This window comes from Mastigoproctus giganteus, chromosome 5, assembly GCF_048544385.1.
Source record: "Mastigoproctus giganteus isolate SK-2022 chromosome 5, ASM4854438v1, whole genome shotgun sequence".
Lineage (NCBI taxonomy): Eukaryota > Metazoa > Arthropoda > Arachnida > Uropygi > Thelyphonidae > Mastigoproctus > Mastigoproctus giganteus.
Window position 1 is genome coordinate 32,368,624 of NC_143579.1, and position 72,089 is coordinate 32,440,712.

Consider the following 72,089-nt stretch of genomic DNA (forward strand, 5'->3'; position numbering starts at 1 on the left):
ATCAGGCTGACTGGACTGCCTTCCAACATCAGGCAAATTTTGAACTCAGTACGGTCAGTCAGGAGCCGATCAATGATGCAGTAACGTACATCACAGAAATTATCGTCCAAGCAGCTGCGAATACTGTTCCAAAAACATCTACCCGGTTTCCACCATTTCCCAAACCTTGGTGGAATTCCCAATGCACAGCAGCAAAAAAGGCTCAAAACAAAGCGTGGGGGATATTCCGCCGATATCCTACCACAAACAACCTTATAGCGTTTAAACGTGCACGAGCCAAAGCACGCTACATCCGCCGTCAGAGTCAAAGGGAATCGTGGATCCGTTTTACATCATCTATTACCCAGTCTACCAACTCTAAGGTAGTCTGGGATAAAATCCGGAAAATGAAGGGAAAACATACATCCCACCCTACTTCAATCCTAGATTATAATGGATGCGCTATTGCAGATCCAACTGCAATAGCCAACTCTCTTGGGGAAACATTCTCTAAAATCTGTGCAACATCTTATTCCCCAGAGTTCCTGGTCCTGAAACAAAAAATAGAAAAACAGGCACTTAATTTTAAGTGTAAGAGCGACTGTCCCTACAACAGGGAATTCACTATACATGAACTGAAAAGAGCCCTCACTCTTTCCAAAGCAAGTGCTGTTGGACCAGATGGCATCCATTATGATATGATTAAACATCTTTCACCAAAATCTATGGATTATCTGCTCTTTCTGTATAACAGAATCTTTACCGAAGGGCAGTTTCCGGATTCCTGGCGCAAGGCAACCGTTCTTGCCTTCGCTAAGCCAGGAAAGGATCCAAAAGTTACCACCAATTATCGTCCCATTGCTCTGACTAGCTGTTTGTGCAAAATCCTGGAGAGAATGGTGAATTCTCGTTTAATCTGGTATTTAGAAACCAATGACCTTCTCTCCAACATCCAGTGCGGCTTCCGAAGGAACCGGTCCACTTTGGACCATCTTATTAGACTGGAAACATCCATCCGGGATGCTTTCCTAAAACGTGAACACTTGGTGTCGGTGTTCTTTGACATGGAGAAAGCGTATGACACAACTTGGAGATTTGGCATTTTAAAAGATCTGCACAGCCTAGGCCTTAGAGGGCATCTCCCCGTGTTTATTCAAAACTTTTTAGCCAATCGATCTTTCCAAGTTCGTGTGGGATCCTCACTCTCTCGCTCCTTTAGCCAAGAGGAAGGAGTACCACAAGGATCAGTATTAAGTGTCACGCTTTTCGCCATCAAAATAAATTCCATCACAGAACAACTTCCTCCAACTGTAAACAGTGCCCTCTATGTTGATGACTTTAGCATTTTTTGCCAGTCGTGCAACATGAGGGTTATTGAAAGACAACTGCAGAAAGCCATTGACCGCCTCAACTCCTGGGCACTTGCAAATGGCTTCAGGTTCTCGCCGGAGAAGACCGTTTGCGTACATTTTTGTCGTAAGCGTAATCTTCATCCTGAACCTGAATTAATGCTCGGACAAAATGCTATTCCAGTAGCAGCGGACACAAAATTCTTGGGACTCGTATTTGATAAAAAGTTGACCTTTCTGCACCACATCCGTCAACTTCGCACAAAGTGCACACGCGGGCTTAATATTCTCCGCTCGCTCTCCTCTACATCTTGGGGAGCGGACCGATGCACGCTTCTTCGGCTTTACCGTGCACTTGTGCGATCCAAACATGATTATGGGTCCCAGGTATATTCTTCAGCCAGAGACAGTGCCCTTCGATGGCTGGATCCTGTCCATCACCAGGCTCTTCGCATCGCTACTGGAGCATATAGAACATCTCCTGTCCAGAGTTTATACGTCGAAGCAAACGAACCACCGTTATCGCTTCGACGTAAGCAGTTGTGTCTAAACTACGCTTTTAAACTGAAATCCCTGCCAGACCATCCTACGTGGCTATCCGTTTTTGAGCCACGATGGGAAAATTTGTACAATACCCGTAAGACTGCTAATCGTCCTTTTGGTATTCGTCTCCAAGAGCTACTCATAGAACTTGATATCAAGGTAGACAACGTTGCCCAAACACCGAAGCAACCCCTTCCACCCTGGCATGCTCGTATTCCAATATGTGACTTGTCCCTTAAAAATTGGGGAAAGTCGGACACTCCATCATCGGTCTACCTGCAGCTTTATTCAGCACACCGAGCTGAATATTCTGACTTCGCGCCAGTTTACACAGACGGTTCGAAGTCAGAATCATATGTGGGATCTGCTGCTGTCTTTAGGGACACCACTACATCGGAGCAGATTCCCTCTGAATGCAGTATATTTACTGCAGAGCTGCACGCTATTGAGTTAGCTTTGGATCACATCAGTAAATGCCAAAACCAACGGTTCATTTTATATTCTGATTCTCTTAGTGTGTTACAGGCTTTAATAACCGTGAGATTTAATTCTCATCCAGTTCTGTCTAGCATTCAGCAGAAGATTCACTTCCTCCGTGAACGTGAATATGATATCCGCTTTTGCTGGATTCCTAGCCACATTGGGATTAAGGGAAATGATTTGGCTGATACCGCAGCCAAATCAGCAATTCCCAGAAATAATCGCTGCCTGTCAGTCCCCTATACAGACTACAGGCAAAGAATACTCGAGAAAATACACTCCCAATGGCAGGACTCGTGGAATAGACAGACTGGAAATAAACTATATCGTATAAAGCCTGTAATTGAACCGTGGCAGTCTAGTCTGCGCAGGAATCGTAAGGAGGAAGTTGTTCTTGCCCGGACCCGCATAGGACACAGTCATTTAACTCATTCATTTTTGCTGAGGGCTGATGACCCTCCTATGTGTGAGTCTTGTGGCACAGTTTTATCAATTAGACACATTTTAATCGAATGTCCAGTTTTTAGCAGTATCCGTCTTACCGCTTTTAATGATCTGACTGAGCCATATACACTCAGTCAGATTTTATCCCACAATGACAATGTGTCTGCTATTTTTAGATTTTTAAAGTCAATAAATATTTTTACTCGTTTATAAAATTTACATTTTTCTTATACTTCTTGACATAGTGACCTAACCAATTAGGTCACTGAAAGTTTAAATTATTTTATAAATGACATGGTCTTGGCGCATTATAGCCTTAGTAGCTAATGCGCCAATAAAACCAAAACAAACCAAACCAAGCCGTTGGACCAGATGGCATCCATTATGAAATGATTAGACATCTTTCACCAAAATCTATGGATTGTCTGCTCCTTCTGTATAACAGAATCTTTACTGAAGGGCAGTTTCCGGACTCCTGGCGAAAGGCAATCATTCTTGCCTTTCCCAAGCCAGGAAAGGATCCAAAAGTCACCACCAACTATCGTCCTATTGCTCTGACTAGCTGTCTGTGCAAAATCCTGGAGAGAATGGTCAATTCTCGTTTAATATGGTATTTAGAATCAAATGACCTTCTCTCCAGCATCCAGTGCGGCTTCCGAAGGAACCGGTCCACTTTGGACCATCTTATTAGATTGGAAGCATCCATCCGGGATGCTTTCCTAAAACGGGAACACTTGGTGTCGGTGTTCTTTGACATGGAAAAAGCGTATGACACAACTTGGAGATTTGGCATTTTAAAAGACTTACATGGCCTAGGCCTTAGAGGGCATCTCCCTTTGTTTATTAAAAACTTTTTAGCCAATCGATCGTTCCAAGTTCGTGTGGGATCCTCACTCTCTCGCTCCTTTAGCCAAGAGGAGGGAGTACCACAAGGATCAGTATTAAGTGTCACGCTTTTTGCCATCAAAATAAATTCCATCACAGAACAACTTCCTCCAACTGTAAACAGTGCCCTCTATGTTGATGACTTTAGCATTTTTTGCCAGTCGTGCAACATGAGGGTTATTGAAAGACAACTGCAGAAATCCATTGATAGTCTGAATTCCTGGGCACTTGCTAATGGCTTCAGGTTCTCGCCGGAGAAGACCGTTTGCGTACACTTTTGTCGCAAGCGTAATCTTCATCCTGAACCTGAATTAAGGCTCGGACAAAATGCCATTCCAGTAGCAGCGAACATAAAATTCTTGGGACTCATATTCGATAAGAAATTGAACTTTTTGGATCATATCCGTCAACTCCGCACAAAGTGCACGCGTGGGCTTAATATTCTCCGCTCGCTCTCCTCTACATCTTGGGGAGCAGACAGATGCACCCTACTACGGCTGTATCGTGCACTTGTGCGATCCAAACTAGATTATGGGTCCCAAGTCTATACTTCAGCCAGAGACAGTGCCCTTCGATGGCTGGACCCTGTCCATCATCAGGCTCTACGTATCGCTACTGGAGCATTTCGAACATCTCCTGTCCAGAGCTTATACGTCGAAGCAAACGAACCACCGTTATCGCTTCGTCGTAGGCAGTTGTCTCTAAAGTACGCCTTAAAACTGAAATCCCTGCCAGACCATCCTACGTGGCCATTCGTTTTTGAGCCACGATGGGAAAATTTGTACAACACCCGTAAGACTGCCAATCGTCCTTTTGGTATTCGTCTCCAAGAGCTACTCAAAGAACTTAATATGAAGGTAGACAAGGTTGCCCAAACACCAAAGCAACCCTTTCCACCCTGGCATGCTCGTGTCCCGGCATGTGATTTGTCCCTTAGAAATTGGGGAAAGTCGGGCACTCCATCTTCGGTCTACCTGCAGCTTTATTCAGCACACCGAGCTGCATATCCCGACTTCGCGCCAGTCTACACAGACGGTTCGAAGTCGGAATTATATGTGGGATCTGCTGCTGTCTTTACAGACAGCACTACATCGGAGCAGATTCCCTCTGAATGCAGCATATTTACTGCAGAGCTGCATGCAATTGAGTTAGCCTTGGATCACATTAGTAAATGCCAATACCAACGGTTCATTTTATATTCTGATTCTCTCAGCGTGTTACAGGCTTTAATATCCTTGAGATATAATCCTCATCCAGTTCTGTCTAGCATTCAGCAGAAGATTCACGTCCTCCACGAACGCGAATATGACATCCGCTTCTGCTGGATTCCGAGCCACATTGGGATTAGGGGAAATGATTTGGCTGACGCCGCAGCCAAATCAGCAATTCCCAATAATAACCGCTGCCTGTTAGTCCCCTATACAGACTACAGGCAAATAGTACATCAAAAGTTACATTCCCAATGGCAGGATTCATGGAATAGACAGACTGCGAATAAATTACATCACATAAAGCCTGTAATTGAACCGTGGCAGTCTAGTCTACGCAGGAATCGTAAGGAGGAAGTTGTTCTTGCCCGGACCCGCATAGGACATAGTCATTTGACTCATTCATTTTTGCTGAGGGCTGATGACCCTCCTATGTGTGAGTCCTGTGGCACAATTTTAACAATTAGACACATTTTAGTTGAATGTCCAGATTTTAGCAATATCCGTTTTACCGCTTTTATTCATCTGACTGAGCCGTATACACTCAGTCAGATTTTATCTGACAATGACAATGTGTCTGCTGTTTTTTGCTTTTTAAAAACAATAAATATTTTTACTCTTATATAAAATTTTTACTTTGTGCTTTTATATATTTGTTATACCTTTTTGACATAGTGACCTAACTAATTAGGTCACTGAAAATTTAAAAAAAAAAAAAAATTTTTTATAAATGACCTGGTCTTGGCGCATTATAGCCTTAGTCGCTAATGCGCCAATAAAACCCAAACCCAAACCCAAGCCTCCAAGAGACATATTTCAAACCTCAAGACACACCAAAACTGTCTTATTACAATATCTTTAGAAAAGATAGAACTGATCAAAATACTGCACATGGTGGAGTAGCTGTTATAACAAACCCATTTGTTCCTGTCAAACAGGTCTTACTAAACTCTCCTCTCGAGGCAATAGCGGTCCGTGTAGCTGCTGACATCCATATTACAATCTGCTCCTTATATATTCCACCAAGCTATCCCATCCAACAAAATGATCTAAACAACCTCATAGCTCAACTCCCCACACCTTTCCTCATTCTGGGAGACTTAAATGGTCATCACACACTATGGGGTAACAACAATATTGACCAAAGAGGAAAACTAATTGAAAAATATTTAGATGATAACAACCTTCTCCTTCTAAATGACGGCTCACCTACTTACGTTCACCTTCCTTCTGGAACAAATACTGCAATAGACCTGTCTATCTGTTCTGCAACTTTGTATCCTACTCTAAAGTGGACGGCAAACAATGATCCACTGCATAGTGATCACTTTCCCATTACAATTGAATTAGTAAATAAACCCTCTTATCAACTTACTAGAATTCCTCGGTGGCTAATTGATAAAGCAGACTGGGTGATATATAAAAAATTAGCTAAAGTGGACCCTGAAATTATACAAAAATCCCCAACCAAGGAAGCGGTTGAGTATGTCACAAAAACTATACTACACGCAGCAGGACAAGCTATACCAAAATCCTCCTCAAAATTACCTGTACACCCAAAAATATGGTGGAATGACGAATGCCGTGCAGCAAAAAGAGATCAAAATAAAGCTTGGAATACTTTTAGGCGCTATCCAACCACAGCTAATCTCATTCAGTTTAAACGCGTTAGAGCAAGAGCCAGGTATGTTAGACGCAGTAATAAAAAGGCCGCTTGGATTCGCTTCACTTCAACCATCAATCAAGCAACTCCCACACACAAAATTTGGAAAACAATCAGGAAAATGAGTGGTAAATATCAAACGACACCTCAGCCTATCATGGAATGGAGAGGGCAGAACATTTCTGACCCCGCCCAAATTGCCAATATACTAGGAGAAACTTTTGCCAAAACATCAGCAACAGAAAGTTACATACCAGCCTTCAGAAGATTCAAAGCAAATTCAGAAAAACAAAAGTTAAACTTTTCTTCAAAAGCAGAAGAACAATATAATTTACCATTCACTATCCACGAACTACATAGAGCCTTGTCAACATCTAGGCGTAGCGCTGTAGGACCAGATAATATCCATTATTCAATGATACAGGAACTAAGTGCTGAATCACTGCAGTCACTTCTTGATCTGTTCAATAGGCTCTACCGGGAAGACACATTCCCTGAGCAATGGCACCACGCTACAGTCCTTGCATTCCTTAAACCTGGAAAAGACCCGACAAACCCTACTAGCTATAGACCCATTGCTTTGACCAGTTGCCTTTGCAAAATTCTGGAAAAGATGGTGAACCGTCGACTGATATGGTACCTGGAAAATTTCAATCTCTTAAATTCTGCACAATTCGGCATTCGACAGAACAGATCAACACTAGATATACTAGTAAAACTAGAGAATTCCATTCGGAATGCATTCCTTAGATCGGAACACCATGTAATGGTTTGCTTTGACATCAGCAAGGCCTATGATTCCACGTGGAAGTATGGAATACTCCGTGAGCTACATCGCCATGGACTTCGGGGCCATCTCCCGATTTTCATACGCAACTTCCTAGACAAGAGAACTTTCCAGGTTCGATTTAAAACTTCGCTGTCCAAACTATTTTTTCAGGAAGAAGGAGTTCCCCAGGGCTCTGTACTCAGCGCTACACTCTTTATAATTGTGATAAACACCATTGCTGAACAACTTCCGAACACTATTGATAAGGCACTGTTCGTAGATGACCTTAGTATTTCTTGCCATGCGAAAAACATGAATACGATCGAGAGACAATTACAAGGGGCAATAAATAAGATCAGTACATGGGCACAAACCAATGGTTTTCAGCTTTGTTCTCAAAAAACGTTGTGTATCCATTTTTGCCGACAACGTAAATTGCACCTACACCCGGAACTACAACTGATCGGAAAACCAATAGCAGTTCAACCCAGCATACGATTCTTAGGAATCACCTTAGATCATAAACTTACCTTCCTGGAACATATTAAAAGACTAAGAACATCCTGCCAACAAAAATTAAATATCATCCGGGTTCTCTCAGCAACAAAGTGGGGAGCTGATCGCCTTACCTTATTACGGCTATACAGATCTTTAATAAGATCAAAACTTGATTACGGGGCCCCAGTATATAGCTCAGCAAGGCCTAGTGTCCTTCGCTGGCTTGATCCTCTCCATCATAGTGCAATACGCATTGCTCTAGGAGCATATCGTACGTCACCAACACATAGTCTATATGCCGAAGCTCACGAACCCCCTCTCTCTATCAGAAGGCAACAACTTATATTACGCTATGCATATAAAATTAGATCTATGCCCGAACACCCAAATTGGGAATTACTTTTCACTCCCCAACACAGCAGGTTATACCATAACCGCCTTACTGCTAACAGACCGTTAGGTATAAGAATAAGACATCTTCTAGAAGAACTTAATCTGAGTTTTGATAATATCACAAGTACCCCTCCACTACTCCTTCCACCGTGGAGAATTACTCCACCTTTATGTGATAAATACCTTCATAAATGGGATAAATCTGCACTAAATAAAGAAAATTTTTTGCAATTGTACCATGCAGTGGTGGAGCAGTTTCCAAACTTCATTGTAGTTCATACAGATGGGTCAAAGAATGACACCCACGTTGGAATCGCCGCAGTTTTCCCGAACATAACATTAGCCTACAAACTGCCACATGAGTTCAGTATCTTTTCTGCTGAACTAATGGCAATTCAGGTTGCACTGAAGCATATCGAGTCCTCCAATATTGAAAGCAGCATAATATTCTCTGATTCTCTAAGTGCACTTCAAGCCCTGGAAAACACCATGAACATCACCCACCCTGTCGTTAAAGAAATAACAAACTCTTTATATACCTTATCTGAACTTGGAAAAACCATACACTTCTGTTGGGTCCCAGGACATATGGGAATTCCAGAAAATGAATTAGCGGACAGTGCCGCAAAAACGGCCGACTTACCACCTGATGTACAGTGGAGAGTTCCACATCACGATTATAGACAAATAATACAGGAAAAATGCATGTACCAGTGGCAATCAACATGGCAAAATCAACTTGAAAATAAGCTTCGAAGTATCAAGCCAAAACTTGAGCAATGGCCTTCAAGCCTCAGTGCAATTCGACAACAGGAGGTAATACTAGCTCGTCTCCGAATAGGTCACACTAATATTACTCATGGTTATCTTTTAAGAGGGGAGAATCACCCCCAGTGTGATCACTGTAAAACAGTACTTTCAGTGAAACATATCCTTGTGGAATGCGCAAAATTTGCAATAGAACGCCAGAATATCTTCACTCCAGCCACAACTGAAGACCCACTAACACTTGTTTCACTTTTGGGCAATAAAACAAATGTCTCAAAGATTTTTACTTTTCTCAAAGCGATCAATGTATACCACCTCCTTTAGCTAGTCAAAAATCAGTCTCCTGACCCTCGATCTATAACGAAATAGCAGAAATACTAACCTATGTATGGCGCACTATGGCCATAGATGCCCATGCGCCAAAAAAATCCCCAACCAAACAAACAAACAAACAATCAAATAAAGCCTGTATTACAAACTTGGCAGTCTGGTCTGCGCAGGAATCGGAGTGAGGAAGTTGTTCTTGCTCGACTCCGCATAGGTCACAGTCATCTGACACATTCTTTTCTGCTGAGGGCGGATGACCCTCCTATGTGCGAGTCTTGCGACACCGTTTTAACTGTACAGCATATTTTAATAGATTGCGTTCTTTTTACCCATGTTCGCAATATACATTTTACCGCTTTTACTCATCCGACTGAGCCTTATACACTCAGTCGGATTTTATCAGACAACGACCACGTGTCGGCAGTTTTTAAATTTTTAAAAGCGATTAATATATACCCACATATATAAATAACAATTTGACGAGGTAACCTTTTTAAAGGTTACCAGAATTTATCTTTAATGTTATTTTAATCGTTTCTTGGCGCAGTATAACCTTAGTTGTTTTTGCGCCAATAAACTCAAAATCAAATTCAAATTCAAATTCAACTTTGTCCGGAAAAAACATTTTGCATCCATTTTTGCCGCCAACGAAAACTCCATCCCAATCCAGAGCTAGAACAGAATCGCCAACCAATAGCAGTTCAACCGAGCATACGGTTCTTAGGAATCACTTTAGACCAGAAACTCACCTTTGTTGAGCATATCAAAAGACTAAGAAACTCATGTCAACAAAAACTAAATATCATCCGGGTTCTCTCTGCAACTAATTGGGGAGCTGATCGCCTTACTTTATTACGGCTATATAGAGCATTAATAAGATCAAAACTTGACTACGGGGCACAAGTCTATAGTTCAGCAAGACCTAGTGCCCTTCGCTGGCTTGACCCTATCCATCATAGTGGCATACGGATTGCATTAGGAGCATATCGCACGTCTCCAATACATAGCTTATATGCTGAAGCACACGAACCTCCTCTTTCGATCAGGCGACAACAACTGATACTACGTTACGCCTATAAAATTAGATCTATGCCAGAACACCCAAATTGGCAGATACTTTTTTCATCACAGCACACCAGGTTATACCAAAACCGCCCTAATGTTAATCGTCCTTTGGGCATGAGAATAAAACACCTCTTAGAAGAACTAAATCTAACCTTAGACAATGTAGCGCATAGCCTCCCATCCTCTCTTGCTCCTTGGAATATCATTCCGCCCTCATGTGACTTACATCTACATGAATGGAATAAATCTACATTGCATAGAGAAAACTTCTTGCAGCTATACCATGCAGTAAGTGAACCAGTTTCCTAGCTTTTCCATAGTACATACTGATGGATCAAAGAATGATGTCCACGTTGGAATCGCCGCAGTTTTCCCAAACATCACATTAGCTTATCAGTTATCACGTGAGTTCAGTATATTTTCCGCAGAACTAATAGCAATTCAGGTTGCACTGAATCATATCGAGTCTTCCGATATTAACAACAGCATTATTTTCACAGATTCCTTAAGTGCCCTTCAAGCACTAAAAAACACAATGAACATGACCCACCCAGTCGTGGAAAGAATAGTCAACTCTCTGCATACCTTATCAGTACTTGGGAAAAACATACACTTCTGCTGGGTCCCAGGACATATGGCAATTCCTGGAAATGAACTAGCGGACAATGCTGCCAAATTAGCTCACCTTTCATCTGAGAACAAGTGGAAAGTGCCTCATCAAGACTATCGACCAATAATCCATGAAAAATGCACGCGCCAATGGCAGTTATTATGGGAAAATCAGCCAAACAATAAACTTCGAAGTATCAAGCCAAACCTTGAGCGATGGCCTTCCAGCCTCAGTTCAATCCGACACCAGGAGGTAATATTGGCTCGTCTGCGAATAGGACATACAAATGTAACTCATGGTTATCTTTTAAGAGGAGAGATACCCCCTCAATGTCATCACTGTAATACAATGCTCACAGTGAAACACATTCTGGTCGAATGCACAAAATATACAAGAGAACGCCAGATGCTTTGCACTTCAGCCACAACAAAAGATCCTACACTTACCTCAATTTTAAACAATGAAACAAATGTCTCAAGCATTTATAATTTTCTCAAGATAATTAAAGTATATCACCTCCTTTAGTTAGAAAAACTTTTTGGTCCCTTCTTTCCATTTTCTCTATTTGAAAAGAAATTACATGCATAGTTACCATATGCATGGCGCACTATGGCCATAGTTGCCGATGCGCCCAATAAATTCCGAAACAAACAAACAAACAAACAAGAGGTATAGTCACTTGTGCTTCTTGTGGTTCAAAAGAACACACACATACGGACTGTAATAATGAAACCCAAAACTGTCCTAACTGCCAGGGAAATCATTCTGCCTTCTCTAAGGACTGTATCCAATGGAAAAGAGAGAAGAACATTCAGAGATATAAAATAGAGAACAAAGTGTCATATCAAGAGGCAAAGAAACACTTTGCAATTCCTACTAAATCATCTACATACGCCTCAGTTACTCAACAGCTACGCACAATATCAACTCAGACTGACTGCTCCGTCCCTCCAAATATCTCTATATCTGGTTGGGCGAAATCAATACTTACTTCATTAAAAGAACAATCTCCATCCAAATATGCAACCCAAGAAGTAAATACTCCGGTAACAATACCTCCAGATAAGAATCCTAATCAGCAACCGAAAGTACAAACTAAGAGCTCTGAAAGAACTGATACGCACACATTCAGATCTGATACCATGGACACTGATGAAAAAGCGGATGAAGATGACACATTTCTTGAAATTCATCCAGAAGGTGACATTGACACAAGCAGACCAGTCTTCTCAAAGAAGGATAAAGGAAAAATTGACAGGCGTAAGCAAACTACCTCACGGAAGTTAGCAGACACTAGCTAAAACCAAACAATGGATACAATTATTCAATGGAATTGTCGTGGGCTCCGTGCTAATTTTGACGATTTTTACGATCTCCTATCTGAATACAAGCCTGTTGCCGTATGCATTCAAGAAACAAATCTCACAAATGCAATATCTATGAAAATTAAGAATTACAATATGTATAGAAAAGATAGAAACTCATCTAATTTAGCTCATGGAGGAGTAGCACTCATAGTGAACTCTTCGGTGCCCTCTAGACCTATCCCCCTGCAAACATCTTTAGAGGCTATTGCTGTCCGTGTCACTTTCGGAATCACAATAACATTAGTTTCATTGTATCTATCACCAAATCATACATGCACCTTTGCTGATTTAGATAATTTAGTAATGCAAATACCTGCCCCCTTTTGTATTATGGGTGACTGGAATGGCCATCACCCGCGATGGGGTTCTCAACATCTTGACTCCAGAGGACAGATAATTGAAAAAATTTTAGACAAACATAACCTGACAATTTTAAACACTGGTGCTCACACATATGTGCATTTACCATCTGGCTCAACCTCCGCTATTGATCTTTCTATATGCTCTCCAGTGATATTTCCTCTCATAGACTGGACCGTTACTAATAACCCTCGCGGTAGCGATCACTTTCCTATCATCTGTACTTTCTGTATAAGTTCTACTCCTCAGAGTAACATTAGGACAACCTGGAAATTTGCTAAGGCGAACTGGATTAAATACCAAGAAATAGCTCACTTAGATGCTATCTTCATAGCAACCCACACAATTGACTCTGCAGTAAGCTACATTACAGATACAATAATGAAAGCATCCGAGACTGCTCTACCAAAATCATCATCCAAAATCCGGCTTCATCCAAAAATGTGGTGGAACGAAGCATGCAACAGCGCTAAAAAAAGAAAGGAACAAATATTGGAATATTTTTCGAAAACATCCAACCACAGCTAACCTCCTACAGTTTAAGAGAGTCAGAGCTCGTCATATAAGACGGGAGAGTAAAAAAGAAGCATGGGCGCATTATGCCTCCACCATAAACAGATCCACGGATACTTCCACAATATGGAAAAAAAAAAATCAAAAGAATTAATGGTAAATACTCGCAGACAACTTCTCCTATTCTATAGGACACACCCATCTGACTCACCTCCATCTACTAATGGGCGATGATCCTCCTCAGTGTCCACACTGCTTAGAACATCTAACAGTCAAACACATTCTGATTGACTGTCCGCAGTATCAACAACATCGAGATGCAATACTTCAAAATATGGATAATCATTCAGAAACATTGACATTACATCATATCATTGGAGAGGATGCAAATGTTAACAAACGTTTCTGCTTTTTAAAACAAATCGGAGTGTATCATCTTTTATAAATAGGCTACAGAACTGAAACTAATTTAAACTGGATTATTTTTTAATATTCCTAAGAACAGGCGCACTATAGCCATAGCAGCTAATGCGCCAATAAACACCCATACCACACACACACACACACTTCTCCTATTCTACTTGTAAAAGGGAAAGAAATCTCTGAACCTACAGAAATTGCCAATGCCTTAGGTACTACGTTTGAAACGCTTTCAGCTGTTGCCACATATGAACCTGCATTTCAATCGCTAAAATCCCAGACAGAAAAATACAAACTAAATTTTAATACTGCCATCCTTCATTCTTATAATCTGCCTCTGACCATGAATGAATTGCGTAATGCACTTGCACGAGTGAAAAACAGTGCTCCAGGTCCCGACGGAATTTATTACACCATGATCTGTCATCTAAGTGAGGAATCATTAACTGTACTCTTACAACTGTATAACAGAATTTTCTTAGAGGAGTATTATCCTGCTAGCTGGTGCCATTCTTATGTACTAGCTTTCCCGAAACCGGGAAAAGACCACACAGATCCCAAAAATTACCGTCCTATCTCTCTAACCAGTTGTCTGGGAAAAACATTGGAAAAAATAATTAACGCCAGACTGACATGGTTATTAGAGACTCAAAACATTTTAAGCCCAAGTCAGTATGGTTTCCGGAGAAAAGGATGTACGCTTGATCTCATTATCAAGGCCGAAACAAATATCCGGAATGCATTCTTGAGAAATGAACACCTAGTTATGGTATGTGTTGACATCGAAAAGGCCTTCGATACAACTTGGCGATATGGGATTCTTCAGGACTTGCATAAATTTGGACTTCGGGGTCATCTCCCAAAATTTATTAAGAACTTTCTAGGCAATAGATCCTTTCAAGTCCGTTTCCACTCTTCATTATCTCGAGCATATGTACAAGAAGAGGGAGTTCCCCAAGGATCAGTGTTGAGCACCACACTCTTTGCAATTAGGATTGATTCTATTACCAAGTGCATACCTAACACAGTTGACGCATACTTGTACGCTGACGATCTTGCCATGTCATGTCATTCTCAAAATATGAGACTTATTGAAAGACAACTACAAAGCACCATTAACAAAATAGTCTCTTGGGCCAAAAATAATGGATATCGGCTTTCTAAACCAAAAACGACTGCTGTACACTTCTGTCACAAACGTTCTTTACATCCGGATCCAGACCTTCCCCCTCAACGTGGGCACCTGTACGTGGTGAGGGGACCTCCCAGTGATGCTGCTGGTTTTCCAGATTAGCATCACTGGGATCCAACGCCCATACCTTGGTTCCAGGGTTACAACATTGGAAGGCCCCGGGTGCCAAGCGAATTCGAGGTCAAGCGTTCAAAGTGCGAATATATAGCGATCTTTCCAAGTGATAAAAGTTTATATTAAGTTATATCGTTTTTTACTGGAAGTTCATTTATAATTCAGTTCTATACTTGAAAAATCACAAGTAAGAACAAGGAAGGAAACTCACCTTTCTTTTTAATTACATATATTTACTCTATTTTACTAACCAACTAACTTATCTAACCGCTTGGCCTCCTTGCGGCACTGCTCCTGCCTCCCCGTGGCGGGGCCGGAAACTTGGGAGGGAAAGTCAACCTCCCAGGGCAAAAAGGAGCCTAACATGGACTACGACAATTACCCAGAGCTTGAGCAGCCTAGGCGCTCATCCAGTACCATCAACAATACTGATCATGAAATTTCTCACGATGTAACAAAGTCTAAACGACTGCGTACAGACACAGACCAACAGGAATGCCCATCATTCCTTATCTTACATAGTCTGTCGGACAAATCTATGAGCACTCTCTCACCATTTCTTATACAAAAATATTTGGAAAATGTGGCGGGCTCTCCCAAAATGGTGAGAAGACTAAGATCTGGAGACCTCTTGGTAGAAACAGTGAGTCGTGCACATTCTGAGAGACTGTTGAAACTAACAGTATTTGGCGGGCTACCCATTCAAGTTACCCCTCATGCAACACTAAATACTTCCAAGGGAGTAATTGCTGAGTGGGATCTGATAAATGTAACAGAAGATGAACTGGCCCAAGAACTCAAACATCAGAAAGTAATACAAGCCAAGCGCATCATGATCAGGAAAGATGGAGAACTTGTTCCCACCCGCAACATCATCCTGACATTCGGAACACCTATCTTGCCATCCAGTGTCAAAGCCGGCTATCTCAACTGCCGAGTACGACCCTTTATCCCGAATCCTATAAGATGCTACAAGTGTCAAAAATTTGGTCACGCACAAATGGCTTGTCGAGGAGATCCAGCCTGCCCAAACTGTGGGTCGAAAGAACATTCGCACACAGACTGTGACGCCAAAACACCGCACTGTCTGAATTGCAAAGGCGTGCATCCAGCCTACTCCAAGTCATGCGATCTATGGAAAACTGAAAAAAAAATCCAAAAGTACAGGGTAGAACGAAAAGTCACATACCAAGAGGCAAGAAAGCAAATTATGCTTAACGCACCTAAGAACACCTATGCAGCAGCAATGCAAAAACACCAAACAACAGCAACACAAACTGAAGTATCAGTTCCCCCAACAATGTCGATTGCAGATTGGGCCCGATCTATACTGTCACCATCAATGAAACAGACTCCAAAAGAGCAAAAGGTAGTAGATAGAGCCAACAACACCCCTGTCACAGTCCCACCAGCAACTCCACATAGACCACCAGATATTTCAAAGTCAAAAACCGACTCAGTTACAAATAGGAAGACAAACAATATCACTTCAGAAAATATGGACACTGATAACAATACTGACCCAAATGAACCTATCCTAGATCTTCATGCAGAAGATGTCTTGGATACCGGACGCCCAACCTTTCCAAGAAAAGAGAAAATGAAACTCGATCGCCACAAACAGCCTGGAAATAAAAAAGACTCAGAATCTTCCTCAAGTAACAAAACCAAATAATGCACCAAATCATACAGTGGAACTGTAGAGGAATTCGCAGTAACATTGATGATATCCACGAGTTAATTGATCGTTATCATCCCGTAGGCATCTGCCTACAGGAGACAAATTTAACACGTCATGTGTCACTCTCAGTTAAAAATTATGCACTCTTTAGAAAAGACAGAACTGCTACAAATAATGCTCACGGAGGGGTAGCCATACTCATAGACTCCAGAGTACCTTGCAGATTAATTCCTTTACAAACCACCTCCATCTACTCACAGGCGATGATCCTCCTCTTTGTTCACAGTGCTCTGAGCATCTAACAGTCAAACATATTTTGATTGACTGTCCACATTTTCAACAACATCGAACTTCAATATTTCAATCTCTGGCTAATTTCCGTGAACGAATAACATTAAATGATATCATTGGTGAAAATGCCAATATTAATGAACTTTTCTGTTATTTAAAACAAATAGGAATGTATAAGCGACTGTGATCAGTTTCTGGAATGAAATGAGATTGAACCGTCTTCACATTAATTATTTATTTTATCTTTTCAACATACCTATGAATAGGCGCAATATAGCCACAGCAGCTTGTGCGCCTTTAAACACCCATACCACACATACCCTGGCCCCGAGTGCCAAGCGATATTAGTGACCACAGCGCCTTTCCAGAGTGATTATCTAGTACGCTTAATTGTAAATACGTTTCTCCTGAGTTTCGAAAGTCCGATAACTCCTGAAGATTATAATTAAATAGATATATTCAAATACTATAACCTAGAAAGGAAAGCCACCTTTCTTTAATCCCTCTTTTTATTTTTAGTTATTACTAACCCTTTTCTTCGCTTGGGTCACTAGGCGGCACCGCTCTTGCCTCCACGTGGCGGGGCTGGTAACCTGGGAGAAAAAGACAATCTCCCGGGGCCAAAAAGAGCATACCATGAGTAAATCAAACTCAGACTTATCTGGGCTGCCAGACGCAACCCAGATATCAAAAAAGAAAGACAGTTCCACAGCAGGAACGGCAAAGCGCCAAAAAACTGAGCCAGAGACATATCCAATTCCAACCTATCTAATCATCCATTCAACTGGTGAGAATGCAGTTGGCAAACTCTCTCCCTTTAGAATTCAAAAGGAATTGGAAAGTAAAGCAGGATCTCCGAAATCCGTAAAAAGACTCAGATCAGGAGATATTCTCATTGAGACATCTAATACCAAACATTCTGAGCGACTTCTGAAAACAAATTACTTTGCAGGTCTCCCAGTAACTGTAACACCCCACAGATCACTAAACACCTCTAAAGGAGTGATCTCAAACTGGGACTTACTAGATGTAACTGAAGAAGAAATGCTAGAAGAACTGAAAGAACAAGGAGTTATTCATGTCAAGAGAATCTCCACGAGAAAAGATGGTAATCTGATCCCTACCCGCAATCTGATCTTGACCTTTAACACACCGAATCGTCCATCATCCATTAAGGCAGGATATCTGGTATGTAATGTGAGACCATACGTCCCAAACCCGCTACGGTGTTTCCGATGCCAGAAGTATGGACATTCCCAAACAGCTTGCCGGGGAACCCCTACTTGCGCAAAGTGTGGTTCAATCGAACACGATTGCGAAAACTGTAATGCTCCTCAATCAGTATGTCCAAATTGCAAAAAGGATCATCCCGCTTATGCCAGAATATGCGAGCGCTGGAAAAGTGAGAAACTTATCCAAAAATATAAAACTGAGCATAATGTTTCTTACCAAGAAGCAAAAAGAATCATCTCACCACCAATTCATTCAGACAGACCTACGTATGCCCAAGCCACCAAAAAATTCCAATCAACCGGATCGCAAACTGAAATAACAGTATCTCCAAAGCAGTCTTTCTCAAATTACGTAAAATCTTTGTACAGTGCAACTCAAACCCAAGCAGTCAATACACCAATTACCATACCACAAGAAAACATACACACTCCGGACGAAGGATTTAAAGAAAAACATATCCTAACTTCTAGTCACCAACAACAAATGGACACTAAAGAAAAATCAGCAGATGACCCTGTTCTTCAAATCTTTGTTGAAGAAGATATGGACACCGAAAGGCCTTCCTTCCCAAAAAAAGATAAAAACAAAAGTGAAAAACAGAAAACATCAACAACCCGAAAACGCTCAGAAAGTCTAATAAGAGATAAACAATGAACAGAATAATACAATGGAACTGTCGTGGATTCCGCGCCAATATCGATGACCTATACGATCTTTCCTGTAAATACTCACCAATATGTATCTGCCTTCAAGAAACTTATTTAAAACCCCAAAATACACCAAAACTGTCTCATTATAACATTATTAGAAAAGACAGAACCAATCAGAATATCGCACATGGTGGCGTAGCTATTTTAACAAACCCACATATTCCTAACAAACAGGTCTCACTGAACACTCCCCTCGAGGCAATAGCAGTCCGTATAGCTGCTGACATCCATATGACAATCTGCTCCTTATACATTCCACCAAGCTATACCTTCCAGCAAAATGATCTCAACAATCTTATAGCTCAACTCCCAACACCTTTCCTCATTCTGGGAGACTTAAATGGTCATCACACTCTTTGGGGTAACAACAGCATCGACCAAAGAGGAAAACTAATTGAACAGTGTCTTGACAATAACAACCTCCTTCTTCTAAATGACGGTTCACCTACATACGTTCACCTTCCTTCAGGAACAAGCACTGCAATAGATTTGTCTATCTGTTCTGCAACCTTATATCCTATTCTAAAGTGGACGGTAAACAACGATCCGCTACATAGCGATCATTTCCCCATAATAATTGAATTACTTAATAAGCCCCCTCATCATCCTATTAAAATTCCGCACTGGCTTACTGATAAAGCAGATTGGCAGTCCTATAAAAAATTAACCAAGCTTGATCCCGAAATAATCCAAAATTCCACAACTGACGAAGCAGTTGGCTATGTCACCAAAATGATATTACATGCAGCAGAACAAACCGTACCGAAATAATCATCAAAATTACCGATTCATCCAAAAACCTGGCCCCTCAACGTGGGCACCTGTACGTGGTGAGGGGACCTCCCAGTGATGCTGCTGGTTTACCAGATTAGCATCACTGGGATCCAACGCCCATACCTTGGTTCCAGGGTTACACCATTGGAATCCGGCGTGTGCAGCCGTGCGCCGCGACCCGTGGAAGCGGAAAGGGGGATCCTGGTGGTTGAGGGGCCCAGCCTTAATACACCACTTTGGCCCCTGCTTCGACGAGACGGGTGGTCCCGGACCGGCTCGACTGGGATCAATCGGCGGGTGGTATTATACTGCTAGGGTCAACTGCGTTCCAATAAGTCTCCCTCCCTATGGTCCTGGGACGGGATAAAGACTTATTGGTAACGTGGGTATGGTGTTCTAAGCGAACTCGGCGTCCCACTCGTGTACGCAGTACGTGCTAGTTCACGAGTGGGCGCCCCCTCGTAGGGCTCCGTGGTGGGTGAGGTACTTAGGCATCAGACATTTTCTTTTTACTCCTATGAGTAATTTAAATCCCAATTCTTCTGGGGCCCCAACAAGGCCCCTACCTAATCGAGATCATGACGCAGATAACACCTCTGCAAAAAGAGCCAGAACTGAGGAAACACCACCACCATCAGTGACACCGCTTTTCCTCATTCTCCATTCAACCGGAGAGCAGTCCATTGGAAAGATGTCACCCTTCTTCATCCAGAAAGGATTAGAAGGGTTGGCAGGTTCACCAAAATCTGTAAAAAGACTGCGTTCTGGCGACCTTTTGGTCGAAGCTTCTACCACCAAGCAAGCGGAAAAAATCATAAAGGCTACATCCATAGGGGGAATACCTATCATCGTAACCCCTCACAAAACTCTAAATTCTTCACGTGGCGTCATATCAGAGTGGGACCTTCTTCATGTTTCTGAAGAAGAGATCTGCTCTGAATTAAAAGACCAAGGAGTGACAGCTGTCAAAAGAATATCGATGAGAAAGGATGGGAATCTCGTCCCTACCCGAGTTCTCATCCTAACGTTTAATACCCCACGGCCTCCAAGTTCCATAAAGGCAGGCTATCTAAACTGCCCAGTGAGGATTTATATCCCAAACCCACTGCGGTGCTTTAGATGCCAAAAATACGGCCACTCACAAACATCTTGTCGTGGTAATCCTGCCTGTGCTCGATGTGGTGTTAAAGACCACGAGAGCAAGGAATGCTCAGCTCCAAAACCTATCTGTGTCAATTGCCAAGAAGAGCATCCCGCCTACTCTAGAGCATGTCAGCGGTGGAAGGATGAAAAAGAGATCCAAAAGTTAAAAACAGAGCTGAATATCTCCTACCCAGAGGCCAGAAAACGTATCCAACCAGTAAATAGCGGGAAACCTTCATACGCCCAGAAGGTTTCTGCTAAGTGCACTATCGGGACACAAACTGAGATGACTATACCACCAAAAGAGTCATTCACCCCGATTGCACGCTATTTATTGAGTTCTCAAAAGCCCACCAAAAAAACACAGTCAGTAGCCACTCCTATATCCGTACCTCCTAGCGCTCCACCACTACCAAAACCAAGTGGTAAAGAGCCTGCAGTAACAACAGAAACAATGGATGTAGAGAACAAGGAGGTACAGGATGAATCTGTCTTGGAACTCTTTGCGGAGGAAGAAATGGACACGGGACAGCGTCCATTCTTCCCCAAAAAAGATAAATCCAAGACTGACAAAAGTAAGCCCACAGCACCTCGGAAGCCGCCTGATGGACCCACCAAGCCAAAGTAATGGCTAAATTCCTACAATGGAATTGTCGTGGATTCCGGCGAAATACTGATGACATCAAGGCCCTCCTGCAAAAGCACGAGCCAGTTTGCTTTTGCTTGCAGGAGACTTATCTAAAGGCAAATGATGATCCCACCCTGCATAACATCACAATCTTTCGTAAGGATAGAATTGCGGATGGTCCTGCTCATGGAGGAGTGGCTATCCTTGTGGGTAATCAGACCCCAGTTCAGCCCTTGCTAATTACAACCAGCATTGAGGCTGTTGCAATTCGCCTGACAGTGGGATTTTTATTAACTGTGTGCTCTATTTATTTGCCACCTGGGACTGACATCTCCCAGGAAGACCTTGATGATCTTGTATCGCAGTTGCCTCCCCCTTTCTTACTTCTTGGAGATTTTAATGGACATAACACCCTGTGGGGTAGTGCTAACATCAACGGAAGGGGACGAGTCATAGAGCGTATGCTCAATGACAATGACCTTTCCCTTCTAAATACTGGAACAAACACCTTCTTCCATATGCCTACCCGTACGTTTTCTGCCATTGATCTCTCTATCTGCTCCCCTTCTCTACTCGCTTCACTCACTTGGGAAGTGGAGGAGAATCCATACGGAAGTGATCACTTCCCTGTGATAACCTTGTTACACAGTGGGAGACCGTGTCTTCCTTTTAGGTTACCACGGTGGAAGTTTGATCAGGCTGACTGGAATGGCCCCGGGTGCCAAGCGATTGTGACTGAGCGATTTATCTGTGCCTTATAGTGCGATTTCCAAAAAGTGATATATAGTTCTTTTACGTTCCTCTCGTTAAGTAATCTATTTACTTTATAACTGCTCTTGCTACAAAAGTACCTGTACAGAGCAAGAAAGACAAGCCACCTTTCTTTTTTCATAGTCTTATTACTAACCCCCTACTACTACTCGCTTGGTCACACCAGGCACTGCTCCTGCCTCCCCGTGGCGGGGCCGGAAACCTTGGCAGAAAAGCTCATCTGCCAGGGGCAAAAAGGAGCAAAGATGGAGCAAAATGACTATCCATCTTTAGAGCCGACAAGCTCTCGGCCACATACTGAAATTGATTATGACATCTCACATCCCAAGAGGTTGAAAACAAATTCAACAAGCAAAGAGTTTCCTTCCTTTTTAATTTTACATTCACTTTCGGAACAACCTCTCAGCAAATTATCTCCTTTCCTCATCCAGAAACACCTGGAGAGTATTGCAGGATCTCCGAAGACTGTGAGAAGGCTGCAATCTGGAGACCTTCTTGTAGAAACAACAAAAAATAGACATTCAGAGAAACTCTTACAACTCTCAAATTTTGCTGGGATACCAATTAAAGTAACCCCACATGCTACCTTAAATACATCCAAAGGTGTGATTTCTAGTTGGGATTTGTTGAACGTGACAGAGGATGAATTAACTCAAGAACTTCAGGATCAAAATGTTATTGCCTCAAGAAGAATCATGACTAAAAAAGACAATAACCTTATGCCTACCAGGAATATCATTCTTACATTTAATTCCCCAAACCTACCATCAACAGTAAAAGCTGGCTATCTACTTTGCCGTGTTCGCCCGTATATACCCAATCCCTTGAGATGCTACAAGTGCCAAAAGTATGGTCACTCTCAGACAACATGTAGAGGAAACCCAGTTTGTCCAAACTGTGGATCTTCCGATCATACTCAGTCTGAATGTTTGGCGACAGAAAAGACATGTCCCAACTGTAAAGGTAACCATCCTGCATATTCTAGAACTTGTGAGAGATGGAAAACTGAGAAACAAATTGTTAAATATAAGGTTGAGAACAAGGTAAGCTTTCAAGAAGCAAGGAAAATAATTGCTCCTACCATGCCCAAACGTACCTATGCAAATGTTGCACAAAAACAACAAACAGTATCCACCCAAACTGAAGTTACCGTCCCCTCAAACATATCAATCTCTGACTGGGCTCGAGCTGTCCTCTCTCAGCAACAGTCCAGTAACCCCAAGCATTCAGACCAGGCAAGTAACACTCCTCTTACAATACCAGCAAAATCTCCTACTCTACCGGAAGATCCAATATTAGAAATTCATGCCGAAGAAGAAGAAGAAGAAATGGACACTGGTCGGCCAGTTTTCCTAAAAAAAGATAAACAAAAATTGGAACGTCATAAACCAATCACCTTCAAAAAGCAGTCAGATTCATCTCAAACAATTAAACACAAATAATGGCCATCATTGTACAATGGAATTGTAGAGGTTTTCGTTACAACGCAGATGATATCCATAATCTAATTAACCAGTATTCTCCAGTTGCTCTCTGTCTCCAAGAAACTTACTTAACCTCGCAAATTTCTCCATCGATAAAGAACTACTGCCTTTATCGAAGAGATCGCAATACAGCAAATACTGCCCACGGTGGTGTAGCAATCCTGATAAATTCAAAGATCCCAACAAAGCATATCCCACTTCGAACTGAAATAGAAGCTGTTGCAGTTCGTATAACTCTCCATATTGCAATAACACTAGTCTCAATCTATTTACAGCCAAACCATACTTATTCTTTAAAAGAACTTGAAGACCTCCTCATACAGATACCTCCACCTGTCTGTATATTAGGGGACTTTAATGGGCACAACCCCCTATGGGGTGCTTCTAAATTGGATACACGTGGTCGACTCATTGAAAGACTTTTAGATGCACTAAACCTCACCATACTGAATACTGGCGCGCACACTCACATTCAGCTCCCAACTGGAAATACTTCAGCAATAGACCTTTCCATTTGTTCTCCAGTACTGGTCCCGACCATAGAGTGGTATGTTATAAACGACCCTATGGGCAGTGATCACTTCCCAATCGTATGCAAGGTATTGATAGCACAGACTCCTTTAACTAAACCCTGCAGGAAATGGAAATTTACAAGAGCAAACTGGGCAAAATTTCAGTCCTCAATCTCTTTCGATGAGAAAAAAATCCGTTTCCATCATATTGATGATGTGACAGACTACATCACGGCGCATCTCTTAAATGTGGCTAAAGATACAATACCATTATCAAACCCACCGGGTCGAAAGCACTATAATTATTGGTGGAATGAGGAATGCACCAAAGCAAAAAAAGCAAAAAATAAAGCGTGGAATTTGTTTCGGCGTTATCCAATCACAGCCAATCTGATAAATTTTAAGAAAGCAAGGGCAAAAGCACGTTTCATACAGAGGCAAGCCAAAAAAGAATCCTGGGCTCGTTTTGCGTCAACAATTAACAGAAATACTGACAGCAAATTAATCTGGAAAAAAATTAGACAGCTTTCTGGCAAGTTTCCAACCATACCCTCTCCAGTCCTCTCATGGAATGGGCGAGATCTAACTAGTCCCTCGGATATAGCTAACGCTTTGGGCAATACTTTTGCTGAGATCTCGGCAACATCAGCTTATACTACATCTTTCCAACGAATTAAAAACAGTCGAGAACGGTATTCTATTAACTTCCAAACTGCCCTCATTCTGCCATATAACAAACCTCTACAATATCCTGAATTATTGGATGCCATTAAAACAGCTCGTAATGGTGCCGCCGGACCAGATGGGATCTATTATATCATGCTGCAACATCTTGATGACAAAGCTTTGCGCCTCCTCCTGGTCTTTTACAACCGTATTTTTTTAGAAAAAACTTATCCAGCTTCTTGGCACCACTCTATTGTTTTGGCGTTCCTGAAGCCTGGAAAAGATCCAACCAATCCCCATAACTACAGACCTATATCTCTGTCAAGCTGCCTCAGCAAAATCCTTGAAAAAATTGTCCACAATAGACTCGTCTGGATCATAGAGTCACAACATCTCATGAGCAATAGTCAGCATGGCTTTCGACAAAACAGATCATGCTTAGATCTCATGATCAAGGCTGAATTTGCCATTCGCAATGCGTTCGTTAAACACGAGCATCTGGTTATGGTTACTATAGATATACAGAAAGCCTTTGACACCACCTGGCGACATGGCATACTTAGTGATCTTTATTCTCTCGGTCTACGCGGAAACCTTCCCATATTTGTACAGAACTTCCTATACACTAGATCGTTTCAAGTAAAATACCAAAATGAGCTCTCTACAACTTTCATTCAGGAAGAAGGTGTTCCTCAGGGATCTGTGCTGAGTGCCACTCTTTTTGCTCTCAGAATAGATTCCATCACTAAACAGCTTCCAAACACAGTTGAGTCATATCTTTATGCTGATGACCTCTCCATTTCCTGCCATTCCCAAAGCATGAGATCAATTGAAAGGCAGCTTCAGATATCACTGAATAAAATACAACAATGGGCCAACCTAAACGGCTATCGACTCTCACAACAGAAAACAGTCGCCATCCATTTTTGTCGACAACGCAAACTCCATCTGGATCCTGAACTCCAAATTTCCAACTTCTCCATCCCAGTCAATAGTAACATCAGATTTCTAGGATTAATCCTTGACAACAAATTAAATTTCTTAGACCATATTAAAAATGTACGTACTTCCTGTTTAAAAAAGTTAAATATACTCAGAACTTTATCCGCCCTAACATGGGGTGCAGATCGCACCTCCTTACTTCGGCTATACAGGGCATTAATCCGATCCCGTCTTGATTATGGTGCTCCTGTCTATGATTCTGCCAGAGCAAGTGTTTTGCGCTGGCTTGATCCAGTTCAGCACAGCGCCTTGAGGACTGCACTTGGGGCTTTCAGAACATCACCAGCACATAGCCTCTACATTGACGCTCATGAGCCCCCGTTAACACTACGTAGGAAAACACTGCTACTGAAGTATGCTGTCAAAATACAAAGCTGTGCCTCGCATCCAATTCAGTCATATTTATTTAATCCACCACTAGAAAACCTCTACAGAAGTAAGCCTAGTATAGTAAAACCAGCTGGTCTTCGCCTTCTTGAACTGATGCAAGATTGGAAAGTTCCCATTCATTCTGTACATGAAGTAGTAACATGCACTCAACCACCATGGACTCCTACTCCTCTACCCACCTGTGACACTTACCTTTGCCAATGGGGAAAAAATGTTCTTCAAGCATCAAATGTGAAACAACTTCATGCAATTCACACTCACAAATATTTTGACTTTTCTCCAATTTATACAGATGGCTCTAAATCTAACTCAAATGTTGGAGCAGCAGCAGTGTTCCTAAATACCACTATTTCAGCAGCCCTTCCACCTGAATTCAGTATATTCTCAGCAGAATTATATGCAATTAAACTAGCCTTAGAAAACCTCTGTTCTGACTGCTCACTAAAATTTGTTATTTACACTGATTCCCTCAGCTCAATTATGGCATTATCTAACTGCACAGATAAAGTTCACCCTCTTCTAAATGAAATTAGAAGATTATTACTGCAGATTGAAGAGCGCCACCAAATGATCACCTTCTGCTGGATTCCATCCCATTCTGGAATTTCTGGTAATGAACTGGCCGATAAAGCGGCAAAAAATCCATCTACCTTAGATTTAACCACTATCCCTGTTCCAGCATCAGACTACCCACAAATCATTCGTGACGCATGCCTAACAGAATGGACAGCACTCTGGCACTCTCAAACACATAACAAACTTTTTCAATTTAAACAGGATCCTAGAATTTGGCGTTCCAGTGTCCGTTCATCAAGACGAGAAGAGGTACTCCTTTCAAGATCAAGAATAGGCCATACACATTTGACTCACCTTCATTTACTCACAGGAGATGATCCACCACAGTGTCCACATTGTTTTCTAAATCTGACTGTGAAACACATTCTCATCGAATGCCCACACTATAATCAAGACAGAAATACAACCCTGCTATCTTTGGTTAACCTTCGCAAACCAATAACTCTAGAGAATGTCATTGGTGACAATGCAAATATCCCTGAATTTTTTAACTTTCTGAAGAAAATTGGAGTTTATAGTCATTTCTGATTTTTGCCTCTTCTGACATAAGAAGAAATTCTTATATATTATTACAATAAAGGAATAGGCGCATTATAGCCAAAGCTGCTTATGCGCCAGAAAACCCCCACAACAACAACAGCTGACTGGAATGCCTTCCAACATCAGGCAAATTTTGACCTCAGTACAGTCAGTCAGGAGCCTATCAATGACGCAGTAACGTACATCACAGAAATCATTGTCCAAGCAGCTGCGAATGCTGTTCCAAAAACATCTGCCCGGTTTCCACCATTTCCCAAACCTTGGTGGAATTCCCAATGCACAGCAGCAAAAAAGGCTCAAAACAAAGCGTGGGGGATATTCCGCCGATATCCTACCACTGTTAATCTAATAGCCTTCAAGCGTGCACGAGCCAAAGCACGCTACATTCGCCGTCAGAGTCAAAAGGAATCATGGATCCGTTTTACATCATCTATTAACCAGGCTACCAATTCTAAGGTAGTCTGGGATAAAATCCGGAAAATGAAGGGAAAATATACATCCCACCCTTCTTCAATCCTAGATTATAATGGATGCGCTATTGCAGATCCAACTGCAATAGCCAATGCTCTTGGGGAAACATTCTCTAACATCTCCGCAACATCTTCGTATTCCCCAGAGTTCCTGGTCCTGAAATATAAACTAGAAAAACAGGCACTTAATTTTAAGACCAAGGGCCTCTATCCTTACAACGGGGCATTCACTATAGAGGAACTGAAAAGAGCCCTCACTCTTTCCAAAGCAAGTGCTGTTGGACCAGATGGCATCCATTATGAAATGATTAAACACCTTTCACCAAAATCTATGGATTGTCTGCTCCTTCTGTATAACAGAATCTTTACTGAGGGGCAGTTTCCGGACTCCTGGCGAAAGGCAATCGTCCTTGCCTTCCCTAAGCCAGGAAAGGATCCAAAAGTCACCACCAACTATCGTCCTATTGCTCTGACTAGCTGTCTGTGCAAAATCCTGGAGAGAATGGTTAATTCTCGCTTAACATGGTATCTCGAGTCAAATGACCTTCTCTCCAACATCCAGTGCGGCTTCCGAAGGAACCGGTCCACTTTGGACCATCTTATTAGAATGGAAGCATCCATCCGGGATGCTTTCCTAAAACGGGAACACTTGGTGTCGGTGTTCTTTGACATGGAGAAAGCGTATGACACAACTTGGAGATTTGGCATTTTGAAAGACTTACATAGCTTAGGCCTAAGAGGGCATCTGCCCTTTTTTATTCAAAACTTTTTAGCCAATCGATCGTTCCAAGTTCGTGTGGGATCCTCACTCTCTCGCTCCTTCAGCCAAGAGGAGGGAGTACCACAAGGATCAGTATTAAGTGTCACGCTTTTTGCCATCAAAGTGAATTCAATCACAGAACAACTTCCTCCAACTGTAAACTGTGCCCTCTATGTTGATGACTTTAGCATATTTTGTCAGTCATGCAACATGAGGGTTATTGAAAGACAACTGCAGAAAGCTATTGATCGCCTCAACTCCTGGGCTCTTGCTAATGGCTTCAGGTTCTCGCCGGAGAAGACCGTTTGCGTACACTTTTGTCGTAAGCGTAATCTTCATCCTGAACCTGAATTAAAGCTCGGACAACATGTAATTCCAATAGCAGCGGACACAAAATTCTTGGGACTCGTATTCGATAAAAAGCTGACCTTTCTGGATCACATCCGTCAACTCCGCACAAAGTGCACAAGAGGGCTAAATATTCTGCGCTCTCTTTCCTCAACATCTTGGGGTGCGGATCGATGCACCCTACTACGCATCTATCGTGCACTTGTACGATCCAGACTGGATTACGGGTCCCTGGTATACAATTCGGCCAGAGACAGTGTACTTCGTTGGCTCGATCCTGTCCATCATCTGGCTCTCCGTACCGCTATTGGAGCATATCGCACATCTCCTGTCCAGAGCTTATACGTCGAAGCAAACGAACCGCCATTATTGCTTCGACGTAAGCAGTTGTCTCTAAACTACGCTCTAAAACTGAAATCCCTGCCAGACCACCCTACGTGGCTAACCGTTTTTGAGCCACGATGGGAAAATTTGTACAACACCCGTAAGACTGCCAATCGTCCTTTTGGTATTCGTGTCCAAGAGCTACTCAAAGAATTTAATATAAAGGTAGACAGGGTTGCCCAAACACCAAAGCAACCCCTTCCACCCTGGCATGCTCATGTCCCGGCATGTGACTTGTCCCTTAGAAATTGGGGAAAGTCGGACACTCCATCGTCTGTCTACCTGCAGCTTTTTTCAGCACACCGAGCTGAACATTCTGACTTCGCGCCAGTCTACACAGACGGCTCGAAGGCGGAATCATATGTGGGATCTGCTGCTGTCTTTAGAGACAGCACTACATCGGAGCAGATTCCCTCTGAATGCAGCATATTTACTGCAGAGCTGCACGCTATAAAGTTAGCCTTGGATCACATTAGTGAATGCCAATACCATCGGTTCATTTTATATTCCGACTCTCTCAGTGCGTTACAGGCTTTAATATCTGTGAGATATAATGATCATCCAGTTCTGTCTAGCATTCAGCAGAAGATTCGCGTTCTCCATGAACGTGAATATGATATCCGCTTCTGCTGGATTCCCAGCCACATTGGGATTAGGGGAAATGATTTGGCTGACACCGCAGCCAAATCAGCAATCCCTAATAATAATCGCTGCCTGTCAGTCCCCTATACAGACTACAGGAAAACTATACAGCAGAAGATACACTCCCAATGGCAGGATTTGTGGAATAGACAGACTGGGAATAAACTGTATCGTATAAAGCCTGTAATTGAACCGTGGCAGTCTAGTCTGCGCAGGAATCGTAAGGAGGAAGTTGTTCTTGCCCGGACCAGCATAGGACATAGTCATTTGACACATTCGTTTTTGCTGAGGGCTGATGACCCTCCTATGTGTGTGTCCTGTGGCACAATCTTAACAATCAGACACGTTTTAGTTGACTGTACCAGTTTTAGAAATGCTCGTTTTACCGCTTTTAACCATCTGACTGAGCCGTATACACTCAGTCAGATTTTATCCGACAATGACCATGTGTCTGCTATTTATAATTTCCTAAAATCAGTAAACCTTTTTAATCATATTTAAAAATCTTATTATTTTAAGATTTTCCATTGTTACTTATTTACTGATATTTGTCTGTTACAGTTTATACTTGTTTTTATAACCTGACGTAGTGACCTAATTCAGTAGGTCACTGAAACTTTTTTACCTTTTATGACAAGGTTTTGGCGCATTATAGCCATAGTTGCTGATGCGCCAATAAAACTCAACCAACCAACCAACCAACCATCCAAAAACCTGGTGGAGCGATGAATGCCTTGTGGCTAAAAAAATGCAAAGTAAAGCTTGGAATTCTTTTCGCCGGAGTCCAACTACAACCAATCTCATTCAATATAAGCGTGCTAGAGCAAGAGCGAGATATGTTAGACGCTGCAATAAAAAGGCTGCTTGGATCCGCTTCACTTCGACTATTAATCAAGCAATGCCTACACATAAAATTTGGAAAGCAATCAGAAAAATGAGTGGCAAATATAAACCGATACCCCTACCCATCATGGAATGGAGAGGGCGGAATGTAAATGATCCTGCTGGAATTGCCAATATACTAGGTGAAACCTTTGCAAAAACATCAGCAATAGAAAGTTATACACCGACCTTCAGAAGATTAAAAACAAGTTTAGAAAAACATAAGTTAAACTTCTCTTCAAAAGGAGATGAACAATATAATTTACCTTTTACCATTCACGAATTACATAGAGCTTTGTCAACATCTAGACGCAGTGCTGTAGGACCAGATAACATTCACTATTCCATGATTCAGGAACTAAGTACCGAATCATTACAGTTACTTCTTCATCTATTCAACAGACTCTTCCTGGAAGATAAATTTCCTAATCAATGGCATCACGCTACGGTCCTTGCCTTCCCTAAACCAGGTAAAGACCCTACAAATCCCACTCATTATAGACCAATCGCCTTGACCAGTTGCATTTGCAAAATTCTCGAAAAGATGGTGAACCATCGACTGATCTGGTACTTTGAAAATCTCAATCTGCTACATTCTGCACAATACGGTGTCCGACAAAACAGATCTACACTAGATATACTAGTCAGACTAGAGAATTCCATCCGTAATGCATTCCTCAGATCGGAACACCATGTGTTAGTCTGCTTTGACATCAGTAAGGCCTATGATTCCACGTGGAAGTATGGAATACTCCGTGAATTACATCGTCATGGACTTCGGGGTCACCTCCCGATTTTCATACAGAATTTCCTATGCAAGCGTACATTCCAGGTTCGATTCAAAACCTCACTGTCCCAAGTATTTTCCCAAGAAGAAGGAGTTCCTCAAGGCTCTGTACTCAGTGCTTCACTTTTTATAATTGCAATAAACTCCATTGCCGGACAAATTCCAGACACTGTTGATAAAGCACTGTTTGTAGACGATCTTAGTATTTGGTGTCATGCTAAAAATATGAATACTATTGAGAGACAGTTGCAAGTGGCAATAAATAAGATCAGTTCATGGGCTCAGACTAATGGATTTCAACTTTGTCCAGAAAAAACGTTTTGCATCCATTTTTGCCGCCAACGCAAACTCCATCCCAATCCGGAGCTACAACTGAATCGCCAACAAATAACAGTTCATCCCAGCATACGTTTCTTAGGAATCACTTTAGACCATAAACTCACTTTCGTTGAGCACATCAAAAGACTAAGAACATCATGTCAACAAAAACTAAATATCATCCGGGTTCTCTCTGCAACCAAATGGGGAGCTGATCGCCTTACTTTATTACGGTTATATAGAGCATTAATAAGATCGAAACTTGACCACGGAGCACCAGTCTATAGTTCAGCAAGACCTAGTGCCCTTCGCTGGCTTGACCCTATCCATCATAGTGGAATACGCGTTGCTTTAGGGGCATATCGCACGTCACCAATACATAGCTTATATGCTGAAGCACACGAACCACCTCTCTCAATCAGGCGACAACAACTGATACTACGTTATGCCTATAAAATTAGATCTATGCCAGAACACCCGAACTGGCCTATACTTTTCACATCACAGCACAGTAGGTTATACCAAAACCGCCCTAATGCTAATCGTCCTTTGGGTATGAGAATAGAACACCTCTTAGAAGAACTAAATCTAACCTTAGACAATGTGGCACATAGCCTCCCATCCTCTCTTGCTCCTTGGAATATCATTCCACCCTCATGTGACTTACATCTGCATGAATGGAATAAATCTACTTTGCATAGAGAAAACTTCTCGCAACTATACCATGCAGTAGTAGACCAGTTTCCCAGCTTTTCCATAGTACATACGGATGGATCAAAGAATGATGTCCACGTTGGAATCGCCGCAGTTTTTCCAAACATCACATTAGCTTATCAGTTATCACCTGAGTTCGGTATATTTTCCGCCGAACTAATAGCAATTCAGGTTGCACTGAACCATATCGAGTCCTCTGATATTAACAACAGTATAATTTTCACAGATTCTTTAAGTGCACTCCAAGCACTAAAAAACACCATGAACATCACCCACCCAGTCGTGAAAAGAATAGTCAGCTCTTTACATAGCTTATCAGAACTTGGAAAAAACATACATTTCTGCTGGGTCCCAGGACATATTGGAATTCCTGGAAACGAACCGAACTAGCGGACAATGCTGCCAAATCAGCTCACCTACCACCCGAGAAAAAATGGAAAGTGCCTCATCAAGACTATCGACCAATAATCCAGGAAAAATGCATGTGCCAATGGCAGTTATCATGGGAAAATCAACCTAATAATAAACTTCGAAGTATCAAGCCAAACCTCGAGCGATGGCCTTCCAGCTTTAATTCAATCCGACATCAAGAGGTAATATTGGCTCGACTGCGAATAGGGCACACAAATATCACTCATGGTTATCTTTTAAGAGGAGAAATACCCCCTCAATGTCATCACTGTAATACACTGCTCTCAGTGAAACACATTCTGGTCGAATGCACAAAATATACAAGAGAACGCCAGATTCTTTGCACTTCAGCCACGACAAAAGATCTTACACTTACCTCACTTTTAAACAATGAAACAAATGTCTCAAGCATATATAACTTTCTGAAGATGATTAAAGTATATCACCTCCTTTAGTTAGGGAAAAAAATTATTTTCTGATTTCTTTTTCCATTTTCTGTAAGTGAAAAGAAATAGCATGCATAATTATCATATGTATGGCGCACTATGGTCATAGTTGCCGATGCGCCCAATAAATCCCGAAACAAACAAACAAACAAACAACACACATACCCTTTACAAACCTCCATCGAAGCTGTTGCAACACGTATTGTGATTGGTATTACTTTGACAATTGTTTCTATCTACCTTTCGCCCAATCACTCCTATACCATCCATGAACTGGAAGATCTTATTCAGCAGTTGCCAACCCCTATCTGTTTATTGGGTGACTTCAATGGACACCATCCATTGTGGGGTTCTCCCAATGCAGATAGACGAGGACAACTTATCGAACAGCTTGCTGACAGACAAAATCTGATTATACTAAATACTGGCTTGCCAACTTACATCCATCTCTCTACGGGTACAACTTCTGCAATAGACCTTTCGATATGCTCTCCGATCCTCTTCCCTAGTATTGAGTGGACGGCCCTCGACAACCCGCTAAATAGTGATCACTTTCCGCTAATATGTAAAATTCAAACAGCACAATCCATAATTTCCCAAAACTATGTAAAATGGAAATTTCACAGAGCAGATTGGGCAAAATTCACTTCCCGAGTGTCCTTTGATGAACAGATCATCGAAACCTGTCCTATTGACACAGCTACCGATCACATCACAAGACAAATACTCGCTGCTGCATGCACTGCGATTCCACAATCACAGTCAAAAACCCATAGAACCACAAACTATTGGTGGAACGAAGAGTGCAAAGGTGCAAAAAAAGAAAAAAACCGAGCATGGAATCTGTTTCGAAAATATCCCACCACCGCCAATCTTATAAACTACAAGAGACTCAGAGCCAAGGCCCGTCACATTAGGAAGAAAGCTAAAAGAGAATCTTGGATTCGATTTGCGAGCACGATTAATAAGAATACTGATTCAAGAATAATATGGCGGAAAATAAAACAACTAAGTGGCAAAGCTCCCCAATTATCCTCTCCAATTCTGAACTGGAATGGACAGGATCTTTCTTCTCCTGTAGATATAGCCAATGCCCTAGGGACTGTTTTTTCACAGCTATCTGCCTCAACAGCATATGATCTATCATTCCAGAAGATCAAAGCATTAGCTGAAAAGTCCAAACTGAACTTCAGATCTACGAGTAAATGTACTTTATCTTATAATCAGCCGCTTACAATGCTTGAACTTCAAGAAGCCATATCTAGCTCAAAACACAGTGCTGCAGGCCCCGACGGAATATACTACATAATGCTCCAACACTTAAATAAAGAATCGGTCTGTTCACTGCTCACTTTTTTCAATCGCATCTTTCTTGAACATTGTTTCCCCAGTTCCTGGCACCACTCCTATATAATAGCAATTCCGAAACCAGGAAAAGATCATTCCATTCCTGAAAACTATAGACCTATTTCTCTCACCAGCTGCTTAAGCAAAACCCTGGAAAAAATAATTCACCGTCGACTTACTTGGTTTCTCGACTCTAAGAATATAATTTCTGACAATCAATTTGGATTCAGAAAAAATCGATCAGCCGTGGATCTCATGGTCAAAGCGGAAACAAACATCAGGAATGCATTCATTCGAAATGAGCATCTCGTCATGGTATGCCTTGATGTAGAAAAAGCCTTCGACACCACATGGCGTTTTGGTATCCTAAGAGATCTGCATTCCCTTGACCTGAGAGGCCACTTACCGTACTTCATATTGAATTTTCTTCAGCACAGATCTTTTCAAGTCCGATACCGACAAGTTCTCTCTCAAACATATATACAAGAAGAAGGGGTCCCACAAGGCTCTGTGCTCAGTGCCACCTTATTCGCAATAAGAATAAACCATATGACTAAATATATGCCCAGCACTGTGAATTCATACCTCTATGCCGATGATTTCACTTTTTCTTGCAGTTCTCAAAACATGACTTTCATTGAGCGGCAGCTCCAAATTTCAATTAATAATATTCAGTTATGGATGGCACAGAATGGGTATAGACTCTCTTGTTCAAAATCTAAAGTAGTTCACTTTTGCAACAAAAGGAAGATGCATCCAGATCCAGAAGTACACTTAACAAATCAAACTATCTCAGTTGTGAGCAGCATTCGTCTGCTTGGTCTGACTTTTGATAGTAAGTTGAACTTCATAGAGCACGTTAAACATCTAAAGACGTCTTGCCTGAAAAAAATGAACATACTCAGAGTCATTTCTTCTACATCATGGGGTGCAGATCGGTACACGTTACTGCATTTGTATAGAGCCCTAATCAGATCTCGCCTTGATTATGGTGCCCCGGTGTATGATTCTGCTAGAGAAAGTGTGCTAGCGCGACTTGCACCAATTCAACACTCTGCCCTGAGGATTTCTACAGGCGCTTATAGAACTTCACCAGTCCAAAGTCTTTATATTGATGCTCATGAACTTCCTCTAACCCTCAGAAGAAAGATGTTAATTCTTAACTATACAACTAAAATCCAAAGTCTACCTACCCATCCCATTAGGCCGATACTTAACGACCCACAGTTCACAACATTCTATAGAAATAAACCAAGAGCAATTCAACCTTTTGCTCTCAGAGCTCAAGCACTATCAGAAACCTGGAATATAGATCCCGATAAAGTTCTTCAAGATTTAAGCAGTACGGATCCCCCATGGAGGTGTATTATGCCACTCTGTGACAGTTATTTTCTAAACTGGGGAAAACACTCTCTTGCAAATGTTAATATACAACAACTCCATATAGCCCATACACAAAATTATCTGCATTTTTCAAAAATATATACTGACGGATCAAAATCTGAGAGTGGAGTGGGTGCATCAGCCGTTTTCCCTCATAAAACCTTTTCTGTATCACTTCCCAATGAATGCAGCAGCTATACAGCTGAATTATACGCCATCAAAATTGCAGTGGAAAATATCCTCCATCTGACCATCCATAAAAGCATGATATATACAGACTCCCAGAGTGCGATTATAGCTTTACAGAACAATTCTTCTAAAACACATCCTTTAATAAAGCTCATAAAATCCAAACTGATGCATCTTCAAGAACTCCAACGAGTGGTCATTTTCTGTTGGATCCCAGGCCATGCTGGGATACTAGGAAACGAACGTGCAGACTATGCCGCTAAACATCCATCCGACAGAGAATTATCACAGCATTACGTCCCATATCTTGACTACAAAAGTAACATTCAAAGAATGTGTAAAGAACAATGGAGAATTCAATGGCAAGCCCAAACGCAAAAGGCCCCGGGTGCCAAGCGTATTTCGAGGCCAAGCTATATTCTTGCGATTTATAAAGTGCTCTTGATAAGTGATTGAAATTATATTTTACGTTCACATTTCTATAAACAGTTTTACTTTAAAAAACAGTTCTATACTTGAAAAGTAACAAGTAGAACACAGGAAGGAAATACACCTTTCTTTACATTTTCCTCAATTTATATTTTTACTAATTAACTAACACTTCAACCGCTTGGCCTCCGAGCGGCACTGCTCCTGCCTCCCCGTGGCGGGGCCGGTAACCTGGGGGAAAAGTTATCCTCCAGGGCGAAAAGGAGTAACGATGGATATAAATGACTATCCACCACTAGAGCCTTCAAATTCAAGGCCAGACATACCAAATGATGATGACCTAAACCAACCAAAAAGGCTCCGAAGAGAAGTGCAGAGCAATGAGATGCCAAACTTCCTTGTAATACATTCGCTCTCCAACCAGCCTGTTGGCAAATTGTCACCATTTGTCATCCAAAGATTTTTGGAATCCATTGCTGGTACGCCGAAAATGGTTAAACGTCTGCAGTCCGGAGACCTACTAATCGAAACAGCTTCCTCAAAACATTCAGAATGGCTGCTTAAAACAACAACCTTTGCTGGGCTACCCGTATCTGTAACTCCCCACAATACGTTAAACTCGTCAAAAGGTGTCATCACAGAGTGGGACCTGATTACAGTATCTGAAGAGGAACTAGTACAGGAACTGGGCAATCAAAAAGTAATTAGTGCAAAACGTATAAAAACCAAAAAAGATGGAAATCTTGTTCCAACCCGATCCATAATTTTAACATTCAGCACCCCAGATTTGCCATCCTCAGTAAAAGCTGGCTATTTAAACTGCCGAATACGGCCTTACATACCTAATCCTCTACGTTGCTTTAAATGCCAAAAATATGGACATTCGCAACAAGCATGTAGAGGTGATGCCATTTGTCCAATTTGTGGTTCCAAGGAGCATACACAAACAGACTGTTCAGCCTCAAGTCCCATTTGTCCAAACTGCAAAGAAAGTCACCCAGCCTTTTCCAAATCTTGTGAAATGTGGAAAACGGGGAAGAAAATCCAAAAATATAAAATAGAGCACAAAGTCACGTACCCTGAGGCACGCAGACAGGTTATGTCGACCATGCCCAGTCGTTCATATGCAGCTCACACTCGAAGCTTTAATTCAACAGCAGCTCAAACAGATGTATCCATACCTCCCTGCACATCTCTATCTAACTGGGTTAAAAACACATTATCAAGCCCTGTCAAAGACACACATCAAATTAAAACCACTGAATCGACCAACACTCCAATCAGTATCCCAGTTGAGACTCGGACAGTCCCGCATGACAAAGAAAAACTGAAAACTACTAAACACAACAATAAACCTGAATCATCCACTGGTAGTATGGAAGTAGATGTAAACCCAGATCATGAAGAACCAATACTAGAACTTCACGCAAACGATACTATGGATACCGGTCGCCCTACCTTCCCGAAAAGAGACCGAAAAAAATCCTCCTCAAACAAAAAACAGTCAGATGAATCGTCCTCATCTAAACCAAAATGAACCACAGCATCTTACAATGGAATTGCAGAGGCTTTCGTTCAAACACAGACGATATTCAATACCTAATTAATCAATATTCTCCGGTTGCCTTTTGTTTACAGGAAACTTACCTAACCACACAAATTTCTCCTTCGATAAAGAACTATTGCATTTATCGAAGAGATCGAAATACCGCTAGCGCTGCCCATGGTGGTGTGGCAATCTTAGTAAATTCAAAGATCCCAACTAAACATATCCCACTCCAAACTAATATAGAAGCTGTTGCTGTTCGTATAATTCTCCATAGTGCAATAACACTAGTCTCAATATACCTACCGCCAAACTGTACTAACTCTTTAAAAGATCTTGAAGACCTCTTTATACAGGTACCTCCACCTCTCTGTATATTAGGGGACTTTAACGGGCACCACCCATTATGGGGCTCTCCTAAATTGGATAGACGAGGCCGACTAATTGACAGTTTTTTGGATGCACTAAATCTCACTATACTCAATACAGGTGCACCGACACACGTACAGCTTCCAACAGGACACACCTCAGCAATAGATCTCTCAATTTGTTCACCAGTACTAGTCCCAGCCATAGAGTGGTATGTAATAAACGATCCCATGGGCAGTGACCACTTCCCAATAGTATGCAACTTTCTAAAAGCAAAGACTCCTTCAATTCAACCCTGCAGAAAGTGGAAATTTGTCCGAGCAGACTGGGCAAAATTTCAATCATCAATTGACCTCGATGAGGAAAAAATCCGCCTCCAGCACATTGATGATGTGACAGATTACATCACGTCGCATCTTCTAAATGTGGCTAAAGACACAATACCAATATCAAATCCGCCGGGCCGAAAGCATTATAATTACTGGTGGAATGACAAATGCACCACAGCAAAGAGAGCAAAAAATAAAGCCTGGAATTTGTTTCGGAAATGTCCGAGCACAGTCAATTTCATTAATTATAAGAAATTAAGGGCAAAAGCACGCTTCATACAAAAACAGGCAAAGAAAGAATCCTGGACCCGTTTTGCATCCACTTTTCACAGAAATACCGATCCCAAAATAATATGGAAAAAAATTAGACAGCTGTCTGGTAAGTTTCCTACCATACCTTCCCCAATCCTCTCCTGGAATGGAAAAGATCTCTCTAATCCTGTAGATATAGCTAATGCTTTAGCCAATACTTTTGCAGAAATCTCAGCAACGTCAGCCTATACTACCTCTTTCCAAAGAATTAAAATCACTAAAGAAAAGCATGCTATTCATTTTCAAACTACCCGTCCTCTCCCATATAACAAACCTCTGCAATATTCTGAACTTTTACATGTCATTAGAACAGCTCGCAATGGTGCTGCTGGACCAGATGGAATTTATTATGTCATGCTACAACATCTTGATGACAAAGCTCTGCGTTGCCTCCTGGTCTTTTACAATCGCATATTTTTAGAAAATGTTTATCCAGCATCTTGGCATCACTCTACAATTTTGGCATTCCTGAAGCCTGGAAAAGATCCATCAAACCCAAATAGCTATAGACCCATATCTCTCTCAAGCTGCCTCAGTAAAATCCTTGAGAAAATTATCCACAGAAGACTCGTCTGGATCATTGAGTCGGAACATCTAATGAGCCATTGTCAATATGGCTTTCGCCAAAACAGATCATGCTTAGATCTTATGGTCAAGGCCGAATTTGCCATCCGTAATGCTTTTGTCAAACATGAACATCTAGTAATGGTTTCAATAGACATAGAGAAGGCTTTTGATACCACCTGGCGGTATGGTATACTTAGTGATCTTTACCTTCTCGGACTACGAGGCAATCTTCCTATATTCATTCAGAACTTTCTACATACAAGAACATTTCAAGTTCGATATCAACATGCCCTTTCCCCAACTTTCATCCAGGAAGAAGGTGTTCCACAGGGATCAGTACTGAGTGCCACACTTTTTGCCCTGAGAATAGATTGTATTACTAAGCAGCTTCCAAATACAGTTGAGACTTACCTTTATGCAGATGACCTTTCCATCTCTTGTCATTCTCAAAACATGAGGTCTATTGAAAGACAGCTTCAGATATCACTTAATAAAATTCAACAATGGGCGAGCCTCAACGGCTATCGGCTCTCACAACAGAAAACAGTTGCCATCCATTTCTGTAGACAACGCAAACTTCATCCAGATCCTGAACTTCAAATTTCTAACATCTTTGTCCCGGTCACCAGCAACATCCGATTTCTAGGATTAACCCTTGACAATAAGTTAAATTTCCTAGATCATATTAAAAATGTACGGACTTCATGTCTAAAAAAGTTAAACATACTCAGAGCTTTATCTGCCCAAACATGGGGTGCAGATCGTACCACACTTCTTCGGTTATACAGGGCATTAATCAGATCTCGTCTCGATTACGGTGCTCCAATCTATGATTCTGCCAGAAAGAGTGCATTACGCTGGCTTGATCCCATTCAGCACAGTGCTTTGAGAATTGCAACTGGTGCATTCAGAACGTCGCCAGCACATAGTCTCTACATTGATGCTCATGAGCCCCCACTAACTTTACGCAGGAAAACACTGTTACTCAAATATGCTGTCAAGATACAAAGCTGTGCTTCTCATCCCATTCGGTCATACCTTTTTAACCCACCGTTAGAAACCCTATACAGAAACAAACCTAGCATAGTAAAACCAGCTGGTCTTCGCCTTCTTGAACTTGTGCAAGTTTGGAATATTTCCATCCATTCCGTAAAGCAGGTAGCAACTTATACTCAACCTCCATGGACTCCTCCTCCTCTTCCAATCTGTGACACTTACCTCTGTCAATGGAGAAAGAATTCCTTGCAAGCAGCAACTATCAACCAAATTCACGCAGTTCACATTGAAAGATATTCTGATTTCTCTCCAATTTATACAGATGGCTCTAAATCTAATTCAAATGTTGGAGCAGCTGCAGTGTTTCCAAATACAATTGTATCAGCTTCCCTTCCGTCAGAATTTAGTATATTTTCTGCTGAATTATACGCAATAAAACTAGCTTTAGAAAATCTTCATTTTAACTCTTCCTTAAAATCTGTCATTTACACTGATTCCCTCAGCTCAATCATGTCGTTATGTAATTCCTCAGATAAAGTTCACCCTGTTCTAGATGAAATCAGAAGCTTATTACTGCAAATTAAAGAACCCAATCAACAGGTCACTTTTTGCTGGATTCCAGCACATTCCGGTATTTTAGGAAATGAACTGGCCGATAAAGCTGCAAAAAATCCAACTACCTTAGATGTAACCAACATCCCTGTTCCAGCATCAGATTATGCACTAACCATTCATGCTGCTTGCCTATCACAATGGACAGCCCTGTGGCACTCCCAGACTAATAATAAACTCTTTCAGTTTAAACAAGACCCGAAAATTTGGCGCTCCAGTGTCCGTACATCGAGACGAGAAGAAGTAGTCCTCTCAAGGGCAAGAATAGGACATACACATCTGACCCACCTTCATTTACTGAGAGGAGATGATCCACCACAATGTACACATTGTTCTAACAATTTGACTGTAAAACATATTCTTATTGGCTGCCCCTATTATAAACAAGCGAGAACTTCATCCTTGATCTCACTGGTTAATCTACATAAACCAATTACTCTTGAAAACCTGATTGGTGATAAGGCAAATATTTCTGAATTTTTTGACTTTCTCAGGCAAACTGGGCTTTTCAATTATTTCTGATTTTCTTTTGATTTAGAGAAAACTCATGTCTTAATATAATAAGTGAATAGGCACATTATAGCCTTAGCAGCTGATGTGCCATTAAACCTCCAGAGCAACAACAACAACAACCAAACGCAAAATAAACTCCGCCAAATAAAACCTGAACCGCAATCGTGGACCTCCAGTTTCCGTATGAACAGGAGGGAGGAAGTAATTTTAACTAGAGCGCGAATTGGCCATAGTCACCTTACCCACCTTTATCTCCTCACAGGTAATGATCCTCCACAATGCACACAGTGCAATTGTCCACTCACAATAAAGCATATTCTTATTGAGTGTACTTTATACACCACTGCCCGCCAAGTCTCTTTTAGCTTTCTACCAAACCTTAAAGAAACTTTGACACTCTGCCATATCATAGGTAACGACGCTAATCTACTGGAGTTCTTTCACTTCACAAAAATTATCGAATTATATGATCGTTTTTAAGTAATGCCATCACAACCACCATGCATATGTACCATTTATAACAGTGATAGGTGCAATATGGCCTAAGCAGCCCTTGCACCAAAAAACAACAACAACAACAACAACCACATCCTATTCACCGGAATTCCAGAAATATAAAAATCATCAAGAAAAATACAACTTAAAATTCTCCACAAAATATTTAGAACAATATAACCATCCACTAACCATAGCAGAACTCCATAAGGTACTGTCACAAACAAAACAAAGTGCAGAAGGTCCAGATGGCATTAATTATATAATGATAAAGAAACTCAGCGAAGAATCTTTACAATCTATACTTCTTTTATACAACAGAATTTATATGGAACAAGAATTTCCTAGCAAGTGGCATCATGCAATTGTCCTCGCTTTCCCAAAACCTGGCAAAGATCCTACTAATCTAAACAGCTACCGTCCAATTGCACTTACCAGCTGCCTAGGAAAGTTAATGGAAAAGATTATAAATTCAAGACTCATGTGGTACCTAGAAAACCATAACCTTTTGTGCCCAGTGCAGTGTGGCTTCAGGAAACATAGATCAACCTTGGACCTATTGATTAACATAGAAAACAACATACGAAATGCTTTCATTAAAAAACAACATTTAGTCATGATATGCTTCGATATCAAAAAGGCATATGATACAGCCTGGCGCTATGGCATTCTCCGGGACATATATAACTTAAAACTAAGAGGACATCTCCCTGTTTTCATCCAAAACTTTTTACAGCATCGAACCTTCCAAGTACGAATACAAACTACACACTCAAAGGTCTTCCTACAAGAAGAAGGAGTACCACAGGGATCAGTCCTCAGTGCCACCTTATTTGCAATAAAAATAAACTCTATAACCCAACATATACCATCCTCCATAAATACAGCTCTTTACGTAGATGATTTCAGTATTTCTTTCCAATCCCAAAACATGAGAACAATAGAACGCCAGCTACAAGGTGCAATAAACAAAGTCAGCAACTGGGCTCAGGAAAATGGTTTCACGATCTCAACACAAAAAACTGTAGGCGCACACTTCTGTAGGAAAAGAAACCTTCATTTAGATCCGGAATTAAAACTTAATGGACTGTTAATCCCAATCAAGCCAACCATAAAATTTCTTGGACTTATTCTTGATAAAAAACTAACCTTTTTAGAACATATAAAACAACTAAGAACAAACTGCCTCAAGAAACTAAATCTTTTGAGAGTCTTGTCCGCAACGACCTGGGGTGCAGATAGAGTTACTCTGCTGCGATTATACAGAGCCCTCATAAGATCTCGACTAGACTATGGAGCCCCAGTGTATAACTCAGCCAAACCAAGTGCCCTGAGGTGGCTTGATCCAGTGCACCACAGCGCTTTACGAACAGCTTTAGGAGCATATCGCACCTCACCAGTCCACAGCCTATATGCAGAGGCTCATGAACCACCACTACAACTCCGGAGACAAAACTTGTTGTTATACTACGCTGCAAAGATAAAATCAATACCTGACCACCCGACATGGACAATCCTACACGAACCAAGTTTGGAAAACTTATATAGAGCACATCCAAATGCTAACAAACCAGCAGGCATATATTTAAGAGACCTAATCCAGCAACGTAATTTAGATCTCAGTCAGATAGCAGTTTCTCCTAAAATTCCATATCCACCTTGGGATACCATTCAAACGATATGCGATCTTCATATGCATAAATGGAACAAAGATTCCCTACCTACACAAAATTTCCAACAATTACACGCAGCCTACAGAGACCAACATTGTAATTCTACCTTGATATACACAGATAGCTCCAAAACAGAAACCAAAGTAGGAATTGCAGCCAAATTCCCCAACACCATCATTTCCAAACTACTTCTAACTGAGTGCAGCATTTATACGGCAGAACTGGAGGCTATACAACTAGCCATAAACCATATATGGCTAACCAACATCGCCAACAGTATAATATTTACCGATTCGTTCAATGCTCTGCAAGCCTTAAAGGATAGGCCCCGGGTGCCAAGCGAATCTTGAGGCCAAGCGATCTTCCCTGCGAATTCTATTGCGATTATATTAGAGAGATAAGGTTTTCTTTTTGAGTTCACACGTTTTTTCTTCCGTTATTCAAATATATAATAAAAGTTCTCTTTCTTAAAGTATAAGGAAGAAGTTTCAGAAAGGAAATTAACCTTTCTTAATTTTTCTGTGTACTAACCTTCTATTTTACTCGCTTGGTCACTTGGTGGCACTACTCCTGCCTCCCCGTGGCGGGGCTGGACCTGGGTGAAGAGCCAACACCCAGGACTAAAAGGAGTTGAACATGGACCAAAAAACTAACAACACAAGATTGGAGAAAGTTAACTCCAATAAATGTGATGACTTACAGCAGAACATGTCTCAGGCTAAGAGAATGAAAATAAACAGTTCTCAGCTTACTGTTCCTTTCTTTTTGGTGATACATTCCTTATCACCACAACCTGTTGGGAAATTATCCCCTTTCTTAGTTCAGAAGACTATAGAGTCCATGGTTGGATCACCAAAAATGATAAAACGATTACAATCAGGTGATCTCTTAGTAGAAACCGCACTAAGTCATCAATCTGAGAAATTGTTAAAAATGAAAACTTTTGCAGGACTATCAGTTGAAATTACCCCACATAATTCCCTGAATACATCGAAAGGTGTTATTACCGAATGGGACCTTTTGACTGTTTCAGAGGAAGAACTACTGAGCGAGCTAACAGAACAACAAGTTATACATGTTAGGAGGATAATGATGAAGAAAGACGGAATCCTCATTCCAACCCGATCAGTAATTCTCACATTTAACAATCCTTCACTTCCCCAATCAGTTAAAGCAGGATATTTAAATTGCAAAATCCGTCCATACATACCTAATCCAATAAGGTGTTACAACTGTCAGCGATATGGACACTCTCAGGCGACATGTCGCAGTGATCCCATCTGTCCACTCTGTGGATCAAAAGACCACAATCAAGCAAACTGCACCTCTGCTACACCACTCTGTCCCAATTGTCACGAAAATCATCCTGCTTTTTCGAAGACATGCGAAATGTGGGTATTGGGAAAGCAAATTCAAAAATACAAAGTAGAAAATAAAGTGTCTTATCCAGAAGCAAGAAAACAGATACTTGCAACCAAACCTTCACGTTCCTATGCTTCAGCAGTGAAACGACAGCAAACTATAGCCACTCAAACGGAGGTAGTAATACCTCTAAATCAAATTATAGACTGGAGTAAAGTAATATTAATGACAAAAACAGCTTCAGAAGAAACACCCAGTGCTAAAGAGCAAGATTCTTCCGTGACTGGAAAGCAGAAATCAGAAGCAGCATCTTCAAAAACAAAGCAAACGGCATCTAGTAAACTATTTGAACAGAAACAAACAAACATAGACCAAATGGACACTGATGAACAGAGAGAGAACGTATTAGAACTACAACCTGCAGAAGATATTGACACACCTCGCCCTAATTTTCCGAAGAAAGACGGCCCCGGGTGCCAAGCGTTATTGTGATCGAGCGATTCTCTGAGCTATTTACAAAGCGTTTTCTTACTGCGACAGTTCTTGTTAATTTGGAAAGTTTCTCTTACGTTTAAAGCTATTTATTGTTAACTTACTCTTACGAATTGTAAGTAAGTTACAGAAAGGAAAACCACCTTTCTTTTTTCTTTCCTTAAACTAACAAACTAACTTACACCGCTTGGTCACTCTAGCGGCACTGCTCCTGCCTCCCCGTGGCGGGGCCGGTAACCTTGGCAGAAAAGTCTCTCTGCCAGGGGCTAAAAGGAGCTGACATGGATCTCAAAGATAGTTATCCATCTGTTGAGCCTCGTGCCTCAACCTGTCCAAGGACAGACCAAACTGATTTTGACACCTCCCATCCTAAGAGACAAAGAACAGAAGTTTCCAAAAAGGAATCACCTCTGTTTCTTATAATACATTCCCAAACAAGTCAACCAATAGGTGCACTTTCTCCATTTCTTATCGAGAAATGTCTCGAGAATGCTGCCGGACCACCTAAAATGGTGAAAAGACTCCGCTCCGGAGATCTACTTATAGAGACCATGAATAGTAGGCACTCTGAAGCCCTACTGAGAATTTCAAAATTTGCTAATATTCCTGTCACAGTAACCCCACATGCCACCCTAAATTCATCCAAAGGAGTGCTCTCTGAGTGAGACTTATTAAATGTTACTGAAGAGGAATTAGTCCAAGAGCTACAAGATCAAAAAGTTATACAGGCAAAGCGAATTAAAATCAAGAAAGATGGCGAACTGGTTCCGACACGCAGTGTTATACTGACGTTTTCAACACCAATCCTTCCAGCTACAGTTAAGGCTGGATATCTGAACTGCCATATCCGACCTTATATCCCTAATCCGCTCAGGTGCTTCAAGTGCCAAAAATTTGGCCATGCTCAAACAGTGTGTAGAGGGGTTTCAGTGTGCCCCAACTGTGGATCCAAGGAACACACTCAGACAGACTGCCCAGCACAAACACCAGTATGTCCAAACTGCAACGGTAGCCATCCAGCTTACTCAAAAGTTTGTGAAACCTGGAAAACAGGAAAGAAGATACAGAAATACAAAATAGAAAGGCCCCGGGTGCCAAGCGATTGTGACTGAGCGATTTATCTGTGCCTTATAGTGCGATTTCCAAAAAGTGATATATAGTTCTTTTGCGTTCCTCTCGTTAAGTAATCTATTTATTTTATAACTGCTCTTGCTACAAAAGTACCTGTACAGAGCAAGAAAGGCAAGCCACCTTTCTTTTTTCATATTCTTATTACTAACCCCCTACTACTTCTCGCTTGGTCACACCAGGCACTGCTCCTGCCTCCCCGTGGCGGGGCCGGAAACCTTGGCAGAAAAGCTCATCTGCCAAGGGCGAAAAGGAGCAAAGATGGAGCAAAATGATTATCCATCTTTAGAGCCGACAAGCTCTCGGCCACTTACTGAAATTGATCATGACATTTCACAACCCAAGAGGTTGAAAACAAATTCAACAACCAAAGAGTTTCCTTCCTTTTTAATTTTACATTCACTTTCAGAACAACCTCTCAGCAAATTATCTCCTTTCCTCATCCAGAAACACCTGGAGAGTATTGCAGGTTCTCCGAAGACTGTGAGAAGGCTGCAATCTGGAGACCTTCTTTTAGAAACAACAACAAGTAAACATTCAGAGAAACTCTTACAACTTTCAAATTTTGCTGGGATACCAATTAAAGTATCTCCCCATGCTACCTTAAATACATCCAAAGGTGTGATTTCTAGTTGGGATTTGTTGAACGTGACAGAGGATGAATTAACCCAAGAACTTCAGGATCAAAATGTTATTGCATCAAGAAGGATCATGACTAAAAAAGACAATAACCTTATGCCTACCAGGAATATCATTCTTACATTTAATTCCCCAAACCTACCATCAACAGTAAAAGCTGGCTATCTACTTTGTCGTGTTCGCCCGTATATACCCAATCCCTTGAGATGCTACAAGTGCCAAAAGTATGGTCACTCTCAGACAACATGTAGAGGAAACCCAGTTTGTCCAAACTGTGGATCTTCCGATCATACTCAGTCTGAATGTTTGGCGACAGAAAAGACATGTCCCAACTGTAACGGTAACCATCCTGCATATTCTAGAACTTGTGAGAGATGGAAAACTGAGAAACAAATTGTTAAATATAAGGTTGAGAACAAGGTAAGCTTTCAAGAAGCAAGGAAAATAATTGCTCCTACCATGCCCAAACGTACCTATGCAAATGTTGCACAAAAACAACAAACAGTATCCACCCAAACTGAAGTTACCGTCCCCTCAAACATATCAATCTCTGACTGGGCTCGAGCTGTCCTCTCTCAGCAACAGTCCAGTAACCCCAAGCATTCAGATCAGGCAAGTAACACTCCTCTTACAATACCAGCGACATCTCCTACTCTACCGGAAGATCCAATATTAGAAATTCATGCCGAAGAAGAAGAAATGGACACTGGTCGGCCAGTTTTCCTAAAAAAAGATAAGCAAAAATTGGAACGTCATAAACCAATCACCTTCAAAAAGCAGTCAGATACATCTCAAATAATTAAACACAAATAATGGCCATCATTGTACAATGGAACTGTAGAGGCTTTCGTTACAACACAGATGATATCCATAATCTAATTAACCAGTATTCTCCAGTTGCTCTCTGTCTCCAAGAAACTTACTTAACCTCGCAAATTTCTCCATCGATAAAGAACTACTGCCTTTATCGAAGAGATCGCAATACAGCAAATACTGCCCACGGTGGTGTAGCAATCCTGATAAATTCAAAGATCCCAACAAAGCATATCGCACTTCGAACTGAAATAGAAGCTGTTGCAGTTCGTATAACTCTCCATATTGCAATAACACTAGTCTCAATCTATTTACAGCCAAACCATACTTATTCTCTCAAAGAACTTGAAGACCTCCTCATACAGATACCTCCACCTGTCTGTATATTAGGGGACTTTAATGGGCACAACCCCCTATGGGGTGCTTCTAAATTGGATACACGTGGTCGACTCATTGAAAGACTTTTAGATGCACTAAACCTCACCATACTGAATACTGGCACGCACACTCACATTCAGCTCCCAACTGGAAATACTTCAGCAATAGACCTTTCCATTTGTTCTCCAGTACTGGTCCCGACCATAGAGTGGTATGTTATAAACGACCCCATGGGCAGTGATCACTTCCCAATCGTATGCAAGGTATTGATAGCACAGACTCCTTTAACTAAACCCTGCAGGAAATGGAAATTTACAAGAGCAAACTGGGCAAAATTTAAGTCATCAATCTCTTTCGATGAGAAAAAAATCCGTTTCCATCATATTGATGATGTGACAGACTACATCACGTCGCATCTCTTAAACGTGGCTAAAGATACAATACCATTATCAAACCCACCGGGTCGAAAGCACTATAATTATTGGTGGAATGAGGAATGCACCAAAGCAAAAAAAGCAAAAAATAAAGCGTGGAATTTGTTTCGGCGTTATCCAATCACAGCCAATCTGATAAATTATAAGAAAGTAAGGGCAAAAGCACGTTTCATACAGAGGCAAGCCAAAAAAGAATCCTGGGCTCGCTTTGCATCAACAATTAACAGAAATACTGACAGCAAATTAATCTGGAAAAAAATTAGACAGCTTTCTGGCAAGTTTCCAACCATACCCTCTCCAGTCCTCTCATGGAATGGGCGAGATTTAACTAGTCCCTCGGATATAGCTAACGCTTTGGGCAATACTTTTGCTGAGATCTCGGCAACATCAGCTTATACTACATCTTTCCAACGAATTAAAAACAGTCGAGAACGGTATTCTATTAACTTCCAAACTGCCCCCATTCTGCCATATAACAAACCTCTACAATATCCTGAATTATTGCATGCCATTAAAACAGCTCGTAATGGTGCCGCCGGACCAGATGGGATCTATTATATCATGCTGCAACATCTTGATGACAAGGCTTTGCGCCTCCTCCTGGTCTTTTACAACCGTATTTTTTTAGAAAAAAACTTATCCAGCTTCTTGGCACCACTCTATTGTTTTGGCGTTCCTGAAGCCTGGAAAAGATCCAACCAATCCCCATAACTACAGACCTATATCTCTGTCAAGCTGCCTCAGCAAAATCCTTGAAAAAATTGTCCACAATAGACTCGTCTGGATCATAGAGTCACAACATCTCATGAGCAATAGTCAGCATGGCTTTCGACAAAACAGATCATGCTTAGATCTCATGATCAAGGCTGAATTTGCCATTCGCAATGCGTTCGTTAAACACGAGCATCTGGTTATGGTTACTATAGATATACAGAAAGCCTTTGACACCACCTGGCGACATGGCATACTTAGTGATCTTTATTCTCTCGGTCTACGCGGAAACCTTCCCATATTTGTACAGAACTTCCTATACACTAGATCGTTTCAAGTAAAATACCAAAATGAGCTCTCTACAACTTTCATTCAGGAAGAAGGTGTTCCTCAGGGATCTGTGCTGAGTGCCACTCTTTTTGCTCTTAGAATAGATTCCATCACTAAACAGCTTCCAAACACAGTTGAGTCATATCTTTATGCTGATGACCTCTCCATTTCCTGCCATTCCCAAAGCATGAGATCAATTGAAAGGCAGCTTCAGATATCACTGAATAAAATACAACAATGGGCCAACCTAAACGGCTATCGACTCTCACAACAGAAAACAGTCGCCATCCATTTTTGTCGACAACGCAAACTCCATCTGGATCCTGAACTCCAAATTTCCAACTTCTCCATCCCAGTCAATAGTAACATCAGATTTCTAGGATTAATCCTTGACAACAAATTAAATTTCTTAGACCATATTAAAAATGTACGTACTTCCTGTTTAAAAAAGTTAAATATACTCAGAACTTTATCCGCCCTAACATGGGGTGCAGATCGCACCTCCTTACTTCGGCTATACAGGGCATTAATCCGATCCCGTCTTGATTATGGTGCTCCTGTCTATGATTCTGCCAGAGCAAGTGTTTTGCGCTGGCTTGATCCAGTTCAGCACAGCGCCTTGAGGACTGCACTTGGGGCTTTCAGAACATCACCAGCACATAGCCTCTACATTGACGCTCATGAGCCCCCGTTAACACTACGTAGGAAAACACTGCTACTGAAGTATGCTGTCAAAATACAAAGCTGTGCCTCGCATCCAATTCAGTCATATTTATTTAATCCACCACTAGAAAACCTCTACAGAAGTAAGCCTAGTATAGTAAAACCAGCTGGTCTTCGCCTTCTTGAACTGATGCAAGATTGGAAAGTTCCCATTCATTCTGTACAAGAAGTAGTAACATGCACTCAACCACCATGGACTCCTACTCCTCTACCCACCTGTGACACTTACCTTTGCCAATGGGGAAAAAATGTTCTTCAAGCATCAAATGTGAAACAACTTCATGCAATTCACACTCACAAATATTTTGACTTTTCTCCAATTTATACAGATGGCTCTAAATCTAACTCAAATGTTGGAGCAGCAGCAGTGTTCCTAAATACCACTATTTCAGCAGCCCTTCCACCTGAATTCAGTATATTCTCAGCAGAATTATATGCAATTAAACTAGCCTTAGAAAACCTCTGTTCTGACTGCTCACTAAAATTTGTTATTTACACTGATTCCCTCAGCTCAATTATGGCATTATCTAACTCCACAGATAAAGTTCACCCTCTTCTAAATGAAATTAGAAGATTATTACTGCAGATTGAAGAGCGCCACCAAATGATCACCTTCTGCTGGATTCCATCCCATTCTGGAATTTCTGGTAATGAACTGGCCGATAAAGCGGCAAAAAATCCATCTACCTTAGATTTAACCACTATCCCTGTTCCAGCATCAGACTACCCACAAATCATTCGTGACGCATGCCTAACAGAATGGACAGCACTCTGGCACTCTCAAACACATAACAAACTTTTTCAATTTAAACAGGATCCTAGAATTTGGCGTTCCAGTGTCCGTTCATCAAGACGAGAAGAGGTACTCCTTTCAAGATCAAGAATAGGCCATACACATTTGACTCACCTTCATTTACTCACAGGAGATGATCCACCACAGTGTCCACATTGTTTTCTAAATCTGACTGTGAAACACATTCTCATCGAATGCCCACACTATAATCAAGACAGAAATACAACCCTGCTATCTTTGGTTAACCTTCGCAAACCAATAACTCTAGAGAATGTCATTGGTGACAATGCAAATATCCCTGAATTTTTTAACTTTCTGAAGAAAATTGGAGTTTATAGTCATTTCTGATTTTTGCCTCTTCTGACATAAGAAGAAATTCTTATATATTATTACAATAAAGGAATAGGCGCATTATAGCCAAAGCTGCTTATGCGCCAGAAAACCCCCACAACAACAACAACAACAACAAAATAGAAAACAAAGTGACTTATCAAGAAGCAAGGAAACAAGTTTTGCTCACAGTACCGAAACTCACATATGCAGCTGCAACACAAAAATACAAATCAGAAGGAAGTAGGAATCACAAAGTGAAATTCTGCTGGATTCCAGGGCATTCTGGTATCTTAGGCAATGAGAGAGCAGATCAGGCAGCCAAAAATCCAAACAGTACAACACCAGCAAATTATAAAGTTCCATATAGAGATTATTTGAGGCATATAAAAAAAGTCTATATGTTTCAGTGGTCAGAAATATGGAAGGCACAAAGTAATAACAAGTTGCTCCAAATCAAAAAAGAACCTGCGTTATGGATTTCCAGCTTTAGACAAAATAGACAGGAAGAAGTTGTTCTAGCAAGACTAAGGATTGGACATACTCATCTAACCCATGTGTTTCTACTCATGGGGGATGACCCACCTCGATGCACGCATTGTTCACTACCGCTTACAGTCAAACATATACTTTTAGATTGTCCTCACTACTCTCCTTTCAGAAGAATTTTCCACTCTCAATCACAACTACAAGAACCGTTATCGCTTAACCATATGATTGGCAATAGTGCTAACCTAGCTACACTCTATACATTTCTGAAGGAAATACATATATATGAATGCCTATGATGCCAAAATAGAACATATACCTTAGAATAATAATGTAGGACCTGGCACATTTTGGCCTTAGCTGTCCTTGTGCCTTTAAACACCAATACCAATACCAATACCAATACAAATCAGAAGGAACACAAACTGAAGTGTCCATACCACCAGCTACATCCATTTCCGGCTGGGCTCGGACTGTTCTAGCGAATCCGCAGGAGTCCCCTAAAGGAAAAGTAAAAGAACAAGCAAATAATACCCCAGTAACCGTACCACCAACTATTGCTCCATTACGTTCAGATACTGAAAGTCTAAGAAATCTTAAACAGCAAAATACTTTAACCGCAGATATGGAAACCGATAACACCACCAACAATGATGAAACAGTCTTAGAAATACATGCTGAGGAAGACATGGATACTGCACGACCCACTTTCCCGAGAAAAGATAAAATAAAACTGGAACGCCATAAACAGATTGGTTCTAAAAAACAGTCAGAAATAATTTCTACCTCAAAAGCTAAATAATGGAACAGTTGATTCAATGGAATTGTAGAGGCCTCCGTAACAACATAGATGACATTCACGACTTGATAAATCAGCATCATCCAGTAGGCATCTGTCTACAAGAAACGAATCTCTCTCCACAAGTGACACTTTCAGTTAAAAACTATACCTTGTTCAGGCAAGACAGGATCTCTGCCCATGGATCACATGGTGGTGTAGCTATATTGATTGACAGTAAAATCCCATCCAGACGTATTCCTGTCCAAAGCACTTTAGAAGTAGTTGCAGTACGCCTCGCTCTTGGCACAACGCTTACTCTCGTATCTATATATATCTCACCAAATCAGAACTGCCCGATAACTGAACTAGATGATCTTATCTTACAACTACCTTCTCCTTTCTGCATATTGGGTGATTTTAATGCGCATCACCAGTTATGGGGATCTTTACATACAGACAACCGGGGACGCACGATAGAGGCTTTTCTTTTAAAGCATAATATCACACTGCTGAACACAGGCTCCGACACCTATGTCCATTTTCCAACAGGCTCGACTTCTGCTATAGATCTGTCCTTATGCTCACCAATGTTATTTCCAGATTTCGATTGGAGAGTTTCAGAAAATCCATTAAACAGTGATCATTTTCCTATAATCTGTAAGCTCTGCACAAGAAGAAACTTACCAGTAAGTAGTCGAACCAAGTGGAAATTCTCAAAAGCTGACTGGAATAAATATGCATCAAGCGTTACACTAGATGATGATATTATCCATCATCACTCCATAGATGACGCCGTTAAACACATCACAGAAGAAATGCTGGCGGCAGCTGCTATAGCCATTCCTAAAACTTCAATTAAAGGATTCAAACACAAAAATTACTGGTGGAATTCGGCGTGTAACACTGCTAAGGCGGAAAAGAACAAGGCATGGAATCAGTTCCGAAAAAATCCAACCACTGCCAATCTGATTACCTTCAAGAAACTTAAAGCCCAGGCCCGATACATCCGGCGAAAAGCTAAAAAAGAGTCTTGGATTCGTTTTGCCTCATCTGTCACTAAAGACTCAAGTGCAGGACTGATCTGGCGGAAAATAAGATGCCTTACCGGAAAGTCTCCATCAATTCTCTCCTCTATCATTGTCTATAAAGGACAAGAGGTAACCCTTCCCGAGAATATTGCAAACATCCTCGCGGAATCCTTTGCTCACCATTCTGCATCAACCTCATATGATCCAACTTTCTTAAAAAGCAAATCAGTAGCTGAAAAATATAAAATAAATTTCAGAACGAAGTCAGCCCTCTCTTATAATGAACCACTTACCATATATGAATTAGAAGAATCTCTAAAAAAATCTGTCAATAGTGCATCTGGTCCAGACGGCATATTCTACTTAATGATAAAAAATCTAAATGAGAAATCTCGTTACTCTCTCCTAAAACTTTTCAACCGGATATTTGTCACAAATTACTTTCCCCTATCTTGGCGCCATTCTGTAGTCCTACCCATTCCAAAACCAGGAAAAGACCAATCAGACCCACATAATTATAGACCAATCTCACTTACTAGCTGCTTAGGTAAGACCCTGGAAAAAATGGTACATCGTCGCCTCACCTGGTATCTGGAAACTCAAACTACGGTGAACAACGATCAGTTTGGATTTCGTAAAAACAGATCTACCTTAGACCTCATGATAAAGGCTGAGGCAAATGTGCGAAATACATTCATAAAAAACGAACATTTAGTTATGGTGAGCTTAGATATAGCGAAAGCCTTTGAAACTACGTGGCGTCATGGCATCCTTTGTGACCTGCATGCCCTAGGATTAAAAGGACATTTACCAGCATTCATTCAGAGCTTTCTTGAATATCGAACTCTCCAGGTCTGTTATCGAGGTACACTCTCCAAAATCTACATACAGGAAGAAGGAGTCCCACAAGGGTCAGTCCTTAGTGCCACACTCTTCGCAGTTAGAATACACACTCTAACAACAACCATACCGAATTCAGTAGAAACTTATCTTTATGCCGATGACCTCACTATATCCAGTCACTCACAAAATATGTACTCTATCGAAAGGAAACTCCAAATATCAATAAATAAAATACAAACGTGGATGTCACAAAATGGTTACAGACTGTCACCAGAGAAAACTGTCGCTATACACTTCTGCCAGAAACGAAAACTGCACCCTGATCCTGAATTGCGCCTGGGAAACCATGCTATTCCAGTTAATGATAATATTAGATTTTTAGGATTAATATTAGATAAAAAATTAAACTTCCTGAAACACATACAGCATGTACGAACTATTTGTTTGAAGAAAATGAATATTCTTAGAGTGCTTTCTGCGATGTCATGGGGAGCTGACCGACTCTCCCTCCTTCACCTGTATAAAACTATAATCCGATCCAGACTAGACTATGGCGCACCCGTATATGGCTCAGCTAGAAAATCAGCTTTACAGTCCCTAAATACCATTCAACATAATGCACTTAGAATAGCCCTAGGTGCCTTCCGAACGTCGCCAGTCCAGAGTCTTTATATTGATGCACATGAACCTCCCCCCTCGACGTGGGCACCTGTACGTGGTGAGGGGACCTCCCAGTGACGCTGCTGGACTTCCAGACTAGCATCACTGGGATCCAACGCCCACAGCCTAGGTTCCGGGCTTACATCAATGGAATCCGGCGTGTTTGCCGTGCGCTGCGACCCGTGGAAATTCGGAAAGGGGGATCCTGGTGGTTGAGGGGCCCAGCTTCAATACACCACTTTGGCCCCTGCTTCGACAAGACGGGTGGTCCTGGAAGGCCCGGCTAGGATCAATCGGCTAGTAGGTTCGCCTGCGAGGGTCAACCGTGTCAATGCCACGCCCCTACCCTCATGGTCCGAGGGACAGGATTCAGGCTGGCGGCGGTGCGGGTATAGTGTCTGGGTAGCCCTGGCGTCCCACTCCCGAGCGCATTTATTGCATGCCGGGTAGTGGGCGTCCCTTTGGGCTCCGTGGTGGGTGGGGAGCCCGGGCACTGAATAACTAAATAAACTTCATGAATCCTGAGAAACTTACTTCTTCAGGGGCCCCAACCCGGTCCCTATCTGAAAATATAGACGGAGAGGCAGATATTATTGCAACAAAAAGGCAGCGAACTGAAACATCATCATCAGGGCCTGTCCCAAGATTCCTAATTATTCATTCCACCAGTGAAAAACCGATTGGTAAAATGTCGCCCTTTTTTATTCAAAAAGGGTTAGATGGGTTAGTAGGTTCTCCCAAATCAGTTAAGAGGCTCCGTTCTGGAGACCTCTTAATTGAAACAAAAAATGACAGGCAATACGAACATCTACTCCGAGTAACATCAATCGGAGGAATCCCTGTAACAGTGACACCACACAGAACTCTCAATTCATCGAGAGGTGTCATTTCGGAGTGGGACCTTCTCGACGTGACCGAGGAGGAAATCTGCTCCGAATTAAAACCACAGGGAGTCATTGCTGTCAAGAGAATCACTGCGCGAAGGGATGGAAAAATTGTTAAAACCAGGAGCGTAATCCTGACTTTTAACACTCCTAAACCTCCTGACGAGATTAAAGCTGGATACATCAACTGTTCAGTGCGTCCATACGTTCCGAACCCTTTACGGTGCTTTAAGTGCCAGAAGTATGGACATTCTCAAATGGCCTGCCGTGGAGTCCTTGCATGCGCTCGATGCGGTGCAAAGGACCACGAAACAACAGCTTGTTCAGCCGCAAAACCCACCTGTATTAACTGTGAGGGCGAACATCCGGCCTACTCACGAGCATGCCAGAGGTGGAAAGAAGAGAAAGAAATTCAACGGCTGAAGGCAGAGCTAAATATATCATACCAGGAGGCAAGGAAATCGGTCAAACCCCTGAATATCAACAGACCTACCTACGCCCAGAAGGTAGCAGGGAGATGTTCCGTCGGAACTCAGACGGACATGACCATTCCTCCCAAGGAGTCTTTCACTCCCATCGCGCGGAGGCCCCGGGTGCCAAGCGATTGTGACTAAGCGATTTCTCTGTGCTTTCACTGCGATTCTCAAAAGGTGAATTCTAGTTCTATTTTACGTTCTTCTCCTTAATAAATCCTTTTATTTAATAGCAGCTCTTTTTTCAAAAGTACTGATCGAGAGCAAGAAAGGAAAGTAACCTTTCTTTTTTCATATTTAATAGACTAATCACTACTAACTTCGCTTGGTCACACCAGGCACTGCTCCTGCCTCCCCGTGGCGGGGCCGGTAACCTTGGCAGAAAAGTCCATCTGCCAGGGGCTAAGAGGAGCCAACATGGAAAAAAATATGTTTCCAACTATAGAGTCGACAAGCTGTCGACCAGATACCGAAAATAAACATGACTCGTCACAAGCAAAGAGGTTGAAAACAAATCCCTCGGTGACAGACTTACCAGCATTTTTAATAATGCACTCACTATCAGAACAGCCTCTCAGTAAGCTATCCCCTTTTCTAATCCAAAAACATCTGGAAAGTATTGCAGGGTCTCCCAAGACGGTTAAGAGACTGCAATCAGGGGACTTACTTGTTGAAACTCTAAACCACAGGCATTCTGAAAAACTACTAAAAATGACAACTTTTGCTGGTATTCCAGTTAACGTAACTCCACATGCAACCCTAAATACATCAAAGGGTGTAATATCTAGTTGGGACCTGATGAATGTGACGGAGGAAGAAATTAAAGAAGAACTTAAGGAACAAAATGTCATCGCTGTAAAGAGAATTATGGTCAAAAGAGACAATATACTGATACCTACCAGAAATATAATTCTCACCTTTAACAGTCCAAATCTGCCCTCATCAATAAAAGCAGGATATCTTCTTTGCCGCACTCGTCCGTTTATACCAAATCCGTTGAGATGTTATAAATGCCAAAAGTATGGCCACTCTCAAACGACATGCAGAAGCAACCCAGTTTGTCCCAACTGTGGATCCTCTGATCACATTCAAAGTGATTGTTCAGTGAAAGAAATGATCTGTCCCAACTGCAAAGGCAACCATCCGGCCTACTCTAAGACATGTGAGAGATGGAAAACAGAGAAAAAAATTATGCAATATAAAGTCGAAAATAAAGTTAGTTATCAGGAAGCAAGAAAATTAGTTGCACCCATTATACATAACCGTACCTATGCCAGTATCGCAAAAAAATATCAGACAATAGCCACGCAAACTGATGTTACCATTCCACATAACATATCAATCTCCGACTGGGCTCGAGCTGTCCTCTCTCAGCAAGAGTCCAATACCCTGAAGCACTCAGACCAAGCCAGTAATACGCCTCTTAAAATTCCAGCAAAATCTCCTCCTCCACCAGTGATTGCTACTACTTCAAATAATCTTAATTCATCTACAAAAAAGGTTATTCAGGACACATCGATGCATTCAGAGTATTCTCCCAAACAGGAAGATCCGGTTCTGGAAATATTTGCAGAAGAAGAAGATATGGACACAGGTCGCCCTACATTTCCAAAAAGAGACAAACCAAAGCCAGAACGCCATAAGACATCCACGTCAGGTACAGCTTCTTCTTCTAAATTCAAGTAATGCCTAACATCTTGCAATGGAATTGCAGAGGCTTTCGTGGCAACATTGACGACATTCATTACTTAATTAACCGCTACTCTCCAGTTGGTTTCTGCCTGCAAGAAACCTATTTAACTCCTCAAATTTCCATTTCCATAAAAAACTACTCAATCTATCGACTAGATCGGAATACATCCAATTCTGCTCGAGGTGGTGTAGCTATCTTAATTAACACAAGGATTCCAGCTAGGCAAATCACTCTCCAAACCCAAATCGAAGCTGTCGCCGTGCGTCTGATTAGTCAGACTGCTTTAACTCTAGTCTCAGTTTATCTCCCACCAAATCATACTTACTCTTATAATGATCTTAAAGAACTTTTATTACAGCTCCCCTCCCCTATCTGCCTGCTAGGGGATTTCAATGGCCACCACCCTTTATGGGGATCAACTAAATTAGACAGACGCGGCCGACTGATCGAAACTTTACTGGATATGCTATTAAACTAGCACTGGATGATATTACCCAGCATCAACTTCTACCTGCTCTAATCTATACTGACTCCCTTAGTGCAGTAGCAGCTTTGCAGAACAGCAAACATTCCTCAAATTCCTTGATTCAGCATATCAAAAAACAACTCGGAATTTTTCATAAAGCAAGAAAACAAGTGTCTATCTGTTGGATTCCCAGCCATGCTGGAATTCTAGGAAATAATCATGCAGACCAAGCCGCAAAAAATCCAGATCTTAATATACATGATAACTTTCAGTTTGTACAATTTACAGATTATAGGGATGTATTTCGTACCAAATATACTTCCATCTGGAAACAACTTTGGAGGGACCAATCGTGCAATAAACTTCGCAGAATAAAAAAAGATCTATGTTTGTGGAATTCTAGCTCACGTACAAATAGACAGGAGGAAGTTATATTAACAAGACTGCGCATTGGACATACCTTCCTTACTCACAAACATTTACTTTTAAGAGAAGATCCACCGCTCTGCTCTGTCTGTCAGATACAACTTACAGTAAGGCATATCCTGATTGATTGTCCCTCATATTCAGCCGTTCGAGCCACATCCTTCCAATCATTAGGAAACTTGCAAGCTCCTCTAACCCTCTCTCATGTACTTGGTGACAAAGCAAACCTAAGTGAGCTCTTTATATATATTAAACATCTAGGAATAATAAATGCACTCTGATATATCCATCCTAAATCATTAAAATGAACGTAATGACGCTGACAGACACATATTGGCCACAGTTGCCCTTGTGTCGTGAAATTTTCATACCAACAACAACTTTACTGGATAACGAAAACCTCACTCTTCTTAACAGTGGTTCGCACACCCATATACAGTTACCTAATGGACAGACTTCTGCCATTGACCTATCGATTTGCTCCCCAATACTGTTTTCAGTCATACAATGGTCCGCTCTGGATAATCCCATGGGCAGCGACCATTTTCCAATTGTTTGTAATCTGATGACTACACAACCACCATTAGACGAACCCTGCAGGAAATGGAAATTTTCTAAAGCTAATTGGGACAAATTTCAATCAGCAATCACATTGGATAAAAAAATTATACAACTACATCCCATAGATGAAGTTACCGACTATATCACTTCCTGCCTTTTATTTGCAGCTAAAATCTCAATTCCAATATCAAATTCAAAGACTCGACGCCATTTCAACTGTTGGTGGAATGAGGAATGCACAAAAGCGAAGAAAGAACAAAATAAAGCATGGAATTTATTTCGGCGAACTCCAACTACAGTTAATCTTATTCAATACAAGAAACTAAAGGCAAAAGCTCGTTTCATTCAAAGACAAGCCAAGAAAGATTCTTGGACTCGGTTTGCATCCACTATCAATAGAAACACGAACCCACGATTAATATGGAAGAAAATTAGGCAGCTTTCCGGGAAGTTTCCAACTGCTCCTTCCCCAATTCTCTCCTGCAATGGTCTAAACGTTTCTGCTCCTCTGGATATAGCAAATGCCTTAGGCAAAACGTTTGCTGACGTCTCAGCTGCTTCCACCTACTCTCCGGAATTTCAGAAAACTAAGAACACCGCAGAACAGAGACACATCAACTTTCGAACTTCACTGCTACTTCCATATAACCAGCCACTCCAAAAATGTGAACTTATGCAAGCCATCAGAACAACGCGCAACAGTGCCGCTGGGCCAGATGGGATATATTATGTTATGTTACAGCACCTTGATGAGGAAAACTTACAAATGCTGCTAGCCTTTTTTAACCGAATCTTCCTGGGAAATGTTTATCCCACTTCTTGGCACCATTCTACAGTTTTGGCCTTCTTGAAACCTGGAAAAGACCCCTCCAATCCTAATAGTTACAGACCAATATCTCTGTCCAGTTGCCTCGGTAAAATTCTTGAAAAAATGATCCACAGTCGACTCGCTTGGATCATTGAAAGCGAACATCTACTAAGTAATAGTCAGCATGGCTTTCGCCAAAACAGGTCCTCCTTTGATCTGATGATCAAGGCTGAATCCGAAATTCGCAATGCCTTTGTTAAAAACGAACACCTAGTTATGGTCTCCATAGATATTGAGAAGGCATTCGATACCACCTGGCGTTATGGAATTCTCCGTGACCTCCATAACCATGGTCTCCGTGGCAACCTGCCTATATTTATTAAGAACTTCCTCAAGAGCAGATCTTTCCAGGTGCGATATCAAAATTCCCTTTCTACTACATTCTTGCAAGAAGAAGGAGTACCACAAGGGTCAGTTTTGAGTGCGACCCTCTTTGCCCTCAGAATTGATTCTATCACAAAAGAACTTCCAAATACTGTAAAGGCGTACCTTTACGCTGACGATCTCTCTCTTTCTTGCCATTCACAGAATATGAGATCTATTGAAAGGCAATTGCAGATATCTCTCAATAAAGTACAAAAGTGGGCTGAGTGCAATGGATATCGTCTTTCCCAACAAAAAACAGTTGCGATCCACTTTTGCAATCAACGCAAACTGCATACGGATCCTGAACTTCGGATATCAAATACCACCATTCCGATTGCCAGCAATACCAGATTCTTGGGACTAATCCTGGACAGTAAGCTGAATTTCTTTGAGCATGTTAAATTGTTACGTACTACCTGTCTCAAAAAGATCAACATGCTAAGAGCTTTATCTGCCCATTCTTGGGGAGCAGACCGTACAACTTTGCTGCTCTTATATAGAGCATTGATCAGATCCCGTTTAGATTATGGTGCTCCAGTTTATGATTCTGCCCGAAAGAGTGTACTACGCTGGCTAGATCCTATTCAACATAATGCACTGCGGATTGCAATTGGTGCGTATAGGACATCTCCAACTCATAGTCTATACATTGAAGCTCATGAGCCCCCTCTGCATCTCCGCAGAAAAATGCTGTTACTTAAATATGCAGCCAAAATACAGACTTGCTCTTTGCATCCTATTCAGCCCTACCTTTTTAATCAACCACTAATTAATCTCTATAGAAATAAACCAGGTAAAATCCGACCAGCTGGCCTACGGCTTCTTGAAATATCACAGAACTGGAATGTTCCTCTCCACAATAGGCAACAGATAGAGAATTACTGTCATCCTCCGTGGACATCGTTTCCTCAACTAACTTGTGATACTTATTTTCTACAATGGGGAAAGAATCGCCTACCGACACTGAATGTGCAACAACTCCATGCTAGCCATCTTCAAAGCTGTGCTGACTTCTTGCCGGTATATACGGATGGTTCCAAATCTCTTTCAACTGTTGGCGCAGCAGCAGTGTTTCCCTCTGCTATCATATCAGCTTCTCTTCCACCTGAGTATACCAACTTTTCAGCAGAACTGTATGCAATACAATTAGCCCTAGAAAATTTGACTCTACATCCATCTGAAAAATATATAGTTTACACTGACTCTCTCAGCTCAATTAGAGCAATGCAGAATCCCTCTCAACAGAATCACCATATTTTAATTAAAATCAGGAGTTTACTATTGCAAATTGACAACCGTCAACAACTAGTGAAGTTTTGCTGGATTCCGGCACATTCAGGCATAAAAGGAAATGAACTAGCTGATATATCTGCTAAAAATCCATCAACCTTAGACTTAACCTCTGCCTTCATTCCAGCATCTGATTATAATATCATAATTCAAACAGCATACCATGCACAGTGGACAGCGCTATGGCATAAAGAAACAAATAACAAACTTTTTCAATTGAAACAGGACCCAAAATTATGGCACTCATGCACTCAGACAGTTCGGCGAGAAGAAGTGGTACTCGCACGGATAAGAATAGGGCATACCCATCTGACTCACCTCCATTTACTTACCGGCAATGATCCTCCACAGTGTTCACACTGCTCTGAACATCTAACAGTCAAACATATTTTGATTGACTGTCCACACTATCAACCACATCGTACTTCAACACTTCAAAATCTGGCTAATATTCAAGAACCGCTGACACTACATCATATCATAGGAGAGGAGGCAAATATTAAGGAACTTTTCTGCTTTCTGAAACAAATTAGAGTGTATAATCTTTTATGAATAGCTCTCAGAACTGAAATGAATTTGAATTGTTACGTTCTTTATTATTTTCTGATATAACTACGAATAGGCGCACTATAGCCATAGCAGCTAATGCGCCAATAAACAACCATACCACACACACACATACCATCGCGCGGTATCTCTTAAGTTCGCAAAAACCTACACAGAAGGACCAATCAGCTGCCACTCCTATATCGGTACCTCCTAATGCTCCACAAATTACAAAGGTAGTTATGAAAGAAAAGAATAAGAAAGGGGAAGTCTCCCCTAGTACCCAAGAAAAGATGGATGTCGAGCAGAAGGAGGTACCCGAAGAGTCAGTCTTGGAACTCTTTGCGGAGGAGGAAATGGACACGGGACAGCGTCCTTTCTTCCCCAAAAAAGATAAATCCAAGACTGACAAAAGTAAGCCCTCAGCACCTCGGAAGCCGCCTGATGGACCCACCAAGCCAAAATAATGGCTAAATTCCTACAATGGAATTGTCGTGGATTCCGGCGAAATATAGATGACATCAAGGCCCTCCTGCAAAAGCACGAGCCAGTTTGCTTTTGCTTGCAGGAGACATATCTAAAGGCAAATGATGATCCCACCATGCACAACATCACAGTTTTTCGAAAGAATAGAATTGCGGACGGCTCTGTACATGGGGGAGTGGCTATCCTTGTGGGTAACCATACCCCAGTGCAGCCCTTGCTAATTACAACCAGCATAGAGGCTGTTGCAATTCGCCTTTCAGTGGGATTCTTATTAACTGTATGCTCTATTTATTTGCCACCTGGGACTGACATCTCCCAGGCAGACCTTGATGATCTTCTAACGCAGTTGCCTCCCCCTTTATTACTTCTCGGGGATATGAATGGACATAACACCCTGTGGGGTAGTGCTAGCATCAACGGAAGGGGACGAGTCATAGAGCGTATGCTCAATGACAATGACCTTTCCCTTCTAAATACTGGAATAAACACCTTCTTCCACATGCCTACCCGTACCTTTTCTGCCATTGATCTCTCTATCTGCTCCCCTTCTCTGCTCCCTTCACTCACTTGGGAAGTGGAGGAGAATCCATACGGAAGTGATCACTTCCCTGTGATAACCTTGTTACACAGTGGGAGACCATGTCTTCCCTTCAGGTTACCACGGTGGAAGTTTGATCAGGCTGACTGGACTGCCTTCCAACATCAGGCAAATTTTAATCTTAGTACAGTCAGTCAAGAGCCTATCAATGATGCAGTTAAGTACATCACAGAAAATATTGTCCAAGCAGCTGCGAATACTGTTCCAAAAACATCTGCCCGGTTTCCACCATTTCCCAAACCCTGGTGGAATTCACAATGCACAGCAGCAAAAAAGGCTCAAAACAAAGCGTGGGGGATATTCCGCCGATATCCTACCACGACCAACCTTATAGCCTTTAAACGTGCACGAGCCAAAGCACGCTACATCCGTCGTCAGAGTCAAAAGGAATCGTGGATCCGTTTTACATCATCTATTAACCAGTCTACCAACTCTAAGGTAGTCTGGGATAAAATCCGGAAAATGAAGGGAACATACACAGCGCACCCCTCATCGGTCCTTGAATATAATGGATGTACTATTGCAGACTTTACTGCAATAGCGAATGCTCTTGGGGAAACTTTTTCTACAATCTCCGCAACATCATCTTACTCCCCAGAGTTTCTGGTCCTAAAGCGCAACGCTGAAAAACAGGCCCTTAAATTCACATCGAAGGGATCCCACCCATACAATGGGCCATTTAATATCCATGAGCTGAAAACAGCACTCGCCCGTACAAAGGCTACCGCTGTTGGACCAGATAACATCCATTATGAAATGATCAAACATCTTTCACCAGAATCCATGGACCGTCTGCTCCTCCTGTACAACAGAATCTTCCTCGAGGAGCACTTTCCGGAAACCTGGCGCAAGGCAACTATTCTTGCTTTTGCTAAGCCGGGAAAGGATCCTAAATATCCAAAAAACTATCGTCCTATTGCTCTGACCAGCTGTCTGTGCAAAATATTGGAGAGAATGGTCAATGCTCGGCTCTTATGGTATTTAGAGTCGAATGACCTTCTCTCCCGCTTTCAGTGCGGCTTCCGAAGAAATAGGTCCACATTGGACCACTTAGTTAGACTGGAAACATCTATCCGAGATGCTTTCCTAAAAAGAGAACATTTGGTGTCGGTGTTCTTTGACATGGAAAAAGCGTACGACACAACTTGGAGATTTGGTATTTTAAGAGACCTATACAATCTCGGTCTGAGAGGCCACCTTCCCATTTTTATTAAAAATTTTTTATCCTGCCGTTATTTCCAAGTTCGTGTAGGATCCTCCCTTTCGCGGCCTTTTTGCCAAGAGGAGGGGGTACCACAAGGATCTGTCTTAAGTGTTACGCTTTTTGCCATTAAAATAAATTCTATTTCGGAACAACTTCCTCCAACTGTAAACAGTGCACTCTATGTCGATGACTTCAGCATATTCTCTCAATCATGCAATATGAGGGTTATTGAGAGACAACTGCAACAAGCTATTGACCGTGTTAACATCTGGGCCACGGCCAGTGGTTTCAGGTTCTCACCGGAGAAGACCGTTTGCGTCCATTTTTGTCGCAAACGTAACCTCCACCCTGAGCCTGAATTACGACTTGGACAAAGCACCATCCCAGTCGTATCAGAGGCAAAATTCCTGGGACTCATTTTTGACAAAAAGTTGACATTTGTTCAACACATTCGTCAGCTACGTATGAAGTGTACGAGAGGGCTTAACATCCTCCGCTCTCTCTCTTCTACCTCTTGGGGTGCAGACCGATGCACTCTACTACGTCTGTACCGTGCACTTGTGCGCTCAAAATTAGATTATGGGTCTCAGGTGTATGCATCTGCCAGAAATAGCGCCGTTCGTTGGCTTGACCCCATCCATCACCAAGCCATTCGTATCGCTACTGGTGCATTCCGAACATCACCTGTCCAAAGTCTGTATGTCGAAGCAAATGAACCATCGTTGTCGCTTCGACGAATGCAGTTGTCTCTACAATATGCCTTCAAGCTGAAGTCCCTGCCGGACCACCCCACGTGGACATCCGTTTTCGAGCCACGATGGGAAAATCTTTATAACACACGACGGACCGCCAATCGCCCATTCGGCATTCGTGTTCAAGAGCTACTCAATGAGCTTAACATCTCGGTAGACAAGGTCGCTCGATCACCAAAGGAGCCCCTTCCACCCTGGCATGCACAAACACCAGCATGTGACTTCTCGCTCAAACTTGCGACGAAGTCTAATACTCCAGCCTCTGTCTACCTTCAGCTCTATTCACAACACCGTGCAGAACATTCTGACTTCTTGCCAGTTTACACAGACGGCTCGAAGTCAGAATCGTATGTGGGATCTGCTGCTGTCTTTCCAAATAATACCGTATCAGAGCAGATACCCCTTGACTGCAGCATTTACACTGCAGAGCTGCATGCCATAGAGTTAGCTCTAGATCACATAAGAAAACACCGTTACCAACGGAGTATTATATATGCCGACTCAATGAGTGCACTACAGGCTTTATCAGCGATGTCACACACTAATCATCCAACCCTGTCCCGAATCCAGCAGATATTATACAGCCTCTTTGTAAGTGGATTCGATATCCGATTCTGCTGGATTCCCAGTCACATCGGGATTAGAGGAAATGATTTGGCTGACACTGCAGCCAAATCGGCAGCCCTGACGGATAATCTTGACCTGTTAGTCCCCTATACAGACTACAGGCAAGTGATCCGTAGTAACCTACAATCTCAGTGGCAAGATTCGTGGCATCGACTGATTACTACAAACAAACTATGTCGAATTAAGCCTATGATCCATCCATGGCGGTCCAGCTTACGCAGGGATCGCAAAGAGGAAGTTGTTCTTGCTCGGCTCCGCATAGGACACTGTCATCTAACACACTCCTTTTTGCTGAGGGCTGATGACCCTCCTATGTGCGAGCAGTGCGACACCATTTTATCCATCAAACATATTTTATGTGACTGTACCAATTTTAGAAATGCTCGTTATACCGCTTTTAACCATCTGACTGAGCCATATACACTCAGTCAGATTTTATCCGACAATGACCATGTGTCTGCTATTTTTAGTTTCCTAAAAACAGTAAACCTTTTTACTCGTATTTAAAAAAAAAAAAAAACTCTTATTATTTTAAGGTTTACTATTGATACTCGTTTACAGATATTTGTCTTTTACAGTTTACAATTGTTTTTATACTCTGACTTAGTGACCTAATTCATTAGGTCACTGAATGTTTTACTAATTTTGTTGACAAAGTTTTGGCGCATTATAGCCTAAGTTGCTGATGCGCCAATAAAACTCAACTAACTAACTAACTAACATGAACCTCCATTATCGTTTCGGAGACAGATGCTGCTGCTTACGTACGCTGCCAAACTTCGGAGTATGCCCTCACATCCCATCTGGCCTTACATGTTTGCTCCGTCTTTCCAAAATTTATACAGAAATAAACCAAATGAAAATAAACCTGCTGGAATCAGATTGAAAGATGTTGTACAGAATTGGAGTGTCCCACTCGACAATATCCACCCTTGGCCCCGAGTGCCAAGCGATAGTTCCCAAGCGATCTTTATAGTGCGTTTTCTAGCGTTTTTCCTAGAGTGAGTACTAGTGTTTTCATAAACCCTCCACCGCTCGCAACGTCACTGCTGACCGCTCGCAACGTTACTGCTTCCCTCGCTGAGCAACGTCACTGCTTCAACGCTAGCAACGTTACTGCTAACCCCGCTTGCATCGTTACTGCTATCGCTAGCAACGTACTGCTCTCCTATTCTTCTGATCGCTTGGCCACTAGTTGGCACCGCTCCTGCCTCCACGTGGCGGGGTCGGAAACCTGGGAGAAGGAAGCTCCTCTCCCGGGGCGAAAAGGAGCAACAATGGATTGCGATGACTATCCACCACTAGAGCCAACAGGCTCTCAACATGTTGACACCCGTAGAAGGGAACATGATCCAAGTCTCTCAAAAAGAATGAGAACAGATTCTAGCAAACCAGAACCACCAGCTTTTCTGATAATGCATTCACTATCGAATCAACCAGTAAGCAAATTGTCTCCCTTTGTCATTCAAAGATGTCTTGAAAACTCAGCAGGAACACCAAAAATGGTAAAAAGACTCCAGTCAGGAGATCTATTAATTGAAACCACGCAGGCAAGACACTCTGAACTGTTATTGAAACTTTCAACTATAAGCGGAATCCCAATTAAAGTCACCCCGCATAATACACTGAACTCCTCCAAAGGAGTTATAAGTGAGTGGGATTTACTAAACGTCACCGAAGAGGAAATAGTTACGGAATTACAAGAACAAAAAGTAACACAAGCAAGGCGAATCATGATCAGGAAGGACGACAAACTAGTTCCAACACGAAATATCATATTGACCTTTAGTACACCAAATTTACCAAACTCAGTGAAAGCAGGCTACCTCCACTGCCGAGTCCGGGCATACATTCCAAATCCCTTAAGGTGTTTCAAATGCCAAAAATTTGGACATTCTCAAACAACGTGCAGAGGAGAAATTACATGTCCTAATTGTGGTTCGAAAAATCATTCTCAAACAGATTGTACTGCAAAATCTCCAGAGTGCCCAAACTGTAAGAATGATCACCCAGCTTATTCAAAATCATGTGATCTGTGGAAAATGGAAAAAAAGATACAGAAGTTTAAGATTGAAAACAAAGTATCATATCAAGAAGCAAGAAGACAAGTCAAGGTAACAATGCCAAAACGCAGCTATGCTACTGCTACCCAAAACTGTCAAGCTGTTGCTATCCAAACAGAAGTGTCAATCCCTCCTAACACTTCCATTGCAGAATGGGCACGATCTGTACTTTTGACAAATCAGCCCGCTAACAAACCTGTTTCAATCGACGAAATAAACAATACTCCACTCTCAGTTCCATCTAAAATTACGTCAATTGATAAATTACAAAGGAAACCACAAAGACAACGCGCCACTGAATTGCAACAACCTAATTCAAGCAGCATGGACAGCGAAGCTGTAAATGCACAAGAGGAAACAATCCTTGATCTTCATGCAGAAGATGACATGGAAACTGGATGTTCATCTACTGGTACCGATGAGGTAGAAGGGAGTACAGAATACGGACGCCCTTTTTTTCCAAGAAAGGATAAGATAAAACATGATCGTCAAAAGCAAAATGCTCCATCTTACAAGAAACAGACAGAATCATCTTCCCTCTCTAAAACCAAATAATGATGTACATCGCACAATGGAATTGCAGAGGTTTACGCAGCAATACCGATGATATATATGACTTGATCTCGCAATATAATCCGGTAGCCTTTTGCTTGCAAGAGACTTACTTAAATCCAAAGGTAACTTATTCAATTAAACATTTTACAGTCTATAGAAAAGATAGAATTAGTTCAAGCCATGCACATGGTGGAGTTGCAATTTTAGTGAATTGTAAATTTCCAGCAAGAAACATTCCTCTTCAGACCCACTTAGAAGCCGTTGCAGTTCGTGTAGCAATGGGAAAAACAATAACTCTTGTCTCCCTGTACCTTCCACCTAACAATATTTACACGTTTCAAGAATTAGAAGATCTTATAAAACAAATACCATCTCCTTTTTGTCTTCTTGGTGACCTAAATGCACATCATCCGCTATGGGGATCTGCTCACATGGATAATAGAGGGCACTTGCTAGAAAAGCTCATAGACCAAGTGAACCTAACTTTGCTAAACACTGGTCAAAACACCTACACTCATCTCTCCACGGGATGTATGTCAGCAATTGACTTGTCTATTTGTTCCCCTGAGTTACTTCCTATTATTGATTGGACGGTTTTAAATGATCTGCACAACAGTGATCACTTCCCAATAATATGCAGAATCCAAACAACGCAGACACCTTGCCCTGATCATCGGGTATTATGGAAATTTTCTAAAGCAGATTGGGAAAAGTTCTCTGTCTCCATCTCCTTTGATAGCCAATTCATACAACTAGGGTCCATTGATGATGTCACCGAGCACATTACCAAACAAATAATAGCAGCAGCTTCCAAAGCAATACCAACGTTTTCTGCTTCCAAACATAGAAACCTGAAACACTGGTGGAATGATGCTTGTACCATAGCGAAAAAAGAAAAAAATAAAGCCTGGAATCTGTTCCGTAAGTTTCCAACCACCGACAACCTGATTCAGTTTAAAAGGCTTAAGGCAAAAGCACGGCAAATTAGAAGACAAGCCAAAAAAGAATCATGGATACAGTTTGCATCTTCTATCACAAAAGACACTAGCAGTAAAATTATTTGGAAAAAAATTCGACAACTAAATGGCAAATTTTTACCGGTTTCTGCTCCAATTTTAACCAAGAACGGACAAGAAATATCTTCACCACAAGAAATAGCCAACGCGCTTGCAGAGACTTTCTCTGAAACTTCAGCCACTACAGCTTATGATATTTCCTTCCTACAAACTAAAGCCATTGCAGAAAAATATAAGATAAATTTCCAAACTACCCAGTCTCTAGCCTATAATCAACCTTTTCGTGTTTTTGAACTCCAAACAGCACTAAACAGATCGCCAAATAGCGCTGCCGGAGCTGATGGAATCTATTATGTAATGATGAAACATCTAAACAATATAGCTCTGAATTTGCTAATAACATTCTTTAATCGCATCTTCCTTGAAGGTGTATATCCCTCTACCTGGCATCACTCCGTTATTCTAGCCTTTCCCAAACCAGGAAAAGATCAATCACTCACACAAAATTATCGACCAATCTCCCTCACCAGTTGTCTAGGTAAAACTCTAGAAAAGATGATACACAGGCGACTTACCTGGGTTCTTGAAACTGAAAAGCTGCTAAACAACAATCAATTTGGTTTCCGACAAAACAGGTCCACTTTAGATCTCATGGTGAAAGCAGAGACTAACATTCGTAATGCTTATGTGAAAAACGAACACCTTGTAATGGTAAGTTTGGACATTGAAAAGGCTTTTGACACAACCTGGAGGTATGGCATATTGCGAGAACTTTATTCCCTAGGATTGCGGGGACATTTACCGAAATTTATTCAAAACTTTCTCCAAAACAGAACATTTCAGGTTCGTTATCAAACAGTGCTTTCTCGTATTTATACCCAAGAAGAAGGTGTCCCACAAGGGTCAATACTTAGCGCTACTCTTTTTTCACTCAAGCTGAACTCTATAACCCACAACATTCCCAATACTGTCGAATTATACATGTACGCTGATGATCTCACTCTATCTTGC